The sequence below is a fragment of the Thunnus thynnus genome, chromosome 15, assembly GCF_963924715.1.
Source record: "Thunnus thynnus chromosome 15, fThuThy2.1, whole genome shotgun sequence".
In the NCBI taxonomy this organism is placed as follows: Eukaryota; Metazoa; Chordata; class Actinopteri; order Scombriformes; family Scombridae; genus Thunnus; species Thunnus thynnus.
In genome coordinates this window covers 11,042,155-11,096,165 of record NC_089531.1, presented here as the reverse complement: position 1 = coordinate 11,096,165, position 54,011 = coordinate 11,042,155, and the positions used below count along the sequence as shown (strand labels likewise).

General features: G+C 39.2%; 1 protein-coding gene, 1 long non-coding RNA gene and 1 other non-coding gene across 4 annotated transcripts; 1 reads left to right on the top strand and 2 right to left on the bottom strand.

Moving 5' to 3' along the window:
• Positions 1-34,318: 34,318 nt before the first annotated feature.
• LOC137198672 (uncharacterized) lies at positions 34,319-42,438 on the bottom strand. Its single transcript, XM_067612550.1, has 2 exons — positions 42,072-42,438; positions 34,319-37,607 (listed from the first exon to the last, which is right to left on the bottom strand). Exon 2 carries the CDS (start codon positions 37,601-37,603, stop codon positions 35,807-35,809), a length of 1,797 nt encoding a protein of 598 aa, XP_067468651.1. The 5' UTR covers positions 37,604-37,607; positions 42,072-42,438; the 3' UTR covers positions 34,319-35,806.
• A 39-nt stretch (positions 42,439-42,477) lies between these two features.
• LOC137198673 (uncharacterized) lies at positions 42,478-53,600 on the top strand. Of its 2 annotated transcripts, XR_010931662.1 has the most exons (4): positions 42,478-42,568; positions 43,563-43,612; positions 51,736-51,810; positions 52,592-53,600. It is a non-coding gene; the product is annotated as an uncharacterized lncRNA (long non-coding RNA). The 2 variants fall into 2 exon arrangements; XR_010931663.1 differs by lacking the exons at positions 51,736-51,810; positions 52,592-53,600 and adding an exon at positions 45,652-48,107.
• On the bottom strand, positions 51,065-51,166 carry LOC137199121 (U6 spliceosomal RNA). Its single transcript, XR_010931737.1, has one exon. It is a non-coding gene; the product is annotated as a U6 spliceosomal RNA (small nuclear RNA).
• Positions 53,601-54,011: the final 411 nt, after the last annotated feature.

The window sequence follows — 54,011 nt, the reverse complement described above, 5'->3', positions numbered from 1 at the left end:
ACACACACACACAATCTGTCGCCACCCACACTAGCTGTTAAGAGTGTACGTGCACAGCAATGCAGCCAGCTAAACACACATCCAGTAGGCTGAATAGGTTGAAAACAGGAGTTAGCCAATCAATACTATGAACAGAAGTCAGACCAGGCATTGTAATGAATTAATACATTATCACAAGTGTAGATAACCATACAAAACAGTGATTAATCTAGTAAACATAGAGTCCACAAGAATACAAACAGTAGAGTTAACTTGCTAACTGACAAATCACAAAATAGCTATAATAAAGAGTACAGATAATGTGCCAACAAAAGCATTTGGTAAGTAAATAAATGATGCCTGTGGATATTAGCCTGGTCTCAGATTTGGCAAAAGGCTTAGATGTTGCTAACAAAGTCAGTTAAACTGCAACTGCTATGGCACTATTTCAGCAGCGGTTGCTACTAGCAACAGAATGATGCTGGTGACAACACAATCTGACACTTTTTTAAGTTGTTTTTAAGCTATTTTATGGTCCTTTTTTAAAAAAAATAAAATGGTTGTTGTCTTTTTATTTGTTTTCACTCAATATTCTGAAATAGTGTGCCAGTATGGCTGTAACTTAACAGAATAGAGTTCTTGTTTTTTTCTCAGAGTTTAGTGTTTGTGCCATCCGTTTATTTCACTCAAAGACATTAGCTGTAAGCCGGCTACATACTTGTGTGGTCATATGACTGATCTCAGTAACTCCAGGTCTTTCGGTTATTTTTCTCCAGTCTCCTTTTTCCTCTCATCTCTGTTTGTTTATGACACCTCACAAGATAAATAAAGCCCTAGAATAAACACATATCATTAGTTTAAGTTGAAATACTTTGAACTCACTTGGACACATCTTCGTCCCCGTTCGGCCACCCAATCAAATCCACATCTATTCGCCCACTCACAGCTTTATATTTGCCTCATGTTCTGTCATAACAGAGAATGACACTGTTAAAAGTATTTATATCTGGTCTATAATAAGCCATTACCTTTGACTTAAACCATTTTTTAGGACATGTGGGACATTTGGTCCATATAAAAAAGGTTTAATTACATATAGGCAGAAATACAAGAACATACAATCCAGTTCATTATACTGAAGGAAGTCCCATAGCTGACAGTCACATTCAACGTTAAACTTCACTTTTAGCCCAGTGACAGGAATGCAGAGGCAGATAGAGAGATCACTGGTGCGTTTTACAGGAGCTCTGCCACCACTTGACATTGTAATAGCTCCATCTACATAGCAGCACCTTAAGATAATGCCGCTCAGAGCCTAGATAAAGACAGAAGGGACAGATTGACCTTTCTGTCTTCTATATTGTCCTCTTAGGAAGGATCACCTTTCCCTTGAACAGCATAACCTCAAAGGCTGCTAAGAGAATTGGTATTTTTAAGCTTTTTTGAACGTGTGCAAGTGTCTTGGAATATATAGCTGAATAGTTTCAACAGCTCATAATGAGCTGATAATGATTTATGATGTGCAGGATGAAGCGATTTTTTGGTGTTAATAAGTGCTGATTTTTCAGTCACAATTATTTCAGGTGCTGATTGGTTGGAGTGCTGTTTGTCCACTCACAGAACCGATGTGGGTCTGAGGCAGCGGTTCAAAACCAGCAACTATGTTAAATAAATTAACTTGGATGGGTGTGAACTCACAGGCACACTGGCATTTTGCTGCTTTTTAACACTCATGTTAAATTAACATTGGCAATTCTGTTGTGGCTCTGTGTGTTTGAAAGGCAAAGCTCAAACTTTGGGATTCATACTCATTCAATCATGGACTGCATATCTGTCATCACCGATGGAAACATAGCAGCTATAAAACACAGCAGCCAAAAATACCATTGAACCACACCAACCTCCACTTGGTGGATTTATATTTCTGACAAATCCATTACAAAGGACTGGAAAATATATATATTCGTACAGTATTTGTAGAGGTAACTTTACTGAAAATGCATGTTTTTAACTTATATTTGCTTATATTCTATAAAATGGGGGTCAAAGAAAATATGTGGCTTTGACAGTCATTAAAGACTCTTTCATTTGAAGGAATAGTTCAACATTTCCTGGGAGTATGCTTATTTGTTTTCTTGTTGCAATCTGGTCTCCAAGAAACTACATTTATATACTGCTAAATTATTTTCCCAGTTTCGTTGTGTTGGCAAACAATCGCTAGCTGGATTTGTTCATAGGCGTTGTTTTTTGGAAAGCCCTACAAATACAGCGGAGGGAGGCGTCGGGATGGATGGCAGGTGAAAAAAAATGACGTTGACGTGTGGATTTAGGCAACACGAGCACTTCGGTTAGGGTTAGTGAAAGATTGTGGTTTTGGTTAAATGTTAATAAACGTGTGCTTCAAGTCACTGCAGATTTTTTTCTTTATTATACAGAGAAAAAGATCTTTTCCTGACCTTAACCGAGTGCTGCCAGTAGCAACATAGCATGAAATCTGTAATGCTGCAGTTTCTATCAGCTGATGTGTGCAAGATCGGATATTTTGGTGGAAGGGAAAAAAAGAAATACGTCATAACATTTTTGCAACTTCCCAGATATGTTAATTAACAGTATTATCTCATTATGTCGACAGGAAACAGAACTTGGGCAGAATTCTTTCCTTTTGCTGTAACAAAATGTAATTTATAGGAGACAGGGTTGCTTGTCAAGAATTAGAAGAGAGGATCAATACACTCTCTGGTTTGTGCACTAAATATGAAGCTACAGCTAGCAGCTGGTTAGCTTAGCTTATCATTAAGACTGGAAATGGGGAAAAGTTGTCTCTGTCCAAAGGTAAAGAGTTTTCTTTCAGGTCTAGTCTTTCTTGGTCTACTTAACGTCTCCTGGTTCTAGCTTTAGCATACAGATATAAGAGTGGTATAGATCTTTAATTCTCAACAAGAATGCAAATAAGCCTATTTCCCAAAATGTAAAACTATCTTTTTTTAAGTGTAACTCAGTTTGAGACTGTATAATCATGTATATATAATTAAATATTGCTTTTTAAAGCACCTTGTCATATTTAACACATAAATTGCTTTTAATCAGATTTTTTTCAATGCACAGTATTGGCATTCGTAATAAAAGGTCAACAGCTTCAAGATCACTTTTGTGGTCAAGTGGGTTTTCATGCAGTCAGTAGACCCAATTTGTTCACACTGTCTTTCTCTGTAAAACAACCAATGGTTTTAGATGGAAAACAGATTTTTTCGAAGGCAGCTGTGTGACCCGAGGAAGACAATAGCTCGAGAGCTGTAGTAGGTCAGATATATTTGTTTTATCACCATGGTCCCAACACTGTTGTCTCCTTCCAGAGATGACTGATTAGAGAATTAGAGAAAATGCTGATGTAACAGTATGCAAGGCCAAATGGTCTCATTTTATCTCCACTGTGTGTGTCTGTGTTTATGTGTGTGGGTAGTTGGTGGATGCTCATGTGGCAATAGATGTAGGCACCAGAACCAGAACGAATCTCTAAGGTAACAGAAGCCTCTAATTCATCAGTTTCCAGGCACACGACTGAAAAAGGGTCAAAGGGGCGTCTGTGCATGTATGTGTGTGTGTGTGTGTGTGTGTGTGTTTGTGTGTCTGTGTCTGTGTCTCAGATGGGATGGTTTAGGAAACGGACCAGACAGCTGATAGCAGTGCATTGCACTTAAAGTCTGAACTATTAGTTTACTTGAGAAATACTTGAGCACAGAGCCACCTGGACGCAGACTCCCTAAAGTGAGTGGAAGAGAGGTGGGGGGTGGGGTGTTGGGGGATTCATACAGTAGTTTTCATGTGATTTCAGTGTGGTTAAAGGAATATTTCTACACACACTTGTTCACTTTACGGCTGAGAGTTAGAAGAGAAGATCAATAACACTTTCATGTCTCAGAGTGGTATCAGTCCTCTCATCTATCTCTCAGCAAGAGAGCTGAAATGCCTTTAAAGGAAAGTACAGGTGCTTGCCTTATGTTTACATTTTCCTTGCTGTGAACTGCATGGTGTTAATATAGTTAGAGATATCAAGTCTCATCTCTCACCCATCAAAAGTTGCCATTTTCAGTTTTGTTTTGCATGAAATACAGCTTCCTCTTTCAAAAACCTATAGCTATTCCGTCACAGTTAACATGAGTTTAGCTCTATCAAAACCTTTTATTCGGCCTCTCTGTGAGTATTACATGTTAATTACTGTTGACAGCTGAGGGGAGAAATGGAAGCCATTGCAAAAACAATGACATAAAATACAGCAACACAAGATAGCTACGACACTAAAACCTGAAAGAAGTTAACATTGAAAAAAGTAGTTACACATAGCTTGAGCTATGAGTCTAAATTATGCCAGGATGGTCATTTATGCATTTTAAAAGATCTTGCAGTGACTTTTCCCCTGAGTCACTGTCTGTTCTGCAAATGACTAAAGGAGGCATTATGCAAATGGCAAGGAATCTAATCTGAAGTCAACAGCGTCTGAGTGCAGAGATCAAAGGAGAGTGTGTATTCCAGTTAGCTGGTAGAGCAAACCCTTGGGGCAGCATGAAGGCCTCTGATAGCCAGTGCTGCTGAGGTGGGACTGGGACAAGCGAGAGGAGGTCGGAAAGTATTTATTAGGCCTGAATTATCTGCGTAAAGAGACAAAGAGAGTGCTGCTGATAGCAGAGGGAAATCTTGGAGGGGTCTCCGTGAAAGTCACTAGGAAAAAACCCCTCAAAGAAACATTTGATTTCTTTTCAGTTATTGCAGGAATTGGGTTATGATCATCATTCTTCAGCTGGCTCACCAAAGCTATATAAGCCCATAAAAGTAGTCTAATCGATAAATCATCCATATACGTGCCTTGTCTTCTTTTTCCTCTCTCTTTATCTCTTTTTTTCTGTTTGAGAATTCCATGTCTATCATAAGAAAAGAGATGAGAGAGCGAAATTATAAATTGTTGCACTGGGAATAGTGTCAGTAAAAATGCAACATGCAGAGACAAGGCAGTGATTTACTGATTTATCTGAGCTGGGAAAAATATTACAAATACGTTAAAGGCTGACTAGGGGAATGTATCATATCAATCACTGCAACAATCATTCGGTGCAGATATTCTATAGAGGAGCAGTTTTTTGTAAAAAAGCAATAAATATAGTCTCTGGGTGTTGTTAATGTGAAATCATAAGAGAATATATGGTTGGAATGCGTAACAAATTTGTAAAAATAAAAAAGGATGCCTTCCATATGGTGAAATAACGGTTAGAAAATAACAAAAGTAGAATAACATTTCACCAATATAACATTTAAATAACATTATGTACATGACAAAATGCTTTAAATGTAGGTCAAGTGTTTCTTGAAGAGCAATCGAAAAGGATAGAAGGCACAGTGAAGCATGACTGCCACCTGTAGGGCAGAAAAAGACCTAAAATACTTCTCTACACACCACAGTGTAGTTTGCTATTTCAACAAAAACACCCCAACTTCCCTCCTGTGAATCTTGCCAAACTGACATAAGTAAACGGACAACATAATCCGTTTTTCATCTCGCTAGGTTCAGTAAAAATCTGTTAAAATCACAAAATATTTCCAAAAGGAAGTATAATGGTTGAGTGGGCTCTGTGGGTTTATGATCAGTGGACAGACACACACACACACATACACACACATCTGTGAACTATGTCGTAGCTTAGGGAGTTAAGCCCCAGACACGCTGTCTGAAAGACGGCTCATCACTCATCAGCCTAGGGGGCTATGCTGCTGGGTGTGGGGCTATGAGGGACATTTACGTTTGGTGCAAGTATGTGTGCGCATGAGTATAGGAAGTGTGTACGTATAGGAATGCCTGTGGTCCTCGATATGTTGGGTGTTATGGGACGTTGTTGTGTCATTGATGGATTTACAGATCACTATTGTTTCTATTCTTGCACCTAAGCTGCATATATCATATTTAAAATACACTAGCACGTGTGTATTTGTGAATGTGTGTGTGTGTGCTTATACAGTCAGCATCTCCGCAGGTCAGGAAATATCAGTTCAACGTTGTTTATTAGAGGAAGCTGCTGCATTATTTGGGGATTTACCACTGCTTCACGAATATCCTACTTACACTGCAGCCCATAGGTATTAAGACGGTTTGTTTTGGCTCTTTACTCCAGCACATTGGATTTGAAATGAAGGAATGACTATGAGCTTAAAGTGATGGATTTCAGCTTTAATTTTAGGGTGTTTACATCCACATCCGATTAACTTTGTAGAAACTGTTGCTATTTTTATACATCTTCCTCAAGGGCAAAATGTGCTGCGAGACCTACATAGTTCATCCACTATGGTTGTAAGTATTTCCAAATGCCCTGAAAAGTTGAAAGATTGCATTTAAACTCACAATCTTTATTTTATTTGAAATCCAGTGTCTTGGGGGCACAGAGCAAAACTGATAATGAGTGTGTATAATTCAAATCTACAATATAGATCCAACAAATTTATTTCTGAAATTTTTGAAAGGTTTTATATGTCTTTGTAATAAAGACCATTATTTTTTCAAGGTTTTAAGTTCACTGTGTAATGAACAAATTAGTCCAAGGTCAACAGTAACGGGCTGTTGAATCCAGTATTTAAAAATAGTCTTTCTGTGTTTGTCTTCAGTGTATCTAAGGAGAGTCCACTGGGCCGGGGTCATAGTGGAGACAGAGGATTAGGTTGTCACTGTTAAGTCCAATAATGATTTATCTTCTTGGTTTTAGCAGTACAAGTCCAAATGCACTCCCACTCACACACATACATTCCCTGTTTCCCCTTCATGCCCCTGCAGAATTGAAGGAAACTGCTTTTCACTTCAACCCCAAGGGAAAGGTTGGTGTCTGGGTATGTTTATGTCCCATAGTCATGTGAGGCTGCAGCGCACTGCAGAGGAGTGGTGGTGGTGGTGTTTAGACTGCCTGTGTCCTGTCTAACCTTTCATAAGAGGGGGAGCTAAGGCACTAAAGGTCCCAGAATATCCCTTGGTGGACTGTTGGACACAAACCAGACCATACGAGTGGGAACAGACAGGGATATGTGGGGACAGAGGGCTTTTTGTGTCAGTATGTGTTTGAGTATGTATAGATGTGTGTGTGAAGAGGGTTGACCCAGTGTGTTATACTTCTTAACCACTAGATGGCACTAGAGTATTCAACATAAAAACATGATCAACATCCATATCCAACAGAGACTGTACATAACAGCACATGCACAGACGAGGAGCTCAAGATGTTAACAACATATGGAAAGTCTGCTGTTTCAGCCTTGTGTCACACAATATATTCTGCCTGTCAAATGGCTTTGAATTTGCATTCAGTTTTAGAGGACAAATATACATCACACTCAAATGCAGAATAATAGCAAAAACCATCTGCATATAAAACGCTTTTTTTGTGTGTGTTTGATGTTCTCAAGGGCAGTAGGTGGGTGAGAAGAAAACTGCGGTGATGCTTGGAGGAGAGCTGCATTTTATTTAGCTGTTAGTTTGACACAACGGGTGAGAGAATAAATCTATACCCACCCCCCAGCAATGTGACTGTGAATAAAACAGACTATTTTACTATTTTGGAGGAGAAGGAACACAATAGTCTGATTTTACACCCTTGTAACTCTGCTGTATGGAGGATTTGGCCTCATCTGGTGTTGGTTTAATAAATGCTAAACCTGAAACATGATACCTGCATAGGTGAGTGAAAGTTAACATGAACCTGCTTCACCATACACACATCCTTTGGGCCTAATATTTCAGTTTGAGACATAAAGAATTCACAGCAGGCTCAGTAAGGTGACAGTAGTGGATTTTATATATACTTTCTGTATTGTTGCTGGAACTTGGAGAAATGGCAGAGCTACTATGTTGCCATTTTATATATATATATACATAAAATATGTATATACTGTACATTTTATTTGTCTACAAGCCACAAGTAGACTGCGGGAGTCCCTCCCTCTCTGCCTGCTGCTTGTGTGGTTGGTTAGGCCGCCTAGCACAGGAGCCAATAGGCAGAGTTGGAGAGGACATCAGGAAACCTGGGTAAATTGGGCCTTAGTAGTTGCTTCATTTCTAACACTGCTATCTTCTCTTCCTCCCAGGCCTCCACCAACTAGTTGGATTAGGCTTTTGTGTTTTGTTAGCATGCATCACACATCCATACACTGCATTCATTACTAACCTTCCTGATTAACATTACTACTTTATTTTAGCTTAAGTTGATGACAAATGTCATTTCAAAAAACTTAATTGATGTGTGAGCCCCTCTTTTGTCACTGACTCTGGACCAGTTCATGACAAGTGGCAAAAAAAAACTTTCAAATTTAGTTTTGCCTTTCCATAACTTAATGTGACTTTCAGTTAGTTGCAATACGCAATGTCACCGCTAGATGCCACTATTTCCTGCACACTGGTCCTTTAACAAGTAAATTTAGAATTAGTTTTAGCTAAGGCTAGCTGTGGCTATCTTACCAGATAACACATGATAAAGCTCTCTTGCTTCAGCTGTCCAGCTGGCTGTTTCTCTATGCCAAACAGCGCAGTAAGTACGACAGAGCGTTCAAGCTTACACCAAAGCTACTCTGCAGTTACTAAATACAGTATCTACACAGCTACACAGTTTCCCCTTTTTGGCTTGGTTTTTAGCTCTGTTTTGTAGTCATTGGTCAACTGTGAATTTTAAAGGTGTTTTCTATGGCATAATCATTTTTATACAGTAAAACAGATGTCAGATAACATGCTATTTTTGTAGTTTGTGGATTGTAGTTACTGTGTTTAGCTTTTACGGGGCAGAATGGTATTTAATGACTGACGGTTTTAATATAATAAAAAACTGATGAAAAGAAACTCAAGAGGTCACAGTTATCAAAACTGACTTGTCAACAAAAACTAAGCAATCACTTCAGCAGACAGTATAAGTAAATACAGACGGTAGAAATTCTCTCTCAGCATTATACTTTATCAAGTCCGCCTGATAAGTTTGGAATAGGGAGGAGAGACTGAAAAGACTTGTGTATAAATATGTGTTATGCACATTCCCAGCATTCATACCCCCTCTCCTCCCACTTCTCCACCCCTCTACTCTGCCCCCAGATTTTTGTTTTGGACGTGGGATCCTGTGATGCTCTGCCAGTGGCACCCGGGCCGCTGAGCGCTGCTCAAATATTTGAGCTCAGATGCAGCCAAGTTGACTTAGCTCGGAGCATGGCGTTCCCATAACTTTGATAGGATGCCTGTACCGAGCATGGGCTTTCAGGCAGGCTGCACTGTGCGCCTCTTGTGCCTCACTCCATCTTGTGTCTGGTGGGTTTTTCAAAACAGACAGGCGGGGCTGAGGGGCAGACAGCCACATGAGAGAGGGCTGAGGTTTCCCCACCATCAGAGACAGACACTGGCACAGGACTTCTGCTATCCTGAGTTGTTGACTGGCAGAGATCAAAGTCCTCTGGTTCAGAGGTTTAGTGAATAGCAGAGATGGTGGGTTTTTTCAAGGTAACTGAGAAATAGTTTAGCCTCCATTTTCAAAAGTGGTGCTAAATTATACCACAATACAATCTAGATTTTTCCAGCCTTCCCTATGATAAGAAGACCAGCGCTGATGAAGAACTAGACTAGCAGAACGACAAAGAATTTTCTTTATACAGTTAATTTCTTAGTTACGTTATAAATTCTGTGCATCACATTGGAATGCAGGTTAAAGGATAAGTTCACTTTTTTTTCCAAGTCAATAGTCAGGTGCCCAAAGGGGCATTGACAGGTTTTTCTTGCTATAATCATTCCTCCGGTTCAAACACATCCTCATAATTAAACGACAGTATAGGTCTAAAATTCACCAGGCAAAAAACAACCTATATTACGTTTACGCCATCTTGCAGCTGTAGTAATGCACTCCAGAATGACCCATAGGACTGTAATATGCCACTTTCCAAAACCGAACCATGAATCACTGTTGAAAAATAATGATGTTTTATGATGTGGCAACACTGTGGTTAAGGTCTGATTAGGTTTAGGCACAAAAAACACTTGGTTAGGGTTAGGGAAAGATCATGGTTTGAGTTAAAATGATCACTTGAAACGTGGTTTATACTTCCTTGAAGTTACACAACCTTTGTCATCATGGCAACAGTAAACACCACAAGTCCACTTTTTACCATCTAGGTATCTATTCATCCACCCAACCCACCTCCTCCTAATAAGGTAAAATCATCATATCAAGTCACCTTATACTGACGTAATTTAAACTGCGTCCATTCCCTGGATCATAATTACTACGGCAGCTAGATGGTATAAACATAACTGTAGGCCTGAATTTTAGACCTATACCCTTGTTTTTCTTGTGAGGACAGGTTGCCTGTTCATACTGATGATTAAGAGATCCTTTCATAATGCACTTTTAATGTAAGTGATGGGGGACAGAACCTACAGCCCTCTTTCTGTGCAAAAATGTGTTTATGTGAAGCTAATATGAGGCCTCAGCTGTCCAAATTAGTCAAATCAAGTCAATATCTTTTAAAGTTACAGTCTTTTTAGTGCCAAATTCCTTCTTTTTGTTATGATCCTTTCACTGCAGCTGAACAGGGAAACACTGTCCATCAGAATCAGAATCAGAAAAACTTTATTGATCCCTGCAGGGGAATTGCTCAATTGCTCAACACGCAGTTAAGAAAGAGGAAGTAAATAATTAGGAAGGTAAAAACTACTGTAAAATAATAATGAATATAATGATAATAATAATGTCAACTTTATCTGATCAACTCAGATGGCTGAAGCCTCATTTTATCTTTTGATGTAGTTCAGTGCATGGTTCCAATGCAGTAATTGAAGTCATTTTAAAAGACAGCAGAGGTACATTTGTTTTGACTTTACTTGACCTTACTTGAGTTCAATTCAATTCTACACATCTTAGTTTGAATTCCACTGTGTGTGGTTCCCTGAACAATAATTACCGGATGAGTTCAAACCAGTTCTGACTGAAAACATCAGTAGGTGGATATACAGTTGTCCAATACATGTGCTATACCTAGTATAAGCTTCGCCTCAGGCAAATCTGCAGATTAGTTCCTTGTTGCAGACTTGTCAGTTATTTTCCTTGTCAAAAGATTGTTTGGGCACATTTCTGAGTTTGTTATGGTCCCCAAAGTGGATCTTTTTGTTGCCTTTTATACAGTACATCAAAGGAATCAGCTTCATTATACCATGTTATGATGCATGCTGAGGTGACAGGACCCCATCCTGCTCTAACATTTGGAAGAATAATTTCCACTTCAAGATGAGAGACAAATCAGGGTTTAATATATGAATATTTGAAATACAACGATCAACATTTTCTCCCACTTGGCTTTAGACAGCAGCTGAATGAAAAGTGAAAATCAGGCAAACACATTTGACAGAGTGACAGAGTGGATCTGAAAGCCTGAGATGATAATAGACTGTATACACGCCGGCAAAATCTCCAGAACAATAACAAGACTGAGAAGCTAAGCGGGCATAGCCGAGAGAATGAAACCATGAATACCTATGAAAGGGTTTGATTTTCTCAGAAAACCAAATCAATCTTGCTCTCAGTGTAGGTTAAATAGGAGATGTTTGCAGTCCAAGGAAATTCCCATGGTAGACTAGAACCCTGTTGTTTCCATGAGAAAGAGGAAACCGGGCCTACGCAGATACAGCAGAGTGCTGCAGCCCACGGGCCTGTGTGAGCTGGAGGCCATCCAACCGAGACGAGTTCTGACAATGAGAGATCTGCCGAGCGATCAGCACACATATGACTACCCATGGAGCAAAGCGGGTGCTTCCCTGATTCTCCCTCCTCTTTTGTTTCATCAGAGTTATCTCTGAGCAAATTGTCAGTCTGGAAAAAGTCATTCACTCATTTTCTTACCAGTGGACAAACACAGAGCTGTGTCTTGGGCAAAAAGCTTATCTTTTTCTGTTTCTTTCCTTTCATCACTTATTTTTCCAGTAACGGATGTTTAACCTGTCATGTCTGATTGAAGGAAAAGGTGGTGAAATTTGGCTGCGGGGTGAGTTGTGGGTTCCACTTGTCCATCTCCAAATCAATTTTAACCTGGAGATGAACTCCCATGTCCTGCTTAAACATTTCCCTATGTTCTATGCAAAAAACCCCATCCTAATTCTCCTCTCCTTTCCTCTCCTCTCCTCTCCTCTTAGTCAGCTCTCTCTTTTATTCTTTCATTTATTCCCTAAAAGTAACATTTGGCAAGAGTAAACAACGATGAGGTAAATTTGGCAGCTATGACATCAGTTAAACTGTCCGTGAAAGGTTTGATTAGCTTCCAAAAGCCTTGACTTGAATCATTTCCATATAAATAAGCAGCAGAGAGATTGCATGTTTTAAATTCCAGTGCTCAGTGTATCACTACATCTGTAGATTTGTGTATCTCTTCTATCTTGCCATATGTCAAACGCAATTTCACATCAAATCTTCTACACCCAGAAGAGACATTTTCTTTAGTTTTACAAGACCTTTTAACTAAAACTGTATGTGCCCGCTGAAACCTTATCGATATCTATCTTCTAATACTGCTAATAACCTTAGTAGACATTTATAAGACAATCTAGCGTCACAAAAGGCTTATGGCATTTGTAAAAATCACCTCCAATATGCATCATTCTGCTCAAAGGTGCACTTCAGGGCATTTTGACTGACTTATTAGACATGTTTAGGGCAATTTCCCTTAAGACATATTACAGTGGATGGACCGTGTCCACAGAATTGTAAGCACTTGATAAGTCAATGCCAACCCCTGACAGATTTCTGGGATTAATTTCACCCTTTAAAGTTTGTCTGACATTAACGGTTTTATTAATTGTCCATCATTGCAATTTAATTCTCATAAAACCTCACAACTCACCACTCAAGCCATTCTGTCAATTACTCACCTTTATTTAATACAGCCCACATGTGCATCCACACATGCAGACAAAACACACACATACCCATGCATGCGAGCACACACAAGGCTTTGTCCAGTTCCACACCAGTTAATGTGTAATTAGATGGAGCTTAATTTGCATTTTTAATTAAGCGGTGCGTAATGGGGATACAAGGCTCAGATATTGGTGTCGTATTTAATGGTGTGGAGGCAATCGAAGAGATGACTGTTAATTACAGATACACAGTCTGATTGCTTTCTGCTATCTAATGAATTGTCTGCCAGGATAAGTGGCTTTGATCTAATGGACGTGGTCCCAATGAACCCAGTGGACCACCAGCTTTAATCGCAGCAAGGAGTTAAAGTTTACTCTACTCCATTAGTGAAATCACTCGTAGATATTTAACAGAATTTAGTATGCAGTGGTTAGTGTACTAATATACTGGCTCCATGTCAATGCTTCCCCGATCTCACTCAAAGAAATATGTCTCTTTTATATTTCTTTGTAGCTTTAACGGAATGAATCATACAAATGGGGATGATGGCACACACTTTCAGACCTCCTTATAGGGATTCATGAAATTGCACTTGGTTGTTCAAATAAAAAGTGTCAGAGGTAGATGTATGAAGAAATCAAAATGAGCTTAAAGCAGAAACTCTCAAACCTCCACACACCTGGCCAATCACTGCAGAAAGTGGGCATGATTGTCACATTTTCTGTCTCGGAAAGTTATAAGATTGGTTGGACATGGCCTCCCTATTGCAGTTTCAGAAACGGAGTTTCAGACACTTAAATTGCCTGAGTCAAGAACTTTGAATCCACCCACTCCACAATTCTGTTTGATATCAGGCAAACACTGAAACACAGACACAAAAACTTTGACCTCTGACCTTAAGAAAAAAAGGGTTTAGAGGGTGAGAGAGTTTTACAGTAATGTAATTTCATATTAAGTCTTCATATCCATTTAAATGAAAACACACATTAATGACTGGTGTCAGAAAAATAATGAGAATGCCATAAAATGTGTCCTGTACAACTCATAAACTGTACTTATATATACAGTTACAGTCAGTCTTATTTAATTGTTAAAGATCCCCTCCAGACATGTTTGAAGACAAAACAAAATACTCTGCTTTGACTAACAGTTTGTGTCTGATATGGTTTTTTCCACCAAAAATTTCATTAAAAACATTAAAAATGACATCTACTCCTTCTCCCTTATTAACAGTCCAGAATGTATGAATATGTAAATATGTGTTATTTCAAAAGTTTAACTGCTGGACACAAGATGTCTCCTACTTCACTGTAAAGTCAATTCTCAGTGTTTGTGCACTGAAGGCTTCAAGTTTCCATATCACACTTGTGAAAGTTGCATACTGGACCACGACTGGTTCCAAAATTGTTGTGATGTCACACATCATGCTTGTAAGTAGACAGCTTCAACTCAGATGTGAACACAGTGAAACTTTCCACTTTCATCAGATGAATGTCAAAACAGCCTTCAAGTGTCAAACTCTGCACATACATCATTCTGCACAGTGAAGCTCAAATATCCAACTAAAGGAACAAGAAGAAAAACATATTTTTGACTGGAGAGGACCTTTAATGCTCACTTAATGTGAGGATAAAACAAAGGTTAGAAAAGATGTTTTGAAGAACAACTTGTGCTTAAACAATTAAAGAGGAACTGTACAATGGCTGACCTGCTGTGGCACCCTTATTTTCAGTCAGGTTAATGCAGTATGTAGAATATAATAGTATTTTTGACACCAGCTGTTAGTCATTTAGCTAGTGCTAGTTAAATTCTGCTTAACATAATGTAAAACTTCAATTATAAATATCTGCTTTTATCTTTGTCAAATACGTGTTACAGAAGCACACAGTTTAGCAATTCACTCCCATTCATACCAATATCCACATCAATATTCTATTTTTACTACAGTATATAACCCGCTGGGGGCTCTGCAGAAATTTGAACAAATAACTGAGAAAGTAATTTGTTTTTAAAGTAACAAACAACAGCAATGATGGTATTGATTTTTTTTCATAATTGGCAATCACTGCCAACTTCACATTTCTCACAACTGTCATCCAGAAATTTCTCATAAGCACTTTTCCAAGCTGCAGCTCATCTCCCACAAGCTTTTGTGGGTGACGATGACATTGAAAGCAGCATAAAAGCATCCTCTTTTTGTTTTTTAGGATGTTTCTGTGGGTCTGTTCTCTTTGAGACGGGACAGGATTTCTTCACTAAAAGCTTGTCCTTTCTCTCTACATTTCCAGTAGACAGTGATTTCTTCCATGATGATTCAGGAGATGATGACATAAGGCAGGATGACCTTACTAGAACTCACATTTTTTGTACATTTATTCACAGTGGTAAGGTCAGGATGATATGACACACAGGATGTGGTGCGTGTGAACGTGCTGAGTGTCATTAGTGATCCGTTCCATATTCGACGCCTGCGTGCAAACATACACACACACACATTCTCACACACCAAGTGAGCAGCAAGGTAACATTACCACCCAAAGAGAACCTTGAGTGAGTCCAAAATAGCCTGCATTCAGCTGAGTCGATACCACTCTCTGGCCTCGTTCATCAGTGTTTCTCTTTTACTAACAAGTATGAGCTGCACTCACACGCACTGACACATGCACATAAATACACAGTACACATACACACACACATGCACACTCAGAAGTAGAACTTCCAACAAGCATATCCCTCTGCTCTTGTTAAAAATGCATGAGTACTGGCATCCCATTTGGATAGAGAGTGGCAAGGCAGTGGAGGTTGTGATGGGGGGCGTAGCACTGACGTAAAGTGACATACCAGAAAAAATGTTGGCTTCAAAAGTCTTCTTAAATAGCTCTGAGGGGGGTGAATATGAAATTAGGATCACAGAGAAAAAGAAAGCCTTGGTGGCTTATTCAAAAGGGAGGAAAGAAAAAGCGATGCAATTATCATTAATGAGTGCGACAGGTGGAGAACGCCCTCATCAGCTATCACCATGGTGAATATGAGTCGTTAGGGAGCGCTAAAGAAAGGCAGCCAATCAGGATGGAAAGTTGATTTCTGGGACAGAGAAGGATCAAGGAATTATAAATTAAAGCTGGTGGAGATTTCATGCTGAGCAGCTGTTATTCGGGCAGAAATGAACCTGAAAGGAAATCTGCGTTTAATTTTCAGTGTTATGATTAAAGATTTCATTGACTCTTCAACCCTGTGGTTGACTCAAAAAAAAAAGTGGTGTCATTTCACCCCCTGTGTGATAAAGAATTTAATTCACTACGATAAAACTTAACTCGGTGAAAGACACCTGACTTGCTCTTTTTCAAAGCACTAAATGCCCAGAAAGTGATCTGACTGCAGACCTTCTCATCAGACAGCAAGCTGATTAAATTTATTTAAAGGATAAGGGCTATGATATTCTATATTTTTCAAATCGTGAATAAATCCTATTGACAGACCAAAACCAATGATAAATTGATCCTCCTACAAGTATTGCCTGTATAGCAAAATATAACTTATTCCTCTGTGCCACTGTCAAAGATCCCCTCCAGACATGTTTTAAAAATATTCTGCTTGGAATAATAATTTGTATTGGATATGGTTTTCTACGAAATAAGTTCAATCATATCAATAAAAGTTTCTACATTCCACTTGTGTAGGTTGCATATTGGCACAGTATGCAACCTACACGTGGGATGCATACTGGACCAGGACTGGCTTACAAACTAAAAATCATGCCCGTAGGTAAAGGTGTTAAACTAAGATTTAAGGTGAGCATCGAGAAACTTTCCACTTTCACCAGATGAACGTGAAAACAGCCTTCTGGTGTCAAACTCTGCACATACATTACTCTGCACAGTGAAGCTCAAACATTCAACTGAAAGAACAAGAACACATTTTTGAGTGGAGGGGGACTTTAAACATTCATAAATGAGCCACATTATTGCAGTGGTTGGATGTCATCAGAGATGTAGCGGTGCGTATATGCAGCTATGCAGCATATAGCCACCTCTGAAAAGAGGGATTTATCGTATAAAGTAGTCACAGATAGATATCACTGTCCATCTTGCCGAGCAAGAGTGCAGCCAATCATGTGACAATCTTTTGTAATCTGTGACATTTACTGCTCATTTGGTACCTGACATATTAAGGCAGTGCATCCTTCCAGGCAACATTAGCACCCCAGTAAAATGGCACCAAGCCTGACAAGAAGCAGTTTCTTAAGGACAAATTTTCCCAACCTTTCTGTAGTTCCACAAAAGTAAACATGCTAATCTGGCACATACAAGTATAAATATGAAGCAAATGCAGGCATGTTATTAAAAAGTTGTCAACTAGAAAAACATGAACAGCAGAGCACAGTGAATCCGTAGTATACCCTCCTACCAAGACACAATTTAACAGAGTTCCATAGGTGTTTAGTGTCCCTGAGCATTCACTGAAATGTGAACAGTTCGAGTCTGGCGGGGGACCTCTGTTACATCACTCTTTCCCTTGTTTCCTACACCACTGGGTGACATAAATGATACTCATTTCTACAGTACAATACCAGCTAAACTATCCCAGATGAGCTGATATCGTGATTTTTTTCACCCTGTTCATCTAGATGCAGTATGATATATGTGTCAGCTGTAGTAGATTGTTGATATATTTAGTAGAGACAGTTTTTAAAACCATAATTACAACCCTAAATTGGAAACTGGAAGAACTACAAGTATGCCAGCTGATTTGTATGCTTCGTAACAAGCTTTAATGGCACGTCTCCAATGAGAATTGTAGTTTTTAAATACATTGATATATTCCCCATAATTAGAAGTTGGCATTATTAAACTGCACGTATTGTAGGGGGTTTTAGGGTGTGGAATGATAAGCTTTCAAACATGCACCGGGTTCATGTTCAGAGGTCAATATTTCAAAGCAAGAGCCATGTATCATCTTCAGACTGATGTTATTCTCCAGGCTGAGACCACCTTTCAGACAATGTATATGGTTTAGTCCTATGACAAAGTTTTAATTTTCACATTTCATGGATACGACTTTGCTCAGGCATAACTTCACAGAACCCTTTGAAAGTTTAATAGGCTACATATTTTATTTCACCTTTTAGCTAACAAATTAATGAATCGCTTGGGTCTTAGATCATCTCTTGTTTCAACCTCAGTTTGTAAGGCTTGATAACAAACTGTCTGACATTATCTTAACTAAAATAGGAGCCCCACAGGGCACAGTTTTATCCCCCTTTTTATATACCGCTGACTATAGGCATAGTCAGGTGTCGTGTCGAATCCAAAAGTTTTCAGATGACACAACACTAGTGGGTTTACGTAACAAAGGCAATGACCTGGCCTACAAAAGAGAGTTTGAATTAACAAAGAGTTAATTATTTATTTCAGAGGGAAGAAAGAGGAGGTCTTCCCAGTGATAATTAAGGGTCAGCAGATAGAACTTGTCCAGTCTTACAAATATCTTGGTGTCTACCACGACAGCAAATTAAACTGGAAAAAGAACACTGAGGTTGTATTCAAAAAGGCTCGGTCTAGACTATTCTTCCTGAGGAAGCTTAGATCCTTTGATATCAGTAAGCCACTTCTTCATGTTTTTATCAGGGAATCTTAGCTAGTGTCTAAACTGAGATTGCTGCTGGGGGGCAGCATCACTGTGGATGATAAATACAGGACCATTAAGATGATCAGAAAGGCTGGCTCAGTGATTGGCCTTACCGCAGACTCACTTGAGGTGACTGTAGAAAAGAGAACAAGGGCCAAACTAAAAACAGTTCTGTATTTTGAAGGCCATCCATCACAGAGTGTTTTTAACAGACTCAGAAGCTCATTCAGTGAGCGACTAGAGATGCCTCAGTGGTCTACTGAACAACTCAGAAGGTCTTTTGTTCCAGCAGAGCTCAGAATACTTAATTAACACGTTGGTCTAGATCCAAAGCACCTTTCAGATGTTAATTATATCTCAAATCAGCCAGTTGGCAACATAACAGCTCAGATAACTACACAATGCAAAGACAATGATTCAAACATGTAAGTTTTGTGGTTTCAGTGATAGCAGTGTCAACAGAAACCACCATAGAAACCATAGAAAGACCTGAAAGAATCTTCATAATAACTGAGAAACTAAACATCATACACACTTACTGAACGAAGATTATGAAAATAAATAGCACATTTCTTGCTAGAAATGTTATCAAAACTTGCTTAAAATATTTCATTTTCCACTGAGAATAAAATTAATGTCAGCCATTTTGGGTTTTTTTGTTTTTGCAGAAATAAACGTGACAGTCAAGTGACAGCACATGCCTGATAACAGGCCTTCTGCGCCTACCGGGCTCCACCAACATTGACTCACTGAAATAAATGGACGATAACAGCCTCCTGAACCTTCTAGTGGGTTTAGTAGGCCCCTGCTAGCCCATATATTTTGGAAAGATGTGTGATGATAACGCCTATTCAATAGGCTCTCCTTGAATCAAGGAATTAGAATCGAAATGATAAAGATTAAACTTTATATTTATGACCCAAGATTTTTGCCTTCAGTAAGAATGAATCGGCTTTGGAGTGAGTGCCAAAGACAGGGTAGAGAAAACCACCGAGAGACTATCTAACACATTATTTACTTGGGATCTGAGCAACAGATCTGTATGGTAGGTGTTTCTTTAAATGCTGTCTCTGATGAGAAAGTTATGACTGATGCCATCTTGATCTGTTTTTGAATGACTCTCTCTGGGTTTAAATGGAAGTCAAATACAATCAGCCTTGTTAAACCAGAGAGCCATGGGGGCGTATGATTTGTCATAGTCTCTATAGCCAGCTGGGTCCTCCTGAGATTCGATGCTTCACATTAAGTTTCTCTGTAGCTGCACCCACTGACAGTCTGTCTGAGGACCTGAGCAGTGGCAGGTCTCAGTTTGAAAGCCCTTACTGGAAAGAAGTATTGGCTAGTGCCCATGTCTTCTGACATGTGGCTGGCTGACTGGCAGGCTGGCTCAGAGATGGACCCTGCAGCTTGTAAAAGACATGACTCGGCCTACGCCCCAGTTTGCTCAGCCTCCAAACACGTTTCTTTCTTCTGGGTTGCCAAGGTAACCCCAGGGCTGGAAGAAAAACATCCCACTTACTGTCTACACAGCTGAGAGAGAAGAAAGAGAGAGAAAAACTGACGGCGAGAGAGAAAGCAGACCAGCCTAAGTCTACTATGATTTAGGTACAGTAAATGTGTTTATCACAGTGGTATGTGGCACTGTTTATTTCCAGTCCAGCCTTGCAATGGTTTTTATTGTCCCCCTTCCAGTTCTATAAAACATGGTCTCGTAAACTGACACTCTCGATGGCATACTTGTAGGGTAGAGTGTGAATGTGCTCTTTCTTAATATGAAAAGCCACACACGCTGTCAGAGGCTAACATGACGTACCACAGAACAAACTGCAAGACCAACAGGATTTTGAGAAAAGTGTCACTGAAATAACATCCTTTCTTGGCTGAAAAGCAGGTGGAGACTGAATATGTGGACAGAATACTACACATATGCTCCCTTTTCTATCTATATAAAATGTCCTTTACCTATGTTATTTCTATGCCTGAACTATGTTATTTCTATGTCTGAATCCTAAATGTCAACAGCATTTATTGGTCACAACAGCACAGTCATCCGTCATACTAAATATTGCTGAATGTTGTGTCATTTGCCCTAGCAATCTTCCAAAAAAAGACACTGACAATTTAATCCCACAGCAAGTGGGAAGTATAGCATTAAATCTAATATTTTTATATTGACACGCCAAAACCCAAGAGGGATTAGGAGGGTGCTGACGATGTGAGTTAGTGTTTCCTATGAATTCCAAATGAGAAAGTGGCTCATAGGATCATTCCTGCCTCATATCTCAGCACATAGATTTCCTGAAATTCATATTACCACCAGCATGTCACAGGAGGTGCAGAATCAATGGAAATTCAATTCCTGCTAGAAAGTGACAGTATTGTAAGCAGAGAAAAATCAGATAAGCTTTATTTCCAGGGAGAATAAAAAGTGGATGAAGGGGGTTGTCACCAGAAAAGGTTCTGGTGACTGCTTCTACTATGGCTCTGCCACTCTCGTAACAGAAGATAGTAAAACATGTGTAAAAATATGTGTATTTCACAAGTGTATTCCATCAACACGATGTGCCTAAATACTGAATGAGGAAACAGCTTTTCAGTCCTAAACTTTCCTGTCGTATTCAACTGCAAATGAATACAAATTTTGACACATTGGAAATTCAAAAGGTTGTTGTCTTTTTGTCAGCAACAAGTGAAATCTATTATTAACACATTTCTCACTTCAACAAACACATGGCACCGTGCCAAAATGAAGCATCAACATGTTTAGAAATATGACAAATTAACTGATGCATTAAAAGATGGAAGATGATCTAAATGTTCTTTTATTTTTATTTATCATTTAAGCTGCAAAACAACTACAGGCTGTTATTTTATATAGCAGGCGCTGATTGAAGGATTCATGTTGCAGAAAATATAAATTTATGGTGACAACATTCACATTTTACAGCTTGATGTCATTCATTATTTAAGCTTTAACTGCTCTATTCAATTTGACTTTGTCACACTTTGTCTCATTTTAGCATAAAGTTATCTAAATGAAGAATGGCTCCTTGTTAGGATATGCTCTGCGCCTGGTAGATTTTTATATTGGTTGGAGATAAATTGACCATTTGCTAAGTCCTGTCCCTTTTAGTTACTGTTGCTACGCCTGTCAAGCTGTCCATTTTCCACAGCACATAATGCAGTTTACAGTAACAAAAGTGGCAGATTAACCACTCAAAATTCTTTGTAATTTTTGAAACAATGGATCCTTGATTTCAGACAGAGGTAGACAAAAGCTGTGTTCTCATTTATGGCTAACAACCATCAATTTTGACAGCTGAAAAGACAGCTGATGTTAGCTAGCTAATTAAGCTAAACGTTAGCTCCATGTGTTGATGGCATTGTTCTAGCTGACACATTTTACACTGAGAACGCCATAAAAGGGATCCTACTTATGATCCTGACGGCTAAATATGACTTGATAATAATACTTGTAGAGCTTAGTCTAGATATAAAAAAAACAGATCTCATTCTATCATAATCCTGTTTGGCTGCTTTGCTTACTTGGCTGTATTTTCGGCAGAGTCTGACCTTGTTGCAGGACTGTAGACGTCTCCAAATCCATTATAGAGTGTACTGTGAGTAAACCGTTTCATCTTAAGACTGTATGTTGCTGGCTTTGAGTTACGATTGATGATAGTTCCAAGAAACACTAACCTTTCCTGTTGAAGAGGTTACATATAAATCCATTTTAGTAAGGAGGGCTTGTACACTGGATGAAGCAATGAAAAAGTTCAATCCTTAATGTCACTTTAACTTAGAGTGGATACATTTTGGAACAAAACACTTATAATGCATTACCCATACTGTGAGTCATAACAATACTGGTAGGGGCACCAGAAATATTCAACATTTCTAAGTGAGAATATTCAGTGGCACGCACTTGCTCCTGGTGAAACAGAGCGTCAGTTGGTAGGATTATTTCCCCCCAGATTGGACTCAGAAAAAAGAAAATTTAGACTGTGGAGACTCGGGCAGATAAAAGTCTGCAAATGCCACAGATGCCTTCACAGACCAGATTTGCCCAGAGACAGATGGACACAGGTCCTTTTGTTAACCTTGTGAAGTTTGGATTTATAAAACCAGCTCATACAATATTTTACCACTGATTTTCAGTGCTGTATTGCCTTGCTTTGGGAATAATATGTAATAATAATAATAAAGAAGAGCAAACAGAAAAGGTGTAAAGGTTTTATCTGTGCCACATATTGGAAAAAAATAGTCTTTAAAAAGGCAACATTTCCAGACAGAGGAAATATCGAACATTGTCTTCTTAAAATGGTAATTTATATTTGTTCACTTTACCACTCATATTTTAATTCTCAATATCATGGAGACTAGCTGCCAGGTTCTCTTTTGATATTTAAACTCAAACACCCAAATTACGAATTTCTTAAATAGCTCAGTAGAAACCAGAACTCAAGACAAGATTTTTATTACAAGCAATACAGACTCTAGTTTGATAATAAAATGATTAGTTGCCAAAATATTGCTAGTTCATTTCTCACAGTGGAACCAGCGATGGTGGAAGGGACAAATTATACCCTTGCTAGAGTAAGTGAATAGTAAACTGAGTGGCAAATAGCTGGAGGTTGAGTGTTTTTTGAGTGTGTACCCAAATGACAAAAGATAAATGTGATGTTATGTGTTAAAATATTGTACAGGTATATCTCTATTCATGCAATTTTGGTATTTACTGTATGTACGTGTACATGACAAAACAGTTTTTGTTTGGCTGTCATTGCCGTACATGTCTGTTCATGTAAAATCAAAGTTACTGCACACCTTAATATAAATTAAATCATACTTAAGTATACTTAGAGTTGGAATTGTAACATATTTTAGTACAGTTTTTTTTTTATTTTTCACTTTCTGAACAATACAATATTAAATGTGCTTTTGTACATAAAGAATTGTGTAGAGTATATGGTGGTAGTAGTTTAAAGTGTTTTCCATAGTCAATTTCCCATAGTGCTTTTCATGTAGTGCTGCAGTATATTTCTACAAAGTATAACGCAACTTGTAATTCAATATATTCAATAATTATTCAAGTTCAAGTCTTTGAGTGTTTCTAAATATGCTAAATATGAGAAAATATTTGTGTTTGTATTTGTCACACAAATGTCTGCAAGTTGATAACACAGTTGTGGGAGGAATAATGCATGCTATATGCCCATGTTCATATCCTGTGTAATTTCATTATAAAGTGTAGTGTTATTATAGTATACATCTGCAAAAACACAATCACACAACCTACTAACAGCAAACAATGTTCCCGTCTGGTCTCTTTGTATTCAAATTAAGAGCAACTCATCAGCCTTTATAGTCAGTACACTATAAAAGAGCTCCTTAATAACTTTTACCCACCTTCTTTTGTTCTTATTATGTTATTTATGTACACTTTGAAGTTAACAGCATCTGTACTTCTCCTGACAATACATTTGGTACTATTTCCACAATCCATGACCAGCAATCTCAAAAAAATCAGTTGCTCATCACTGTGACTGGGTTTAATTTATGATACATCTGATGACCCCTGACCTTATTCATTGCTGCAAATTAACAGTGTGAAACAAAGAGATGACAAAGAGTCCTTCTAATGAGGGATCTTTGCATTTCCTTTTTGAAAAAGTTGTAAAATGTTCAACTTCTTGAATGGTCTTCTTCCTGTTTGCAGGCCTTGATTGACTGAGCCTTCATTCATATTTATCACACCCCTCAGAGTAGTGATTTAGGATCATGCGCCAACTCCCTTAGACCCTTTCAGTCAGTACATTCCTGACCACAAAACTGAGGTTAAATCATAATGTCACATCCTGCGGTGCTTTAGGTTACAGTGACTGGTTGCAGTGTGCTCACCCAGCCTTCAGGGTCAGAGGAGACTGAACCAGCACCCTGTCAGCAGAGGAGGGAGGGTATGTCAACATGTGGTTACACACCTGTAATAACATGCTGTCCACCTTTTATACACACTGTCGCACACCTGTGTGCCGCAGTCTGGCCAAGTCAGCTTTTTATGTGCTTGTATAGCCTTGCTTTTTTTGTAGCTCGGGTGATTGCCCGATTTCACTCTGTAGCCAACAGACAGCACATTCATTCCATAGAAAACGTATTGCAGTGGTGATGGCTTAGTTGGATTTTTCGGTGGGATTATTTTCCATCTTTTTACAGACAGTACATTGTTCTACAGTCTGACCTCTAGACAAGTGTAAATGCTGGCAAATACAGTGATTACCATAAGAAATACAGACATGCTGGACTCAGTTTTCTAACCTCCAGCTGAACGCTCAATAATCTGAATATAGAAATATCTGCAACACTCATAAAACTTCATTATGTCTTGTTGCATGGAGTACTGTGAAGATTTTTTTATTATTACAAAAAGATTTTGGATGATTTATGTGTGTCTTATTCCTTTGCCTAATAACACAGACACACCCTAATCATTGTTGCCACAGGTAGAAAATCAGTGGATGATGCAGTGTGGACCTCACAGGTTGTGTGTAATGACATATGAGGTGATGGGGAAGCAAACAGGCACTATTACCCTGCGTTTCACTCCTTCAGGGTGAAGTTGATGATCATCACTATAAATATATCAGCACCTCTGACATTCCATCTCGACATGATCAGAGGCTCACAGGGTTGATGGAAAACATTCTAGAAATGGAGAAAATGAAGGCAAAGGGGACTTCCCGACCATGTGAAACACATGCTTTTCATTCTCTCTATCACCTTTCAGCCATCTACTTTCTAAAACTTCCCATGAACTCCACTGAAATCTTTACAATGAAGGCAAGTAAAATCATTTTGACAAGATGAATGAGGTTGTATGCCTCCTCGCGAGGCTCAGGAAACTATATGTCAACTTGAATGAACATTATATCCTCAAAAAGAGACAAATAAATCTGTTTTTTTTTTTTTCCACTTTTGGAGCAGAGGGAAGAATCTGGCTCGCTCACTTGGCCTCAATAATGAGCTGGATGAAAATCAATACACCCTCTCTTATTCAGTGCTTGTGTTTGGCTATAATTAGCTTATAAAACATACTAACTTCTGTAGTGGTTTATATGGCTCAAAACACACAATCTGCGTCTTAGAAACAATAAAAAAAAGCCATATTAAAAAAACAGTTTAAAGCTGAAACAGATAAATATTTCTGCAGAATGTTCATTATTTTGCCAAGTCGTTTATCTCCCTCTACTCTTTGCCCACCAAAAGGGCCTTGGTGGTTGTAAGTGGTTATAATTGTACATCTGGTAGCAGTTAAAGCTGCGTACTTGGCACCACCAAGGTTTCTGCCGCTCGAGGAGAGCAGGAAAAGCGACACGTTCCAAGAGCAGCTCAGGCCCAGCTCAGTTCTCCCACTTCACCTCCAGGATAGAAACAAAAGAGCTGTTTGACTCAAAAGACTGCAACCTTTGGTCTTCATGGGAGGGAAGAAGTCTCCAGATTCCCTTTATATCTTTGCTTTGATTTCTTTTCTGAATCCTTGGATGTTGTTGAGTGAGCTCATGAGATGTAGAATGAGGATAAAAGGGACGGGGGAAAGGCAAGGAAGTGAAGTGTACATATGAGAAAGACAGGGGATGAAAACACCCCCAGAGATGATTGCTGAGTAGCAAATCAGATTCAAGGCCTTCTACATAGATCTCTCCAACACCTGTAATGATGATGACGTATCACATGCTCTTTCCTTGCTCTCAGTTTAATAGGTATTTCTCATGTGACTATCACTTTCTCTCTAGGTCGAAAAAAGAGAAATTAATGTTATTTTTGTTTTGCCAGTGGCAGGAAGGCACTGAGAGTGTTTGAACAGCTGAGTCTAAGATCCCTCCGTCTTTAATAGGCTTTGTTTCATGTTCTCCTCCAGTCTTTTGCCATTTTTACAACCTTTTCTGATAAGAACGCTTTGCTATTACCCCCAACAAAATGGCTTTCGAAAGATGAAATAGATAGACCTCCTATGTAGCGCAAACGGCATCATCCCCAACAGAGTCATTACTATTTGGGTTATTTCATGCCATTTCTCATCCAAGATGAGTCCCCCGGCTTTCAGCTAAAGCCAATGTTTGCTGGAATAAAATGAAGTTGTGTGTGATGCCAGCTCCTACCAAGTGCTCTGTCCTCATGGGCACAACACCATGCAAACTAAAAATCACACAGAAGCTCATAGCAACAAACCAATTCCAGACAACAAGTTTCAACTTCTTTCAAGAATCCAGATGTTTGATGAAAGCAGTTGAAACAAAATAGTTATGTAATATACAGCACACTCGGTCCCAGTGGAGTGTTTTCACAAGCCAACTGTTTTCATATTTTGCCATGGAGATAATCATGCTTTAAGTGGCTATAATCAATATTTTTTATATTAACAATGTATCAAATGACAATGTGTAATTTCAGAGATGTCGCTTGTAGTAATGAACCTACAGAGAATTATCACCAAACTCTGCAGCTCCCCCTCAGCAGAGCTTTATAGCAAATTTCAGCTCCTCGTTTAGCTTTCCGGCTGCAACTTTTACTCTCTCATAGTGTTGTTTTTGGCTCCAGAAGGTAGCTGTTTTCAGTGAAAAAAAAACCCCACTGTATTTGTTAGCACCAAACGACAAAAAGACACGAGCGACTAACTGATGAACATATTGGAGGATTTAGCAGCTAAAGAGCCAGATATTTCTCTCAGGAGTTGATAGAGAGAGAATACTGGACTTCCATTCACCAGATGAACAGAAACACCAAATGAATGATAATGTTGCTCCATAACTGCTGATTATGTAAGTAAGAAGTAATATCTGAATAAATTATCAGCTCCCCCGGAACATGCTTCGCAATGACTTGTTATTGCATGCTTTCGGTTCGTATAGATGATGATCGCTGCGTTCATGGACAATCCATGAAAAGTTCTGCCTTAACCTTGTTACGCTCTGTGCCTCAGCCAATCTGAAAAAAAAAACTGCTGTTCCTGTGCTTAAAAATCACAAATTTTACACCTGAGGAAGTGAAGATGAAAAATTAGTGTGAGAAAATGCATGTGTGGCTTGAGATTGTGAGATCAATTGCGTGAGTCTCAAGGTCAAAGCATGAGACTTGGCAGCTCTGTAAGTTTTCAATTCTTCCGTGTGTTGCCTAATATCATTGAACTCCCTGTAAATAGAGAAGGTCAGCCTACCTGAGGTTTGCTGAACAAGTTTATAGTGGCTGGTGCTCCAGAAAAAAAAAATGCTGTGATCAACTAATCATGATTCAGCTGGGTTGGAATGTAATTATAAAAGCATTACAAGGTGCTGAGAGCAGCAAGAACAGGACATGCAAGGGAGAACAACCCATATTCTCCTTGCCACCGGGTACTTTACATATCTGCAATCCAAGCAGCACAACCCCCCCACCACCCCTCCGGCTCCTCACTGTGGTAATGGCCAGGAGCAGTCACAGTCTCCTTGGCACAGTCCATCTGTTGTTTTTGTTTTTCAGATGGGGGGTTTCTAGGGGAGTGGGTTGATGGGTGGGTTGGTGTTGGCCTTGATGGGTGAGGAATGGGAAAATTATGGGAGTCTCAAGCCTCAAATTGTTGCCGGCCTGTTATTACAGTAAGTTCATCGTGAGCAACAGTTACATGGCCTAACAGTCTGACACAATGGTCATCTCTAAATAAAGCCTCAGCCCACTGACGCAGTTGGTCAGCCACTTTGGGCTCAGCAAGATAGATCGAGTGGAGGAGGCAAGTTGTAGTTTGGCTGTACCCACCGCAGAGTAAAACGTGCAGATACAGCAGGGATCAACAGCAAATTAAAATTATATCAAACTCAAAAATGACTGCATTTGGAATTAGAAACATCCAATTAGGTAGATTAACAGGGCGGCAGAGTGAGTCAGTGGCCAGCAGTGGTTGCCACAACCGGAAAGGTCCTGACTTGACTCTCCACCCTACTGGTCTTTTCTGTATGGAGTTTGTATGTTTCCCTTGCATTAATGTGGATTTCCTCTGGTTTTCTTAAACACCAAAAAGGCATGCATGTTAGGTTACACTCCTGCCATTGCCCTTGTGAACTTGAATTGGTTTAGTCAGTGAAAAATGGCTACTTTTTAATACTTAAAATGGATTAAATGCACTGAGATTAATTAAAGGGTTGGTGCACTGAAATTACAATTAGCTTTGGTGTTATGTAACCATGCTGATATTTCTGCCTTCATCCTAAAATTTACATTTAAAGGAATAGTTTTTGGGAATTATACTTGTTAGCTTCCTTTCTGAAAGTGAGATGTGAAGATTGTTACCACTCTCATGTCTGTGCGTTCGGAGAAGGTGAAGGGACATGGTTAGCTTAGTGTAGCATAAAGAGACCCAGGTGAACTAATGTGTGGCGTGATGCAGAAACTGGATTTTCAAAAAAATCTATACTCTACAGTGTCACCTGGACTTAATTTTTTAGTCCGTTTTCATTTCCACCCCAAAATGATATAGTGGATGTGACGTCACATACGGGAGAGCTGTCAAGCAAGGTACAGTTTACCGATAAGAAATCTGGATCTCTGCACTAGTTTTGGCACTGAGGTTGAAAATATACAATGACAGTTAAAGCTGTCAAAAAGTAAAAAATTTGGAGACACTTTCTCATTCAAGGGAATGGGAAAGTGTGTCTAAACTTTTGCCTGGTACTATATATGAATATGGCAGACTACAAATACATAATTCTGATCCTGCTAGGCGTCCAAAGGATCAGAAACAAATGGTGATTCACCAGCTAACGACACTTAACGCTGTGTTGTTTCACCTCACAATGTGGTAACATTTGCTATCACATATCAGGCAGTAGCAAAATTATTACACAAATTAACACATTTACCATGTGTGTTTAATCCCCACACTAACAGAACTGTAAAAACACAAGAGTTCTACAAAGAATTATGGCCAGGTTAGCTTTTTTCTCTCTGCTTTCACTCTTTATGCTACACTAAGCTAACCACGTCCCATTTCCGAACTTAATGCAGGTGATCAAAATACAATGTATAAAGAGGCAGTGAACAGGCTACACAGCATATGCTACATGGAGAAGGAGAGGGAGTAGTCAAAGACCTGTTGATGAAATCTCATACTGTACCTTTCCCCTCAGGGTTTTATATTCAGCCACTGATACTGGTGTAAAAATATAACTTTCTCCTCTCAATGATCCCCAGACAAACTCGCTTTTGTTTGCAATGTAAGCAGTCTACCAGTTCCTCACTTGCTCTCTCTGTCTCATGCGCACAGCCACTGCTAAAGCCAGTCATTGTTCTAGGCCAAGATAATAGTATCAGCCTTTGACGGGATAGTTACAGTTGGATTGGCACCAGCTGTTAAAGCAGCCATGCTATGTAGACCTGATCAGATTACAAAATTACACCCAATTTCATCTGACATTAATTATTGGACTATAATACATAGCTAAACTAGCAATGTGCTTTATAATCCAGAACTACAAACAAATCGTCTGGTGCCCCTCTGTAGAGATTTAAGAGACATCAAAATCTGCTGCCATGGTGTCCAGAGACTTGGAGGGTAATGTACTGTAGAGAGTTTAATAGGGAATTCAGACAGCCTAATCAGTATCCCAATCACAATTCCCCAAGGAGAGGAGCATGTTTTCCATTGTTGAGTTTTGTTGCCAGACCTCCCTCTGAGATTCTTGTGCATATGTGTGTTGCCAATACTGTTGAGAGTTTGTGTTTCTTTAGAAGAGCACCAATGACCGAGCTGAAATGTAAATTTGAATTTCCTCTTACTTGCATGGAGATGTGAATTGATGTAAGAATGCATGGTTATATACAATACATTGTATAAACTAAAATTTTTACATGTAAAGGTACTTGACACCAAAACATTTACATTTGCAAAATGAAATGCCATACAATAACATTTGCAATGCTTATAATGGTTTTATAAAGGTATTGATTCAACTCTCCAGTAATTAAAAGGCTAGTGATGTTCTATATTTTTCTCAGGCACATCGCAGCCGTAGATGTTGTAGGGGTGTTGTGACACCTGCACTATCACAGAGACATGATTGCACTTGTGGTTCCTAGAGTCTCCAAAAGTACAATGGGAGGCAGAGCCTTCAGCTATCAGGCTCCTCTCCTGTGGAACCATCTTCCAGTTTGGGTCCAGGAGGCAGACACCCTCTCTAGATTTAAGAGTAGGCTTATAATGTTCCTTCGTTCCTAGTTAGTTCATAGTTAGAGCTGGCCCAGGCTTGCCTCGGACCAGCCCCTAGTTATGCTTCTATAGGCCTAGACTGGCGGGGGACTTCCCATGTTGCACTGAGCTCCTTTCTCCTCCTCCCCATCTCCATCTGTATGCATTCATGTACCGTTAATGTATGTTGCTGACTTGGCTTCTTCCCCAGAGTTTTTGTGCTCTCTAATCTCACAGGTTCCTATGAATCATGGTCATGGACTGCCTGGTTATGGATCATGAGCTTCATGGTTGCGGCCCCCTTGCTGCCGTGATCTTGCTTGACTCCCACGCCTGCTATTATTGTTATAAGCTATATTTCTATTATTATTGTTGTTGTTATTGTGCTTCTCTCTGTCTCTCTTTCCTCTCTCCCACTCTCTCTCAACCCAACCAGTGACGGCAGATGGCCGCCCCCCTAGAGCCCAGTTCTGCTCGAGGTTTCTTCCCGTTAAAGGGGAGTTTTTCCTTACTGCTGTCGCCAAGTGCTTGCTCATGGGGGAATGTTGGGTCTTTGCAAAATAAAGAGTATGGTCTAGACCTCCTCTATGTGAAAAGTGCCCTGAGATAACTTCTGTTGTGATTTGGTGCTATATAAATAAAATTGATTTGACTTGACTTGACCTCTGTGTCCAGAGCGTAAATTCACATGGTTTATGCTGTTTTAAGGTCAATGCCAATGGAACGTTGCTTTAGATGGCAGTTTTACTCCTTGTTATTACTGGGAGTTAATGTGTATTTTGACACAATTTACAGTGAGCTACAGTTTGTATTGTGTATTAAACCAAGAGCACAGTAATGTTACTGTTTATTATTGAGCTTAAAAAGGGCTCAGATGGTTGTAGCTATGGCAGTTAGCCTGTGAGAGCCAGTTGCTCACTCTCTGCACTCACTAGCCTCAAATCACCTGCTTATTTTACTGCTGCTACACAACCTTCTTGACTACTTTCACTATTTAATTTCCCAATTATACAATTTAAAGACCCCTTTGGATTCCTACTGTAAAAGACGCTTTCTTTGTTTTGTTTTTGTTTTTTTAAATTGCAGACCATTTTGGTTCTACTAGTCCATGGACTCAGAAAGGACTCTTTAAGTTTTAAGGGCAACATAATACATCTCCAGGTTGAGCCTGTAATTTTTAATGTTATTAAGCCAATTATTTGAGGATACTGATTTGTTACCAAACCAGGTTTCATTTTGTTTTGCATGTATACCTATCCATTTCATTTTAATGGAAGTGTAAATGTCCTTTAATTTCATGTCTATAAGGTACTCTGTGATTATCTGAAGTATAATGATAGCTATGCTCCAGTCCAGCAATTCATACAAATGACTGGATATATAGGTAGTAAATTGCTACCAGACCTTAAATAAATTCTCCTGAGTTGTTACAGTTATATGGTCTCAATAATTATTTTATAGTAGGGTGAAGCAGTGGTTACAACTGTAGTAGTAGAAAAAATTGTAGAAATGCGTGGCATTCACTGATTTGGCATGTTGTAGAGACTGGAACAGGGGCTGAAAGAAGGAGGTTGCGGTGCTCATGTCCCACCCCTAGGACCACCACACTTTTAAAGTCAAAGCTCCACACCTGCTTGTTGTCAACAAAAAATAACCTGAGAGGAAATCTGTGCTCAGTGAAAGACATCTGGCGTGTTTTATCTCAAAATCACCAGATGCTGAAAAAGTAATAGGAATTGCTGCTAGTTTTTTGACTGCCTTGCAGGCCACAACAATATTAGAAATGCTCAGTTATGAAAAATACTGCACTGGATGCGGCTGGTGATATTCTATATTTTTGTTATTCTTACCAAATTGCTTGAAAAGACCAAAACCAACAATGATTGAATCCTACGAGCAAGTACTGCCTATATAGCCAAGGCCTGACACAGCTTATTCCTCTGTTCCATAGACCTCCATTGTTGTCCAAAAACTATTACTACAAAGTTCTTGCACACCAGAAAGCCTTAGTATGGACAGGTGCATTGGATCAAAAACTCTGACAGTGAGATAAAGGCATGAGGACTGAAAAAGTGATCAACAGTGTGCATATTTTTTGGTACTTTCATGCCCCAAAACTATTAAACACACATCACTGTATCGCACCGTTGCACTTGCTGACATTTTCCATCATTGCGCTGAACACAGGCACAGTAGGCCAGTTTGAGTTGCTCCAACAAACACTGCCCTGCCATATATGCTCATTAGCAAACTAAATGTGTAAATCTGCAGAGGATAATCCCCAACAAATATACTATTTACTCCTGTTAAGAGTAAAATTTGCTAAAAACCACAGTGAGCAGCAGTTTTTGGAAATCACTTGGACTTTTTAAAAAAATAAACAAAACTGTATTTTTGTCGTTATGGTCATAGGAATAAATGGTCTTAGTGCTGAGTTCTTCTGCTGATTAAGGATGTAATTTACGAAGTTGTACTATACTGAATCAGCTGGGTTGTTTTGTACTGCATTATATTGTAAGACATCGTTAATGAGTAGCAGAAACACCTTACCAGCTGATAACACATAGGACCTTCACACGGATAATCTAGGCCTGCTTCAAATGTTAAAACACAAATGAAACCAAGACCTGGGTGAAAAACAGTAATTTCGAGCATTCGGCCTGGTATGACTAAATCACACAAAGGGCAACTTTAAAACCAACCAACGCACTGCCATCTGTCACAAACAGCATACATCATGAAAACAGCCCTCTTTATCTGGAAAATGATATATACCATCACTGTAATTATTGCCCACAAATCTGTTGTCACTGCTTACAAAATCGCTATGTAGAACTGACAATGGTAAGCAGAGAGAGAGGGAGGGAAGATGTAGGTAGTGATAGATTTACTGAGTGATGCAGAGGAGAACAGCGTCTCTGAGATTTACAGCAGGTCTGCTGCCTTCGAGGCGGAGACACCTCCAGAGCCGTCCTGGCTCATTCCTATTAAGATTAATAATGGTAGTATTTACAAGGCCCAGATCTCCCCTCAGAACCCCGAGGCCGCGCTGTGCCAAACCACCAGAAGAACACAGCAGGCTGACAAGAGAGGAGGGAGAGAGCAGTGAATGAGTGTGTGGGAGACATGGGAGTGAGAAAATGCACAGTGCTCTTCAGTGCATTTCCACAGCAGTTATTTGTGATGCTGTGGTTTTTAACTTTCTTACAAGCCAAGGATATATTTTATGATTCATTAAACTTTTGTTGTAAAGTGATAAATCTGGGGGTTTACCCCCTTTATTTGAATTTTAACGTATTTACATTAACAGCTTACAGTTGGGTTGTGTTTAAAATCCCAGGACTGATGGAACTAAAATAACAAAAAATATTACGTGTGGGAATTTTTTTATACCTTAATTCTCTATAGAGTGAAACACTGCATGGATGTATGTGTGCAGAAATCTCCTCTATCAGTTTGGACTCATTGATGCTTCGAGCACCTTAGTAAAGATTCAGGCAGGTGGAGCAGTGGTCATCCTGCATCATCTTAATTCTGTAGAAAATCAAATGAAATATTTTCTTGAAACACATGTAGAAATTTAGAACAGACAAAAGTGTTATAGTCAATAAATACAATTTTATTTACATCATTTAAAATTTCTAACAAAGAAGATTAGACCTCTTGTTAGTCTATTAATATTTCATGGTGTGATTATAAAGCTGATATATACTATTTGTAATACAACATCTACAACAAGAGTATGCATTATACATGATTAAAACATATGAAGGCATCATTAGGGTCAAACCCCGAAAGGGTAGTTTATTATTATTTGTTGTCTGCCACAGTGGCTTAAATTGCTGTGAGCTGGAATGAGCTAAAACCATGACACTTGGCCCAATAACTGAAAATGATGTGCAAGTGCTTCCCAAGAAACATGAATACAATCAGCCAAATGGTGGCACTGTAATTAAGGCCCAAAATGCAATTTTGGAAAGGCCACGCCCCTTACACTGTAAGTCCAAATGACTTGAAATTTCACACACAAGTCCAGCTCTACAAAAAAAAGCCTCTTGGACCATAAATGTCCGCCATAATGGATTTTTTGCTAATTTGCATGAACTGAAAAACAGTAACATGAATTGAACTTTTTGGATTTTGACTGTATCAACACCAAAGTGGGTATACAGCACTGCAGGACAGAGATACACATTTCAATTATGAATGAGCAAGGACGATTGAAAAACATGGCCACCATCAATCCAAAAACATTTTGTAAAGGGCGGGGCTTAGCAGGAAATTGGCCCTAACTCATTGACCATTTGTCCAATCATCATAAATCTTGGCAGGCATCTTCGGAACATGTGTGGTAATAGGTCTACCAAAGCATTTTGAGCCCAGCCCATAGGGTTGGGCCGAAAACATGTACCTCGAAACCCAGCGAACAGAATTTCACCAATTTTGGTGTGCATGTTCTGGGGGCACGGATTAACCAAAATTGCCAAAAAGTGCCATTTTGGTTGGTGCGAGTGGGCATGGCCTATCACATATTTGCTCATAACTCAAGATGCCTTTGAACAACCCTGATTAAACTCACTGGAGACATCCCGCACTATCTCCTGAACATATACACTGATTTACAAATGCTGCAGGCTTTGTGATAATGACACAAGCGTGTGATTGGTCTTACTCTTTTAAACAAAATTAAACTAGCTGAGGTGACTTTGCTCACCTTTGTGAAGCATGAAACCCGCTTGTTGCTGCTTGTAGTTTTAATTTTGGCCAACTGAGCTGCTTTCTTCTGCTGAGTGCAAAAAGGTTTGAACCCCTGAATTGCCACTCTCAGCTATATTATTCAACCATTTTTTATGCATTTCCTTTTTAAACAGGCTTTAGAGTAAAGAGAGAAATGTAAGTACTGCAATTAAAGCTGAGAAATTTCAAACTAACCCCAGATATTTCACTGGAAATGTACATTTAATCTAATAAACTGTCAGCATTCTGCTTACTTGCAAGTCAGCTTCTTTCAATTTCCCTTCTCAAGAAATGAGAATCACAATGTTGGTTGTCTGCTCTACACAGCTTCAGGCTATCTCATGTCGTGCTACTGAGTCTCAGATTGAAATGAAACTTTTCTGTCTTCCTCACTCTCCAGAGGAACATACTCACAATCGCTTGGCTCTAAAAGCTTGAGATTCGTCTGCATTGCTACCAGTTTTTGCACCCTGTCGGCTGAGAGAGAACCTTGCACCTTTGTATTGCAGAAGCGTGACTGTAGGTGCTCGCACATTCCTGTTGTTGGTGGGATCTGGAGTATGGCTGAGGCCACAGGGGACAGCGGCTCAGAGGAACACAGCCCTTTCCACCAGGTGGATGCGGACACATGCTGGCATGAGCTCCATATCCCTGCCCCCTTCCATAGGCCCTGCTTAGCTGAGTACCTGGCAAAGCTGCCAAGTACTTTACCCTCGTCAAGATTTAGATGGTGTGACAGGTTGGAGATGACATAGAAAGCACTGTTTATCTGCTCCCCGGAGAGCGTCTGCTGTCCAACATGCTTTGGATCCAGCATGTATGCCGCTGCGTGGATGGGCTTGATGCAAAACTCCTGACACCTGTCTAATGATGCCATGACAGCTTTCTGTTCAGTACTGTGCAACACAGACCCAGACAGGGAGGCTCCGATGTGGTATCTTAACTGACTGAACATGTCAACAACACCTGAGAGTATAGCATCGTCTCTTTTCATGTAATCAATATAATTCCCAATCAAGTAGAGCAGGTTTCGACTGCTACTTAACCCTTTCCAAAATGCTGCATCCTGTAATGCCGCCCTGATGGATGCCTCAACATCCAATGTGGATGAGACGGCCATGTCTTGGAGACAGTTCTGACCCTCCAGGAGGCTGTTGAACATATTAACCACACCTGTCCAGTCAGAGCCAGTAGGCAGTACCAGTGCTGTCCCATTGGCAGTGTGGTTTCTTGTCTTTGTAGTCTGCCAGCACCTAAAGGTCTCTGTTAATAGTTTTTGCTCTGTAACATACCTCACCACCTGCTCAGCTCTCCTGCACAGTGCTTTTATTGATGGTTGTGCCACAATTTCATCAAAGAGCTGCTGGGTGCCATATGCTGTGCAACCAATAGCTGATATGTGTGGGAAGGTCTCTTCTACTTCAGCCCAAGCTGCCATCATTTCCGGGGCATCATCAGTGACAATAGCAAAGACCTTTAGCGGTCCCACTTCGTTTATGACTTTTTTTAGTTCTGCAGCAATAAACTTGCTTGCATGTGTCTGCTCCTTTGTCTTTTTTGTGCATTTGTAAAACAGTGGTGTAGGAGTTGCAACAATGTAAACGATAGTTCCAGTCTCTTTAAAGTTGGACCATCCACTGCAGATGATGGTGACACAGTCTGCTTTCCCTATAGCCTCATGAACCTGGCTTTGTACTCTGTCATACTCACAGTCCAAGAGATGAGAGGACAGAGCCTCTCTGGTGGGCGGACAGTAAGCGGGCCGGAGCACGCTGAAAAATCGTTTCCAATAAATATTGTCTGTGAGAGTGAGAGGTGAGGAGGTGGCATACACAGCTCTTGCCAGGCACTCGTCAGCATACGCCTGACTGCGTTGATCCACTGAATCAATGAGGAACTGTCCCCCAGGATTGGCAGATGGTAAAAACGAGAAGGAGGGAACAGGAATGGAGGCAGAGGAGCTTCCATCTGGGCCCGGTGACTGCTGTGAAACCACAGAGTACTCCTTGCATTTGTCCAAATGCATCTGCATCTTGGTAGCATTCTTTGTGTATGTCTTTGAGCAGTAGTTGCACATGAAGGTTTCCCGCCCATCTTTGATGGCCGGGGTGAAATGCTTCCATACACCGGACTGCAAGCGTGGCATCGTCCTGCATGGGTAAAATACAGATTAGGAAGATATTATGTTTGTATAAGCTGAAACCTTCGGTGTGATTAAAAATGAATAACTAGAATTTGGGGTGTTTTTTAATCACATTGATGCCAATATGGCCTTAAGAACCGGAAAATGTAGCCTAGTTACGTACAGTAATATTTCTAAATGTGGTGGCTGAATTCATTCTTTAAGGATAGATATACCTAGGTTTAAACATGAACACCTTTTTGGCAATGGCAAAATATATTTAATTAAGACACCTATCTTAAGAAATTGATTGACAGTCATTGACAATACAAATTACATACAATATGTACTGCACACTAACTGTCATGAACCAACAACAATGATACATAAACACAGGACAACTGGTCAAAATACCTCCTGTCTTACAGATGTTAAAAACAGGCTCTCTAAAAACATTCTTCAGTTAAACTCAGATAAATCAGAAGCTATTATCATAGGTCCAGATCCCTCCAGCGAGCACTTCTACCCCCACAGGTTCTCTGTCCTGTTGCATCAAAACACAGTGCAGAAATCCGGGTGTTATCTTTGACAACAAACTTAACTTTGACCAACAGGTGAAGTCAGTTGTTCAATAGTGCTTTCTGCAACTTCGTAATATCTTGAAAATTAGACTAATTTTTCTTTGTTCCACAAAGAATCTGTAAACTCGTCATCCACACTTTCACGACAAGAGTCCACCTAACGCCTATTTTAGCATCTCTACACTGGTTAGCTCTAAGTTTTACAATTGAAAAAACACACATTTTCAGGATTGCTTTCTACTGAATTTATTATTCTTTTGTTTTCATTCTGTGTTTTAATAATTCATACCTCACTTGTTATTATTACTATATCAATCCTACTTTTATCAATTATTTATCTGGTACTTTCTGTTGTTTTTATGCCTTTGTAAAGCACTTTGTAACTTGTTTTTGAAAAATGAGAAACTTTATATAAATAAAGTTATTATTATTATTATACATTGTTTTTCGCCAATTAAACATTGAAAAAGTAACAGCAAAATATGTTTCCAAAGATTTAGTCTTTTAATTTTTTTGGAGTCTGTTTACCATTATCCACAATTTTTTTCATTTTTTCCAGCTGTGAAGAAAAGCTCCTCCATTTCCTTTGTGCATTGCATTGTGGGACAATACTGTACATTATAAACATACTTAATTTTGTCTCTTAGTATGAGCACACTACATACTCAAAACCTGCTTAAAATAAGTGTGGAGTATGGAATTGGCTAAATGACACACTCAAGAAGGTGTAACCAAAAGGTACGTGCATTTTGCTCCCCTGTGATGAACATAAAAACTGCTGGACTTTGACACTGGTTACATGCATCATTTCATCAATACATGCATCTTTGACTTGGTAAGTAAACGACTGTATCAAATTATTTCAAAAGTGACAATTACATTTCTATACAGCGCAGTGTGTGTATAAAAAGTGATATTAAAATGCCACTGTTGCTTTATAAAGCACTAAATGATTTAGGACCAAAATACATTTGTGATCTGCCGCTATTCTTATGAACTGTCAAGACGTGTCAAGTTCTTGGACGGGTCTGTTTATCGTCCCCAGGATCAAAACTAAACTTTTGGAAGCAGAGATCAGTTTTTGTGCCCAAATATCTGGAACAAACTTGCCCAGATTCATGCATGTATTTTTACTACTGTAAGTTTAATTTGTGAATTTATTCATGTCTCACTGCACTTTAAGTTATTGTTCTGTTTATTCATGTTTATTGCATTATAGGTTATTATTGTCTCTTTATTTTAGATTATTCTATTTGTCTTTTTATTTAGCCATGTGTTTCCTTTAGTGTATTAATGCCCTTTTCTGTCTCACGTTAAAGGAAGGGTTCACAATTTTTCAATTCTGTCTTAAAACAATAGTCAGGTGCCCAAATGAATATTGAAATAGTTGTTTCTTGCCATAATAATTCTGCCATCATTTCTTTAATTAATTATTCAATAATACAGTATATAAGGCGCTCCACTGCAAATAGCACACAGCCATGTACAGCTGACCTTGTCAACCCAGCTGTATTTTGACAGTGTTGTGTTAAGAATATAGACGAACTTATTAGAGATTACTTGCAGGGTTTCCACCAGTGTATTGCAAGTTGACCCCCTGTTGGGCTTAAGCATCAAAGAGAGAGAGAGAGAGAGAGAAAGAGAGCGTGTGTGTGGTTGCGCCGACACCGTTCTACAGCGCACACGGATGTGAGGATGAGCTAGAGGACGACCACTGCTTAAAAGAGAGCTGGAGCGACCCGCCTGCCATCCGGATAGAGACTCACCAAGAGCAGGCAAAGAGCAGGAGAGTTTCTGCTGAAAACAAGCACTGAGACCCGGGAAGACATGAGAGCAGCTGCTTGCTAACAGTTACGGCAGCGAACAGGAGGGAGGACAGACGTCTCACTCCGTTACTCTGTGCTACAACTCTGCTGCTGCTGTGGATTCACAGAGCAGACACTTTAGTTTATAACTATAGTGTCAGTTGTACGACTAAATATTGATAACACAACAGGGGGGCCTATTCACAAATGGGTCCGTCGTCAATGTGTTTGTGAGAAAGAGGGGGGGAGAGAGGGAGAGAGAGAGAGAGAGAGAGAGAGAGAGAGAGAGAGAGAGAGAGTGGGGCAAGGGGGCTGAGCAAATCAATGCACTGTACACAATTCTACTATGAAATAAGATTTCGCCCATTTTAAATAGTAAACAAACAAATAGAAAATCAATATGTGGCGGTCTATGTTGATATTGTGGCGGGCCACCATGAATAAATGAATGTATGGGAAACCTTGCTGTGGATTTTGGCCCCCCCATCACTTTCACTTATTGTGAAAGCGCATCTGAAGGGGACCTTTCAACCTTTTTCAGTGTTCATATGGGCACCTGACTACTAGGTCATCTTCAAAGTTAAACAAGGACAAACAATTTATATAAATGAAATAGTCTTACAACTAATAGTCATCTAATTCCAATCCCACACACAGGTTCTAGTGGTAGCTAAGCAGTTGAAGTGTTATACAGGAATGAATAATCATAACTTCAAAAGCAGATTATTTTAACCTACGTTATCTCAAATCAACTATTTTAATGTATTATTCAGAAGGTGATTTTTGCTCCTAAAAGCCATTTTAGTTTAGAGGACTAGACCTTACTTCCCCTTAGAATAAACTTGCAGCTCTCATTTACCCAGTATGAGAAAATAACAGAAAAATCATAATAATGAAAGCACAGCGCAAAGCAGCCGGATGAGGGGTCATTACACGAAGTGATGCGTCATCATTTTAAAAAAAAAATTCCATCCAAAGTCTGACTAAAACTGAAACTGAAGCAGAGTATTTAGCAGAAGTCTAAACAAGTTACTTACTCCACCACAACCTTTGTTAATTTACACTTTAACGCCGTGGGGAAACGCTCTGCTCTGTCTGTCTGTCTGTCTCTCTCACATGACAGGTTGGACTGAACCAACTCAAAGGGTGGTCCGAAAATGTCAAGTTTTTTTATTACTTATCAGTTGCTGAAAATAGAAAAATTATCATTGATATAGGTTGCTTAAATATAATCACCTGATCACAGTGACTGTATGATGATAAGTTTATTAATAAAAAAGACAAAAAGTGGGGTAGCAAAACCAGAACTTTGCTCCCCCTAATTGAATAACGGGGATGCATTTGCTCCATTGCTCAGACGCCTATGCCACTTTATACCTCAAAAGGCCATAGTGAGTCCCTAAAGCATCCAGTCCGCCCTCAATCTGACATGAGGATGAAGACGCCTACTGTTTACAGTGAATCTGTGCTATGGCATCGTCAAGATAATAAAATACTACAAAGACATTTAGTAAATTATCAAAGAACTGCACAGATCAGTTAATTAGATCATGTTCTCCCCAGTATGACGACAGACGTTGACCAGCCGATCTGCTGCTAGCAGCAGAGATGACCTGCTGGTCTCACCCGGCCAGCAAAACGTCAGAGCAAATTTCCAAACAGGTGTTATTTGTATAAACTGACCACATATTGAGAATCTAAATGGTTACTTTGGTCACTTAATACAGTGACATAATAAAGGTCCTAGATTACAACAGCCTTTGTCCTGCCTCAAAATCTCCGCCATTGCTATCAGTTCCTCGGGCAGTGCTACTTTTTCATACTCTCATATTAGACTGAGGGCAGACTGGACCCTACAGTGACTCACTATGGCCTGAGGCACTAAGTGGTATTACAAAACAGCATGGGACCAGGGTACTCTTACATATAGCACCTTTAAACATTTGTTGAAAGCTGCTATAGAAATACATTTACCTTGACACTACTATACTTTCACTTGCTTGGCATGAAAATGAAAACGTGAATGAAAGCCTATCATGTCTTTTTTATAATACAATTTCTTCATTAACCTGTTATAGACAATAAGCAAGAAGCTTATTCACCCACCTCTCTATTAGGACACTATTCCACTTTCACAGTGGTCTGACGGCACATTCAAAGTCGCCTGAGGCTCAGTCCTGACACGAAACTCGATCCATCTGAAGTTACAGTAATACTAGCTGTTCAGGCTAACTTAATAGCCTGCTAAAAACGTTAGCAAACTGCTTTAAAAAGTGCAAAACTGCCCCGGTAGTAAACTTTAACCGAACTTTGTCCGCACTGATAAAGTATCCAACGTGACAGCAGGCTGTACGGAGCAAGTGTGAAAAAAATGACTGTAAAAAAAAAAGAATTTTGTAGGGAACCTGCGCTATATTCGCCTTTTGTTGTGGTCAGACTGTTGCTACTTCCTGAAAACACACGTTCCGTCAAGTACGGGAGCTCAAACGGATCTAAAAGCGTAGGTGCGACTGTGGAACATAGTTACAGCAGAGGAAAAGTCAGTGGGAGACGAAATGTTTGAAGTAATACCGTTAAATGCCAGGTGGATACAGCTATGGAAGGTGAAGTAGGAGTACTGTTTAATATAAAACGATAGTAGCAACATAGTGACGCTGATAATACAGGGTTTGCAGTGATGTAAATGCTAGAAATTGCCCTTGTAGCTTTTGTGGCGTGCAGGCTTCATTCACTCGAGTCTCCCATTTCATTTTCACAGCGGGGTTAAGTGTTACAATTAGCTTTATTATTCTCAGCAGTCGAACTCGGGTCACATTCTCTGTCTCATCTGTCTCCACTCTCCTTTGGCCCTTTCTCCTTCTCTCCCTCTCCCTGTTGCCATAGCCCTGGATTACTCAGCCCTATGTTAATAAGATGATTAATGTCATGTAAGAGGAGTATTTTTTTTTCTCCCAAAATGGTTTTAATTGTCTTCTGCTCAAAATGCTTTTCGGTATTAAAGGAGAGCTTTTTTTATGAGACCAAAGTGTTGGCTACATGGCCTAGTCATTCTTGGGTGGATTAAACCTTTTTCACTTTTGACATGTAAGGAAAAGCATAGGTGTAATTAATAATATTAATTGCAGCTGAACTGAGACGTTATTTTATTAGGTTGTTAGTTCCACCTGGACTTTTCCTGCCATGACAATTTAAAATATAAACTGTGAAAAAGGTTTATTACAGCATAATTCTGGCTGATAACAACTTGGATTTTATTTTCATAGCTTTTGGCCATTGTTTATGGCAGTAATCTTAAATTTTACAAGTTAAAAGTAGTACTGCTGAGATCTGGAACATGGTCACATTGCTACAAAAAATGTCTGATATGGCAATAAAATATGACAAACAGTAAACAATCCAACAGTTAAACCAGATGATCTAAACCACTTTTTTGGAGGTAAACCAAAAGCAAGCAGACTCAAAAAGTCTGCATTAATCTCTCATTGCACAAAAAACCACGGCTAGTAGAGTAGGTCAAACTTGAATGTCTGTTTGGCTAATCTGATTTGTTGAAAACCTGCATGATCATCTGACTACTTTTGTTTCTTGTCCCATCAGACTTCTTTTTAGCGAGACTACTGCGTTCCCAGATTACAGCAATTAACATGGTGAGTACATTGTATTTGCATTAACCTGGAAAAGAAAAAGTTTGGTGAGTACAGTGTTTGCATAACCAATAGAACCAATGGCATGACATAAAATGATCAAAAAGTATGTACTGTGAAGCACTGATTTAACTGTTGTATGCCCAAGGTAGAGGCAATAAAACCAGATATATCCAGAAGTATTTGAACACATGTTGGGTAAATGCTTGTCATCATATGCATCTTCATCAGACTGATCCCTTACCTCTGATGTAGGTCTGTACTGGTTTTGGTGTTAATGAGCCACACTGATTTGCTCTCACACTAAATGACAGTGATTATCTCTGGCCTGGGGTCACATTTCAGTACCATGTGTCTGTCATTAGGGACATTTCTGGAGGTTAGACAGTGTCCAGGTTTTTGTGGAGCGGTGAACGCAGCCAAAGCAAACTAACTCTATCTAATTTGGGGGCAATCCGAGCTGGTAATGTCAGGTTGTATCACGGCGCTCTTCCGAGGGAGAATATTCACATTGACACACTGCAGGGGAGACGGAGAGCAACAGGACTTCACTCAAGCTGAGCGCTATTATTTTCTTGTCTCTCAACGTTGGACTAAGTCGCCCAGCCCTTTTTGAGAGCATCAGTGTTCAAGCCAGAGAATTAAGAGACCAGACCACAGGGACACCAGTGGAGAGGAAACAAGATGATGTCATGACATGGCAGTGATGGAGGGTGATGTTGGTTTGGTGGTTCACAACCCTGCTCTGGTCTCATGGGAATTGTTCCACCATTTATTCAAGGGTTATACTTTTTTTTTTTCCATACTTGAATAACTTGATAGGAAATTCCTCTGGGGACAGGACACAAAGACACAATCAGCGTGTCTTGAGAGTAACAAAATTTGATTTGAAACACAGAAAAGCACATTTCAAAACTTTTTTGCTCGTTTCGTTCCAGATTAAGATATGCCCCAAGCCATAACTTCCTCTCTAATCCCATTTAATGTGGAACTTCAACAAGATGACATACCAAAAGCTGTTTCATGCTGGTATCTTGATTTAACTGTCACTCTTACACACAAATATTTTTTTTTGTGCCAGAATACAGTAACACAATCTGCCCCAACTGTACCGATGACACATAAGCCCCGTCTATCTATAGGTTGTTGTGGAAAAATTTGGCTCCAAGATTTAAGTTATCGTTTAAAATCCAAGAAACGCTTTCATGTCTTCTCTGCGAAATGCCCATTTTTATAATGCTCTGTCGGAGCCAGGCTTAATCCTTCACTGCTAGCTTTGGACCCAAACACTTTGTGACATAAAAGCCTTTCAATTACCCCGTAAAATGCACTTCTTTAAACATGAAACAGAGTCACACACTCTTGACTTAGGAAAGCATTAGGCCTCTCAATAGAGATGAATTAAATGGTATCATTTCATCCCACTTAAAGGGCCGATCTCTGTTTCTTGGAGCTTACAGCTAAAATTACATCATGGGACTGTTAGCAATTACTTGATTTATATCAGAGCTTGGCAACTTTTAAACTGACTGAAAATAGCTTTAGTGAGGTCTTTGAGAGCAGTCCATGGGAAAACATCACTTACTGTATGTGCAGGCTGTATGCTCCGCTCTGAGACAATGGCATTTGTTGTCACGAGAGTGCTGTTTTTAACAGGAGTTTTATGTGTTTTGTCTGCCTGTGGTTGACTTTAATTTATTGAAAAGTGCTTCAATATTGTCATAAAATGCCTTCAAACAGTAAGAGTTTTAAATAGATGTCACTGTTTGTTTTGATTTTCTTGTATTTTTTTTTCTTACGACACACTGAGATCTCTCCTGTTGCTCTCAGCTTCTCTTCTCAGCCTTCTCAGCTCTCAGTTTGTTACTTCAGAACCACTAATTAATGTCAGATACTAATTTGATATCGCTCTCTATGATAAGACAGTCCAAGAGAGCAGACTTGATTCCCAAATTTAAAACACTGCAGGTATAATTTGATGAGCTACATTCCTGACTGACTTCTGATTTAATCAAGACTTGCAAACATCTTTTCTTTTCCAGTTCAATTTAAAAAGCCAAACATTGTCATCATCATTCACCAGCAGCTGTGCAAAGGCAGGACAGATGCCTCCTACACCCTTTCCCAGTTAGCAGTTGGGAACCATCCATGTCAATTATAATCTACCACAACAGTTGGCTGAGTGTTATTCATGATATTAAGGTAAGCACGAGCATGAGCACATATACAGGATTAAACTAATTTGTGATCATCGGCCCGTTCTTGAATAAATATCACAGCTGTGTTCCTCCACATCTCAACCATTGATCCTCACCCCTCCATGCAGTCCCCTTACCTCCCAGCAGAGGCCGCTGTGGCCAAGCGCCTTCATAAGACCTTTGACATCAGTCCACATCTCTGTCTGGCTCACCGGTGACCTCAGGGTGATTGCAAATTGGCAAACACACGACACGCTCAGAGTAACAGAAACACCTTGTAATGCTTTATCTCAGCCCTGCAGTACATGACAGTTTGGTGAAGCTCATAATGTTTGTTGTTTTTGTAGAATGTTGGTTCAAAGACCATTATCATTTTCAAGGTTGTAGATTGTAGTACTGCTATGGAAATATCCCATAACATATCCTTGGAAGATTTCTCCTGCTTCCAGGTGAGATAACTTCATAACAAAGTCAAAAAAAAAAAAATCATGACACCAATTAATTTCGTCAGAAAATGAATCCCCAACTATTTTGATAATCAATTAACCTTTTTGAGCTATTTTTTAGAGAAGAAATGCCAAAATTCTCTGGTTCCAGCTTCTTAAATGTGAGTATTTTTTGGTTTCTTTTGTCCTCTGTGATAGTAACCCTGTTATAATTGGGTTGTGGACTGTTGGTTAGGACAAAAGAAGACATTTGAGGTTGCATCTTGGGCTTTGGGAAACAGTGATCAACATTTTTCACCATTTTCTGACATTTCATAGACCAAACAACTAATCAGTTATTAAGAAAATAATTGATAGGTTGATTGATAATGAAAATAATCATTAATTTCAACCCTAATGACACAAAAAGAAAGAAAGGATATACATAAAGACACTTAATCGCACTCACAGCAGCCATTCCTCTGGCATGATTCATACTAAAAAGACTTTGGAAGCTTTTACACAGAATGAAGAGTAAGAACGATTACAGTGACTAGTAACTCTTCCATTGTACATACTGTAATTGAATGTGAGTATTGTATTAAAATATGCTTGTAAAAAAAAATGAACTGTCTTTGAATTTATGCACATCAGGATTTTAACACTACAAACTTTGGCTTCAAAACGAACCATGGAGTTAAATCAACAACTGTAACAGTCTCAAAAAACCCTTTGAGCTTCACTAAAGTGGTATGAATGCATGGCTATTACACTCTATCATAAGGTTTTTCTGTGATTTATTGAATTTACTGCTTGCTTTGGAGTGGTTTTGTATACAGACTTCTGTTATATATATACTGAGTAACTGGCTCTGTGCTTTGTAAAGGCGAGTGCATTGTGGTTATGACTGCAACACAATAGTGCCAGTGTTCTCTGATAAAAGCTGAGCCTCTTGGGTAACATCTTCTGTTGCTGCTAGTTGAATGTTACTCTGAAGAGGCAGAAGGCAGCGTTTGCTCGCACTCACTATAATAATCTCTCTCTTTCTCGTTCCGTCCTCGCAGTACATTTCACTCTACTGTGTGAAGACCTGCAAAAAAAAAAAAACACTCCAGTGAACAAAAACAATAAACAGTAATTTACACAGGTACAGTAGCTCACCGTTCACAGAGCAGCTATAGGCAGAAGATGGATGTACTGACCGATAGAAGCTGAGAGGCCGTGTGTCTTATCTCCCCTCTGAACACAACTAATGTCCCGTAAGGAAGCAGGTGTGTTGTGAGAGGAGGCGGATCAGGAGTGAAAGGGATAGGTAAAGCTTAATGGATCAGAAATGGTGGCCAGGAAATCAATCTCCTTCCTAGCCTCTCTCCTCAGATTGTTTTTGAATCCGTGTTTTTGTTTTCTGTGTGAAAATGACAAGCCTGGGCGCCTCAATGAGTCATATCTATCGCTCCATCCAACCAATAAACAGCCTGGCAAATATCACAACCATTTGTCTTTGAAATTATATCGTATCCAAACTGAGTTTCATGCTTGTTTGTTTTGTCTTTTTTTTTTTCTTTTTTTTCACGAGGCAGGGAGAAACAGCAACAGACCTGGATGCAAAATCCTGTAACAACCTGCTGATCCACTGAAATGGAGCAACGTTAATGATTAAGGCAACCAGTCTTTGTAGATAAACACCAAAGCCGTTGTTTACCGCGGCAGGCAGAGAAGCAAAACATTTGTCGAGTCTGGGAATGTAGAAGAAAAAGAGCGTATAGTCAAGTCTCTGAAGTTTGCAAGACCGCTCCTAACCGCATTGTCTTTGTTGGTAATGGGCTTGAAGCTGCAGCCTGTTTTGTTACAGACAGTGAAGTCAGGCAATGTGAAATAAAGAACAACATGTAAATAACAAAGGAGGTTGAACAGCTGAGAAATATTTTAAGAATTTGTGGGATAATATTTCCCTTTAAAAACTAATTAACATTATGCAAAGTGTTTACAGTCAGCCAGCAATATATTGTGTTCAGTTAGCAGGAGTAACCATAAACTATTATTATACTTGCCTATACACACACATGCAAAAACACACACACACTAATGTTTCATCCATGGTTGGATCATTCAATCTTGTAGACATGTTTTAACAATATGTGTAGTACAGAAGATAAAGTTGTAAACAAGGAGTATCATATCAAAGTAAAATGGATGTATCAGAGAGAATTTGTACAATGCTCTATCATAATGATGAAATCAGTGTGAAATCACACCCAAAAAAAAAACAGCAGTTGGCATTTCAACAGCAAATCTTCTACAGACAGACCAGACAGACTTATTTGTTATGTCAATGTTTTTGTCAGCCATCTATGTAGGGAGCCAATTTGGGTAACTCTCGTATCTCTTTCTCCTGCCCGTTCTGTTGAAGTGTCGCTCCCTCACCAGATGCTATGTCCCAAGCTCACCCTCTTAGCATCTGCCGCGGAGCTGGACGGTTACGTGTTGTCACACAGAACACTCAGACCGACATCAACACATGTCGATAACGCTAAGATGTCCTCTCCTGAAGCGTCACAACCACTCACCACATCTTAAACGCCATCCACAAAACACAGATGTAATTAAAAGCGGCAGTCACACATACTCCTCGGCTGCAAGAATAAAGAAAGAAAAACAGCAAAGGAAAATTAATGACCGCAACAGACACATTCTTGAAGTGTCAGGGGTTAAAAAGAGCCCTTTGGGTTGAGTGCACATGCTTCCAATTAGGTCTCAAATAGGCAAGAGGAAACAGTTGATTTAGGAATATTACTGAAGAATGACTTTAATTAGCCGGGAGACTAAGGGGCCCTAAATGTAGCTACCACTGTCAGTGCCAAACAAGGCCAGACAGCATTAATCAGCAGGATCAACAGGGTCTGACTAGGGCTGAACTCATTGAAAACAAGAGGTCTAGGGGTGATATTTGTTTATCACCGTCCCCCTGATGAATCATATCTGTTGACAACGAGTTGAAAGAAAAATGATAAAAGTTAAGCAGATGGAAGAGGGAGGGATGTATGAAAGGAACAAAGGTTCAACGTTGCCTTGTTCCTTTTTTTTCCTCCGCTGCGGAGACCATGTTATTGTCAATTCCAACTGGCACAGCTGGATTGTGACTGTTGTGACTTTGAAACCATCAATAGCCTCATTTGAAAGGCAAATACAGCTGAATTGAATGTCAATATATTGCTTCACGGAAAGCCTCATCTTATTAGATTGCAAATGCTGTGACTCACTCGCTCTGAATATTTCAGCATGCAGTGTTATCATGTTGATAATGGCAGTGTTATCGTGTTGATAATGTGGGGTAAATTAGGCTTAGCGTTTAGATTTTGTCAACCAAAACTGCATTTATTGGCTTATTAGAATCAAACAGTTTGTTTTGTGTTTGAACAGTTTCACTGAAGTACTTGGTAGTCATTTCAGATGAAGAATAGCTAATATACGGTAGGATGAGGGGAAGCTCATGAAAAATTGAGGAAGTTATGTGTTGTGTCATGACAAGTGATGCATTCAACCACAGTTATTTTAAACAAATATTTTGAATAAATGAGCAGGGGATTTCTTTGTCTTTCAAAGAGACACATTGAGGGAACACCACCTGTTTTCAGTGGTGGAGTATAACTAAGTACATTTACTCAAGTACAAGGTACTTTCCTTAAAGTCCCTCTCCACTCAAAAATATGCTTTTCTTGTTCCTACAGTTGGAGGTTTGAGCTTTAAAGTGCAAAATGGTTTATTTGCAGAGTTGTATATTGATGTTTAAAAATCGGATTTTCAGGGGTGGACATATGAGCATGATTTGTGACATCACAAATAGTTTGGAAGCCAATTCTAGTCCAATATTCAGTTTACACAAGTGTGATGTGGAAACTTGAAGTCTCTATATTGCACATACACTGAGAACGGACTTTTCAGTTAAGTAGGAGTGTCCAGTGGTTAAACTTTTGAAATGAAACATATTTGCACATTCATAGATTCTTGATTTTTCATCGGGGGAGAATGTGTAGATGCCATTTTAAGGATTTTAAAGTGATAATTATACTTTTTTTTGTGGAAAAAACATATCAGACACACATTATTGTTGAGTATTTGTATATGTCTTACATGCCTAGAGGCCTTAGAGGGAGATTTTGATTTCATGCCACATTATACTTTTACTCAACTTCATTTCAGATGGAAATATTGTACTTTTTACTCTACTGCAATTATTTAATAGCATAAGTTACTTTACAAATTAAGATTTTACATACAAAACATCAAGAGCTCATGAAATATGATGCATTGTGGAAGATTAAACTGCCCAACAGTAAACTATTAAAAAAAACAAAACTATTTTGATAAATGATTAATTATAAGTCATTTTTCTAGCAATAATGCCAAACATTTTATGGTTCCAGCTTCTCAAATATGAGTATTTGCTGTTTTTTGTTTTATTTGGTCAGACAAAATGAGCAATTCGAAGGTGTCAGCTTGGACTCTGGGTTGTTATGACTGGTATTTCTCACTATTTCACAACAATCAAGAGATTAATGGAGAAAATGATCAGCAGGATTATCCATAAATATGAAATCCATAATATGTTGCTTGCGCATTCATGTGTCGATAATAATGAAATTATAAAAGTGTAACAGTCACATGGGCCCTTTTTTCCGCGTGAAGCACATTTACTTTTGAAATTTTAAGTACATCTCCTGATAATACTTACAGACTTCTACTTAATCAACGTTAACTTGAGTTTTACAGCATGGTTTTAGTACATTTACTTTACAGTAATATTTCCCTCAGTTGCAAATCAAAGCTGTCAGCCATTTGGAAAGCGCTTCACTGATTTCAGTCTCATCCTTATGCAGGTGTAATGCTAATTATCACTTTATCAATTCAGTTTTATTATGTATTGCACCAGCAGCTCCCAGAGAAGTACTTTGCTTTCAAACATGTCAGCCAAAACTAACTTTCCACACATTTATATTCAGGCGTCGACTTAACCAGGTAGAGATCTACCTAACGTGACTCAGAGTAATTATGCAGCAATTACCCAGCCGATTCAGTGGGCCAGTGGAAGAAGCAGCGTATTAAAACCATTATGGGGCTTTGACAGCTTCTCTTAATTGATTGATGCACAGCAACTAGCTGGTGATTACCATGCTGTGTGCTCACATGAATCATCTTACATGAAAAAAAAAAAATTGCTTTCAGCCACACATCACACACTAGAGAGCTGGAGCACATATCATGGGGATTCACATGTATGGGAGGGTGTTAATGAATCCACAGATGTTACAGTATTACCATCATGATATTATGTGTGTGTGTGTGTGTGTGTGTATATGTGTGTCCACGCAGGTGTGTCTTTGTGAATACACTTGTCCATTATGTATAATAACCACAGAGGTTCCTGTCAGAACATTTTGTCTTTTCGCATGACTTCACACACTGTTTTCCAAAAACCTGCAATTTTCTATGCATTTTTTAAAAGGACAGGGTTCCCATAAGACTGAAGAACAGCTGAGAGTGAAAGATTACAGAGGCTGACCAAGCACAGTTAACACTGGTAATTACATACATAAACATGTATGGTAGTACGGATAGTGTAGAAGGTCCTTTCTTGCTTACCTGATGTAGGGTACATACTTTCACTTATGGAAGAAGACATTACGATGGAAAAAGAAAACACTTTTTTGTAAACATTATGAAATCTGACAAAAGGTCATAGGCCTATTTTAAGTTCAAGGGCCTGTTTTTAAATGAATAGTTTGACATTTTGGGAAATAGGGCTATTTGCTTTCTTGCTTAGGGCTATAGATGAGAGGATCAAAACCACTCCCATGTATGGTCAATGTAAAGCTAGAAACAGGAGATGGTTGGTTAGCTTAGCTTACCTGTTTCCTGGATCCCCTGGAAACAGGCAGTCCTATCTGGTTCAATCCAAATGTAAAAAAAAAAAAAAAATCTGCCTACTTTGGCTGCAGGCTTATATCTAACAGACATACATAAGCATTATCTATTTTCTTATCTAACTCTCAGCAAGGAAGTGAATAAATATATTTCCCAAAATGGCAAGCTATTATTTTAAAAGTGGGAGTATAAAATGATCACAATAAAGTGATACAATAGTTATGATACTGCAATAAATATTCACATTTGCATAACAACAAATATAATACGTTGTGTTATTAGATATTTCCTAAAATGGTAGAGCAAATACCTGAACAATATCCCAAACCCATACATCAAAAGCCATCAGGATGCAGTTAGGTACAGTGGCATACAGTAAAGAGCTGTTTCCTCTCCATTCATGTGCACTTTGTCCTACATATTTGTATATTTCTCAGAAGAAGCGGCTCCTCAGGTCTCAACCGCTTCCAGATGTGGAATGCCAGAGATAATCTATCCTTTTGGATCTCAAATGAGAAAGGGGTGTCTTGCAGAAGCTGAAGGTCCAGATCCGGCTCCCAGATTGTAGACATCCCACACGTGCGTGTAGTAAGTAGTAGAAACGCACACGTGGGCACACACACACTTACACAAGCACATACAGTACACCCTCCAACCCTCGAGATTTGTAGTGTTTTGCTTTGACAGCATCCTTGTAGCTCGCAGTCTCTGCTGTGATTAACAGGTGAAAACTATCAGCTAATGTTGACATTTTATAAATATTTAGAGTACTGTAAACCTAGGTAGCATTTTCTGTAGTGATACTTCATGTAAGTTCAATTAAGGACTTTGACACTGAGTTGATTTTAGATGTACTGTATATTGATGTTTATACGTTGATATATACAGAAAAACTAAATTAATACACACAGACAGCTTGATAAGCCAAAATCTAATTTTCTACATGAAGCACACAAATAGTCATGTGGGGACTAGCCTCCCTAATCTTGCCAATCCATCTCCTGAGTGTTCTTAGTTGCCTGTTTTTGTCAAAAAAAAAAAAACCCCTCATACACACACGTACTAATAACACATTCCACATGGCATTTGTACAGCAAGTCAAATTACTTCCTCATGTTTACATTTTTTTTTTCCTTTAATTGTGGAAAACTCATGCATTGTACAAACACTGTCGAGATGGCAAGTAAGTATTTGGTATATATTTTTTTTTTTTTTTACTGTTTTATACTTTGATTACTATTTATGCATCTCATTTATCCAACAGTCTGTTTTTAACCCTTGCATTTGAAGTGGTGTTTCACTGATGGTTAACAGATGCTTTGGGAGAACAGATAGGGAACACTGGGAGCACTGAAAACTGGATATCATTTTAAAATGTGAGAACACCATCATCAACAACATACATTGCAAACATGTCTTTGTGAGTGATGTGTTTGTCAGTTCTGGTTGCCAATAAAACAAACATCTTACAATGAATAGCAACACAGAGGATGTATTTTTGAGTGTTAAATAAATGCTATTGACATTGGTTTTGTTTTGATTTCGAGGGGGAAATATTCTGTATAGCATTTCATTACAACAGGTCTCTAGGACCTTGTGCTGGCAGGTCTCCCACTGCCAACATAAACAACCGATCCAGGTAAGCCGGGTGCCAGGCATCACAGCAACCCAAAATGTATATGGCAACAAAACAGAGCAGAGAGTGGGCAACTCGTCATCCAATCAGAGTCAAGTTTTCCAGACTGGAAAATGTGTCCGAAACAATTATCATAGTTTAGACGGAAAAGGAATTTGGCACCAAACTGAACAAGAACTTTAGAAAAAAAAGCTTCTTCTCAAACATAAGTGAGTCGATAA

What these genes read in the sequence shown, in the direction of transcription:
- LOC137198672 (XM_067612550.1), bottom strand. Translation starts at nt 37,603, where the DNA reads ATGCCACGCTTGCAGTCCGGTGTATGGAAGCATTTCACCCCGGCCATC.